Raw genomic sequence first — 69,954 nt, 5'->3', positions numbered from 1 at the left:
GGGTGAGTCGATGGTCCTAAAATAAATCGTGACATGACAGAACTTTCAATTTTTGAAATCGAGTTTAAATTCACGGTTAATCTGGCGCGATTTTAGCGTGACCTAACATACTGGGTAGCTTTTAGGAAATTTTAATACAATTGACCCACGGTCGATTATTTTTTAGCCACATTGTACATCTTCAACACATTAGCGACTCTCTGCTGTCGTGGAAAATCTCGAGATTTCAAATGCGGACATAAGATACCAAAATGACAGAAAAATCAGTCTAGTGCCAATCGACGAGAATTTTGCAATTAGGTGGAATCACCCACACTTAATCATATGGCTCAATCGAGTTGACCTATCTCCGGTCTCTAATCGATTTTTAACTATGCCGTAATGACCCTTGCAGACTAGCACGGTCGAGCAGTCGATTTCTGGTCGAATTCTCAAATCTATTGTGTTAAAATCCCTTAACGGCTTCACTAGATAGACTAGTTACCTCATGAGTGATCAGCTCAGAGAATAGAATTATAGGCGCATCGAAGAAAAGCTCGATTCATTCAATTGAAAACAGAATTAGAAATTCAAGATGTCACAAACAGTCTATAGGATCCACATCACCACCATAGTCAAAGTGCCTGATGAGAAGCAATTAGATATAACCAAGAAGTCTGATATAATCGGAGTCTAATATTAGTAGACGCCAGACATAAGTGGGAGCCTGATATAAGCTAAAGTCTAATATCACCAGGAACCTTGATATAACGAAGGACTATTAATACAAGTGAGGTTACTACCCTACCCATGACAACAATATGATGTTGGCTAATATTATCACCTAAAGAGGGTTAATAGGTGAATCTAAGAAACTTTAATATTAAAAAAAAAATGTGGAATTAAAAGCGTTAAGTTAAATATAAGTGTGATTGAGCAATGAAGAGAATTGATATAAAAGCAATTGGTTATATCAAGCAATATAGTTTAGTACATCATCAAGCAATAAATGAATATGAGCAAGGAGATAGATAATGATGCATATAGGGTTATAGTGGTTTCACTTAATGTGAGCTTACATCTACTCTCCCACATTAACTACTTATTGACTAGATTCCACTAGTAATCTTGGAGAAATTACAGAAGAATGTGCCACTTATACTCAAGCACTTTTTCTCAAAGCCAATACTACTTTTATTCAAGCTAATAGGACTCACTATCTCACACCTAAGTCCAAACTACAACACTATCAACACTTCTCGATAAATTAAAATGTAAATGCTCTTAGAAGGAAAATGTAAAGTGTAAAGCTTTCTCTAAATTTGGATATTTTGAATGCTTGATCAATCTCTCTTAGGCACATTGATCTTCTTTTATACTCCTCAACATCCAACCTTCCCCTTGAACAATTTTCAAGAGGACCAATCTCCAATCAAATTGTTCGATAGTTATTGAGAAGATCAATTAGCCATTTAAGTCGCTCAATTAGAATTACCATAGATTTGATTGCCCATACAATCAAATCTTAGTATTTAGAAGTAGAGTAGTTTGAATGTGGAAAGTATCATGCCTTTGGGATGATTATAAACCAATCGAGATATCTCACATAATTAAATAATCTTGGTCAATCTAAATCTTCTATAGTAGAAATCCATACCATATCACAAGCTGTCAGTGGATAAAATGACATATCTCGAAATAATAATCTTAAGCCATGTGTCAAAGTTGTTGTCGCAAGTAATGTAGATATTCTGCTTATATCAGCAATTTCGATTATATCAAACTTCCCAGTTATTTGATAATATCAAACTATGACTAGTCTTCTACTTATATTAGATTTTGATTATATCATACCACTTCTTATTATGCACTTCAAGTATAATAGTGATATAGATCTTATAGATTGTTCACATTGGTATCTCCAAGTCTTTATGAACTTTCCCTTCTTCTAAACTTGTTCACATAGGTCTTTCCAACAATTTCGAATCTTTTTCCTCATCATCTCAAAGTTCTTTTTTACACAAACATTACTTGAAACAAAACAACTTTGTGCATATATCAAAGTATCAATGTATTATAAATAGTTTTGTCAATCTTCAAAATATATTATGAGGTTTTCTCGATAGTTTCTCCCTTTTTGATAATGACAAAACCTTCCACACAAATAACAAAATCATTGATTTAAAAAAATATGAATAAGGGTTGCTTGCAACAATATAAGCTTAAAGTTAAGTATTAGTATTGGCAAGCAAGTTGATATAGTCAGACATCATCAATGAGTACATGGCCGTTTCTACAAGAGAACTTAGAGATAGTTTATTATAGACTTTGAATGCGTGAAAACTGATATTGTCAAAGTATATAATGAATAGTTTAATTACGTACACACTTACAGTTCATAAAAAACATCATGTACATCGCGACATACATTCTCTATTCAAGATATCATAAGCTTAGAATGACATAATATATATTTGCATTAGTCATTGGACGAGGCCGGCCTTCCTCGCCTCAAGCGAGGGTTGACCTTGCCACCTAATCATGCCCAACAACGGCAAAGTCAAGCTTCAGCAAGACTTACCCTTGCTAGGCTGGCCAAGTTGATCTCACCAAATCTGGCAAGGCCTCATCGGCTTCCCCAAAGGCTAGGAGGTTGATCTCACTAGCCTCAAGCGAGGGTCAAACCTTGCCAAGCTCAAGGCAAGGTCGACCTCAGCTAGTGAGTCAATGACAACAAGGCTCGCCCTTGTCGGATTTGGTGAGGGTTAAGGTGAGCATCACCAATGACAAGGCAAGGTCAACCTCATTAGCTTCACCAAATGTTGGCAAGGTTGAGCCTTGCCAAAGGTGGACAAGGCTATCCTTCACTGGCTAGAGGACAAAGAAAAAAAAAGGAAAGAAATGAAAATGCAAAAATTATTAAAAGTATAATAAAAAATCAGAAAAAAAAAAAAAATAGAAAAGTTGTCCACATCCATTTCGATCAATGCCACATAGAATGGTTAGCGCTGATTAGACAACCACATTAGCCAAAATTTTACCAAAATAATTAAATTGGCAAATTATTAAAAGGTTGAGAAATAAATTGACAAATCATCAAAGGGTTGAGAACTAAATTGATACAATTGAAAATTTTAAGATTAAATTTATTGTTGTATGATAGATTTATGACTTTTTGGATCATTTTCTCTGGTTGTTTTGAATACTACCGTGCTCACCCCTAATCTAATTTCCTCGGAAAAGCAATTTTTTTTTTGGGGGCGGCGTGGGGTCGAATAGAAAGCATTTGTTAGAAAAGTATAACCTACTTGTTATTGGTTAAAAGACATTGAGTCTCTCTCTCTCTCTCTCTCTCTCTCTCTCTCTCTCTCTCGTCTAATAATGAAATGTTCGAGGCTTTTTTTAAAAAGTCGACTAATCTAAATCAGGTGACAGCGATTTCCACTCGCTGTCCCGCCCACACCGGGCAATTGAGGTCCGTGCATCCTCCTATTTTACGTCCTAATAAATATAAAAATAAATTGTAAGCTAGAATTGGTGAAGAAGTACGTGCCTTCATATTGCTTCAGCTTTGAATTGTTATACACAAGATTTGGACTAGGCCTTGGAATCAAAATGAATGTGTTAAATTAAAAGTTAAAAGTTACAGAACCTTATGGCTTCATCAAGAAAATTCAATCGTGCTCCACCATTTAATCAAGAATACATCTTTATGGAAAAATCAAGAAAACAAAGATGAATGGTAAGTCAATAACAGGCTAGGAGCCCAAAAATTAGTTGAATGTCCATACACATATGGGAATGGCGAGGTGTGGAGTTCGAAACTCCCCTCCTCCAGATGGAAGGTTTTTGTGGTTTTTCTAGATGAGCTCTCTCCTTGTAGAGAAGCTCCAAAGTCATACATATGATATCATATAAGATTTTGTGATATCACTACCAATTATTCTAGATGCTAAGTGTAATTTAATATCTAATTACTCTAACAATATATCCTAAATTAATTCAGGGCAGTAGTCGACCACACGCCATTGTTGCTTCCCCAACATTTCTTTTTCTTCTCCCATTTTCTGCAGTCCAAGCAACGTGATTGGTACAATGTCAGATTCAATGATTCAAGAGCGGTTTGACGATGCAGAAACCCACCAGGAGAGTTAAAAAAAAAAAAAACAGTGTGAAGAAGAAGTTGGAAGGTCACCAGCCCCCTCAAGACTAAGTTATTCAAAAACCCACAATTTTTCAAAACTCTTAATTAGTTGGAATTTAGAATGTCAAAATGGACTCTCATCCGATGATCAAGTGGGAATTAGGATAGAACGTCGTGCCAGCTTGCTCATATATATTTATAAAAGAACTCACCAAATTAATTAAATCAACCAATTATTAATTGCTAATTTCCTTTGCACTTTCCTTAGATCTCTTCCTGTGCTTGAGCTGGCCTCTCAACATCACGGCACGCTGGGAATGGCAAGTGCCGAATGGCGTATGCTCGCAGAACGCTCGATCTTATTATAATCGAGTTGCTTCCCAACCACGCGCGAAACCCTAGCTTTTATAATGTGACCAATTGAATCAGTGGAAACTACTCAAGTGCTTATTGATCTAATCGAAAGGGAAGAATACCCATTGGGGATCGAACGTAAGCTGCTCGCTCACGCGTTTTGGTTAATATCGATTGATCACGTCTAACCAAGGATTGCAAAAATCAGTGGCTTTCCAAGAGTATAAATCGACGCGGGAGTTGGAGTCCTCCAATTCACCACTTCTGATCACCCCACCCTCGCAATTTCTCTCGTCTCTTTCTCTTTCTCTCTCTCCTCTCTTCATATCATTTGCATATTTGCACTCATTCTCAAAAGGGTTCTCTTCTTACGGTTATATAGGGTGAGTTATTTTTTTATTACAAGTTCATATATTGGACTCGCCAACTTAGGTCGATATCGATCTTGCTCTATTCTCCGAGTGCAACTATGGCCAGGGGTGTCATACGGGTGGGGCTGGGTCGGTTCAGTTCAATAACCTATATAAAGTATGACTAAAGTTTTGGTTTCTATAGTTGGGGTTTGAGTTTATCGCCAATCGGAGCATGGTAGCCTTGCCCTCTGTCTACTTTTAGCGATAATTTCCTCCAACAGCCCTCTGATTTGCATGTTACAAGTTGTGGGCACCACTCACATCTGAAATTGACTAAACGTAACGACGATGATGTCGCTGACTGTACAGCCCACCATCCAGAAGGATGGTTGAAGGAAAACATAAGCCTATCGAGGTTTCATCAGCAACTTAACTAGTTAATGACCGGATTGATTAATGTTCGATATATCTGGTAGAGATTGAGCCAAGATGTCATGCATGTCCATAGACGGATCGGGGCTGGGAAAAGATTGAAAATGGAGAACTGGCATGTATCATCACAATGTGTGCGGCTCTAATCTTCTTACTTTAATCCTTTTTTCAGTGTAGACGAAGATCGGTGAAGAATGGAGATCAAGGTACTGCTCACGTTGGTGTCTGTTGCGAGCTTCGTAAGTCAGGGTACGTCGGAGGACAAAGCCCCGCCACCGCCTGTCACAGAGGCGGCCCTTTATAAGATAGCGGCTTCACTGGACACGTTCGTCGACGAACTCCCCCAAATGCCGAGGCTCTACGGTTACTCCAGGCGTGAAGGTTTGCTCCTTCCTGGAAATCTCACCATTGGCATGTACGAGAAGAAATGGGTGAGCTTTATTTTCTTTTTATCAGCAACAAAACAAATTTTTAGATTAATAACATCCGAAGCCTCAGTTATATTATTATTGTCTTAATCGATTTTATATATAGATATTGAATAGATCATACAGTAACTTATGTATTTTTATGATTTTCATGTCTTCTCTACAGAAATTCCATCGAGATTTACCGGCCACTACTGTCTTCACCTATGGTACATCAGCTGCCGCTGCCACCGTGCCCGGTCCAACCATCGAAGCACGTCAAGGCGTCCCCACTTCGGTGACGTGGCTCAATTTCCTCCCCCGATCCCACATCCTCCCGTGGGACCCAACCGTCCCCACGGCCATCCCCAAGCACGGCGGCGTCCCGACGGTCGTCCACCTTCACGGTGGCGTCCACCCGCCGGACTCAGACGGCAACGCTTTCGCGTGGTTCACCTCGGGTTTTCACGAGACCGGTCCGAAGTGGACTCGCAAGACCTACGCATATCCCAACGTGCAACATGCCGGAAACCTTTGGTACCACGATCACACGCTCGGCCTGACACGGGTCAGCCTCCTAGCCGGTCTGATCGGCGCTTATGTGATACGTGATCCGGCGTTGGAGGCGGAGCTTGATCTCCCGTCGGGGCCTGATTTCGACCACCATCTGATGGTGTTTGACCGGAGTTTCACCAAGGACGGATCGTTGTACATGAACTCCACCGGCGACAACCCTAACATACACCCGCAGTGGCAGCCGGAGTACTTCGGCGACACCATCATAGTCAACGGCAAAGCTTGGCCCTACCTCAAGGTCCAACGTAGGAAATACAGATTCCGCATAATCAACTCCTCCAACGCGCGCTACTACAAATTCTCATTGACCACGGGCTTGTCATTCATCATGGTCGCCTCCGATGCATCCTATTTGCCCTCGCCAGTGATCACCAAATCGTTTCTCTTAGCTCCATCGGAAACTGCCGACGTCATCATCGACTTCTCCACGACAGAAGCGAAAGAAGTAATGCTCAAGAACGGCGCTCCATACCCTTATCCCGGTGGCAGCTCTGTTGACAAGCTGAATGGGGAGGTAATGAAGTTCGTGGTATTGTCTGGAAGCCCTAACCCGCCAGACAGATCCCGTGTGCCACCATCTTTGAAGGTCTACTCGACGACCCAAAAACCAACTGTTAAGAGGTATTCGCTTAAATTGTAATGAATGTCGATGCATGGATCGGATGCATTTAATTCTTAACACGCGGAAAGATCAATAGCAATTTGCTTAATCCTTGCATAGGTACATAGTGCTGTATGAATATGAGAGCGCGACCGGAGATCCCACCCATTTGTATATCAACGGGAAGAGACTGACAGATCCGGCGACCGAGACTCCGAAAACCGGTAGCACCGAGACGTGGGAGGTGATTAACTTGACGGAGGACAACCACCCGCTGCACATTCATCTCGCGACGTTTCATGCCATCAAAGGGCGACAACTGTTGGATCTGGAAAGTTTCAAGTCGTGCATGACCGAGAAGAACGACGCGGTCGCGTGCAACGTGACGGGCCATGCAAAGGGAAAGTCGCTCAAGATACCTTCGTACGAGAAGACATGGAAGAACGTAGTGAAGATGGAGCCTAGGTACCAAACGACGATCGTGGTCAAGTTCAACTTGATCGACAACGATGCGCCCTATCCGTTCGACGCCACCACGGAACCTAACTACGTGTATCATTGTCACGTAAGACTCGGACACAACTTTTTCCTCGCCACTTGCCTTATTTTGATAAAACATAATCGGAAGTGTATGTCGACGTAGAGAAAAACTAAATGCATTGTGTCGGAATGGTGATGCAGATTCTTGATCATGAAGATAACGCGATGATCCGTCCATTGAAGCTAGTCGCTTGAAGAAGCCAGTTGTTTGATGGACAAGACTCAATCGGAGATGACATGATTTGAGGATTGTTATTGCCAGAAGTAATTAGGAGATTCTTTTTGTTTTCCTGAGTTCTCTATATCTCTTTTAATTGTGCATGTATGTCGCTCGATTGTGCATATCTTATTGATCTTACATGATTGTAATTGACATTGTAATACGTTGCTAATAATTGTCATTTTTGGAAAACGTTACATCAGTTAAAAGATTCTCAATATTTCTCTTGCTTCCTTGATTCACAATCAAGGGAGATGCGGAGAATCTCTTAATTGTTGTTGTTGTTCCTACCTCAAAATGAATTTATATGTTACATGAACTTCTCGTTCATCCTTTTGTGGGTAGATATCAATTTGATAGTTTAAAAAGTGTGACTGAATAAATGTTTTTACTTTAGTTGCTACCCCGTAATTGGTAACTTCTTTGAGGGAAGAATACAGGAACAGTGAATCAAAATTGTTAAATTATAATTAGACTTGTCAAAATGGGTCATGGAACCATTTCTTAACTTATGTTTAATGGGTTAAGTCATTGTAATGTTTAATGGGCTAAGTCATTGTAATGTTTAATGGGCTAAGTCATTGTATAGGTTATTATGTTCGGTAAATGGATTATCAATGAGTTTCAAATGGCAAAGCTCAAAAATATATGATTGTTAAATGGATTCACAATTTATCCAAACCTAACCTTATTTTGTGACTCTCTATTCACCCACTAAAAGAAAATAATGGACTCATCGGAATGTTCCAAGTACAAAAAAAGTCTTGGTGGGCTCAAAAGATGGGCCCATGAAGACTTTTCTTTATTATAATATATAATTCCTTAGTTGCGTTTGGCATTCTTATTTTCATGTAAGATTATAATTTTAATTCTTGTCATTGCAATTCATGGTCTACATAAATCATCTTTTTCAATATCTTACGTATCATTTAATTAGATATTCAAAACCTCCCAATTATTTGTTACTGCAATTTTATAAATTCACTATCAAGTACTAACTTTCTTATTAATCAATGTAAAATTTGAAAATTCCATGCAATGTTAAAAGCCAATTCTTTAGTATTATATGGTCAAAATAGCGGTCCAAATAACATATACGTGAAGAACTTAAAGGGGGATAACTAGGTGGATATGGATTTTTATAAGTTGGATTAAATATTGAAGTATTTTGGTAGATGGTCGGGTCGGGTATAGTTCATTATAAATTGGTCAATTTAGATTGGACCATTTTCGACCTAACTCGACTCACCAATTTGATTTCTCTAGCTATGATATGTAATTAATGATAGTTCAAATCTCTTGTTTCTATCTATCCTTTGTTTCTTTTATTGGTCAACAAGTGGATGTGAGATATTATTCTTTATCACTTTATAGGAATATTCTTATTGACTATTTGTCCGCACATTCTTGGATTTTCAATCAAAAGCAGAAATTACAAAGTGCCAATTTTACCCTTATCACCTTGCCAAGAAGATAATAACTCGTTAACTCTCATATTTTTGTTTAATGAAATTCAATCCTAGTGGATGGAGATTGCTAGAAGGTCTAAGCCTATAAGTTAAGGAAGATTACATGTGTACAGAGAGCACATTAACCCCACAATCATGCGACGTTGGACAATTCATCACCCTCCCTCATGTGCAAATCCCTTTATGAGTGACACGTGAAATTTGACAAACTGGAAATCTGGAGGCTATAATATCCTATAAGAAAAATCTAATCAAAAAATTTAAATCAATAGGTGAAGAAAGACCGCATGTTTACAAAGAGCAAGATAATCAATTAGAATCAATCAGCCATATATAAAAAGTATAGATGGAAAACTTCCTACATATAAATGATATACGAAAATAAAGGAAATATCTTGATCGCAAATGCATGTGGATAACATGAAACCCATCTCCACATAGCTGCATATGCATTTCCCAAATCGGTCCCACTCCCTCACCTTGATCACAATTTTTAGTACATGTCTCCTCAAAATGTAACGTGCTGATTAAACCATATAAAGCATGACGAATCCTCACGTTAAAAGCCCAATAGTATCTACTAAACCGCCTCAGCAATTCTGGTCCCCTTTTTGTCATGCTTTTCGGCCACCCGAGAACATCATCGGACGGGTCTTTTTTTTCTCGTAAAAATTTAAGCTATTAGAAGAAGGGGAAGAGGGGAGAGGAGGAGGAGGGACGGTAGATTGCTCGGCACTCTCCATCGCATGTAAGCCCTTCCTTGCCGCGCGCAAGACATGATATAGACGAAATCAAATTAACGAAATAGATGGGGGGCAACAAGAAAACAGATAGAATACGGCGTGTCACAGCATTTGAACTCTTGTTTTCCGGATGCTTTATACGAACAGTTTTCTCTTAAAATTTAAATTATTGCGAAAGGAGCCAATAATACATCAACACCAAACGGTCCACACACATGTCGGCATGGATTGGATAGAGCTCGAAAATGGGCAATTCCATGGAATCTCGTGCTCTTCTTGTCAGGCCCATTCAAACTTTTCAGTTGAATTTCACGTGGGACAGGACATAGAGACAAAGGAGCTGAGAAAGACGTTTATGCTTCTGCAATCATGCTGGGGCGTGGAGGGGCTAAATTTCAGGCGCATGATCAACTTGGAAGACTTTGGGCTCATGAAAGAGCACTCCATCATTGACTGAAAGACTGACAAGAAACAGGTCTTTTGCCTTGAGGAGAGAACACGTCGTGCGATCATGGGAAGATAATGTGTTTGTCCCTGCCACTGAATATGGCCCGCTTCCTAATTATTCACTTATAATATAGTATTGAATTCATATAATAATCTTATAAATCAATGTCAGTTCGTTTAGCCTTTCTCTTTTGTCTTTTGCTTATGCAAATTCCCATATGCTAGGTCGGTCTTTTGTCAAGGAGAAAATGGAAAAAGATTGAAGATACCTTTTTTTCTTTTTTTGGTCGAAGAAGATACCTTATTGAACCCTCACGAAATACATTAGATGTGCGGAGAAGGTAGTTCAACAATCAAACATAACAGTCACTACCAGCTACTTGGAGACTTATGGAACAGCTCACACGTTCCATGAGTCAATTATTTTAGGCTCTTGACCTATGTAGCTAGTACTAACTTGAAGCAATGTGCACTTAGTTAATGAGATTGCAAACGGACAACATCCAATTCCTAAGTTGAAATTCCTCCGAAAACCCTAATCAATTCCTCAACTATGATCGTTACAACCAACATCATATCGTCCTTTTCTAAAATTTGTCTTTTCATAACAGCATTAGGTACGTAAATTTCCGGTCCATGAAATATGTTCGTAACAGTACAAATCAAGTCAAGCACGAGCAAAGCATTATGAGTCACGAATTAGGTGTTCTCACTTTGCTAATTCCTTTTCCATGCCCGTCGGTTCATGTGCAACTTAAACCTCAAAAACATAAACGTTCTCGTCTTTGATGGCTCCGCGTGTCGGCCGTTTGATGGTCCATAACGAACCTCATCACCGCAAGGTAAATAAAATGAGATAAGGTTGATTGTCTTCTCAGCCCTGTCCGGTTCCACTCAAAGCATCTTACGACTTTTGTACCATGACAGGGACCCGCCATTCTGGATTCCCGTTCACGAGGGGCCCGCATTTATTGTTCTGGATTACTCACCCAAAGGAGGAACGCACTTATTGTTCTGGATTACTCACCCATAAGCAGGAACGCATTTATTGTTTAAGATTTTCTTCTTGTATTGTGCGAAGACAGAGAATGATCAGATGATGTGGAGAGGCTAACTTTCAAGATTTTTTACACCATCCTTGCTCCATAAATAAACAGTCGCTCTCCTTCACAAGGCAAAGCTAAACTCTCCCTCTCTCTCTCCCTCTTGAGAGTGTTGAAGTGTTAGGATGAGGATTCGAGTGCCGTCGATGCTGTTGTTGTGGTCACTGTTGGGCCTCGTGGCGAGGTCGACAATGGCCGAAGAGACGGTGATCCCCGAGACAACGAGTTTCGACACCGGTGGGCTGAGCCGATCAGCCTTCCCGAAGGGCTTCGTCTGGGGGACGGCGACCTCGGCTTATCAAGTCGAAGGCATGGCCGACAAAGAAGGACGCGGGCCTAGCATCTGGGACGTCTTCGTCAAGATTCCAGGTACTTCTTCCGTCATTTGCATCCATCAATGCTTCTCAAATTCATATCTTCTTTTATCTTAGTTTCCCAAAGTGCGTAATAAAGGTCACGAGTTACGGGAACCGAGGCGAGCACGGTAACAGAGAACATGATGCACATCACAGTTTCCTGGGTTTCTCTTTTCGCTGTTGATGCTTGTATTTGTTAATGGTGTTAAAAGTGTCCTGGTCATGTGATGTGTACAGGAATTGTGGCCGGTAATGCAACTGGGGAGGTCTCGGTGGACCAGTATCATCGGTACAAAGTGGGTGTTTCTTTCCTTGTCGCCATCTGTTTGTAAAGTTCTTATCGGTCCGTTACTAAAAGATCTCTCGATGCATTCATAGATGGGACAAAAAGATCCCTTTTCAAAGATAGTGTGGTCTGTGAAAGAAAGACAGAAGGAATCTATTATTTACATTGGATCTCTTGAGGGCTAAAACAAAAGATTTTCGTTCAGACACACATATGGTGTCCTAATATTTCTAAGCTTTGTTTAATTTATATCATATTTGACAATTTATTATAGTTCTTATGTACGGTCCATTCATATATTCGCTTTATGGTCCTGCTTCTTGACAATTTTCTGAGAGAAACGGTTTCTCAAATGTGATATCTTAATAATCAAAGCTCTTTCCTAGTGTAGTTCAACCCGCTTGATATTGTGCATAAAGAAACATGAACCCGCCATAATTATGTCTTGATTCCACTTAGCGGTGTATCCAATATGTTTCCGCACACTAATCAATCGTGTCGTGCTGTTACAGGAAGATGTGGATCTAATGGCAAAGCTGAATTTCGATGCCTACCGCTTCTCCATTTCATGGTCGAGGATTTTCCCTGGTAATAACAAAATCTTTTGTTCCTATTGCTTTGGAGCTGACCCGGCCAAACAAGTAGTTAGTGTAACACTTGACTTTTGATATAATGCAGATGGAACTGGGAAGGTGAATTGGAAGGGAGTTGCTTACTACAACAGGTTGATCGACTACTTGCTTAGCAAAGGTAGATGGATAAATGAATCCGAAAAAGAGTTCCAAAACATGTCTCGATTTCACAACATCTTTTACTAAGACAATCGTGTTATGTTATGCAATATCTGTTTGCAGGCATCACACCCTACGCAAATCTGTATCACTATGATCTTCCAGAGGCATTAGAGAAGAAGTACCAGGGACTGTTGAGTCCCAATGTAGTGTAAGTATCATCAGGTGTGCCTTATTTAACTTGATCAACAAATGATGTTTGGCTACATTGGAATTTGATTGGGCAGACTACCGTTTGAGAACTTTTTCTTCTTGCCCTTTGAGGATAAAACCTTGTGGTTGTTCTATGTATATTTCTTCTTGAAGATATCCATTTAGGAAGACCGACTTCACATCTAGTTGATGGATCTTCCATTCTTTTTGTGCTACTAGGGCTATGAGTGTTCAAATAGTATCGAGGCGAGTGACGGGGGCAAAAGTTCCAGTATAGTCGATACCTGGTTGTTGCAAGTATCCTTTCGCCACAAGCCTTGCTTTGTGCTTCTGGATTGATCCATCCGCGTTGAGCTTCATCTTGTATGTAAACCCACTTGACACCAATGATCTCTTTGTCTTCGGGTCGATCGACAAGCTCCTAAGTTTCATTTTTCTTGATCATCTTGATCTCTTCCTCCATGGCTTTTATCCAAACTTCTTCTTTGGATGCTTGTTCGTAGTTTTCTAGTTCCAAAATAGCAAAGTTGCATGCACCTTAAATTCTTCTAAGGGCTTTTACCCTTAGTACTGGAGACTCTAGAGTAGATTCTTCTTGCATCACTCTTGGAGAGCTTGGTGGAGTTATGTCATGAGTGGTGGAATCCAGTACTTCTCCTTCTTCTTGTGATGTTGACTCCTCTTGAGCAGGTGGTATGTCTGGCAAGGTGATGTACTTGTTCTCGATCTTTTCGTTCTCCTAATTCCAAGCAGCATTCTCGTCGAACTCAGTGTCTCAACTAATCATAAGCTTTTTAGTTTTTAGGTTGTAAACCCGATAGCCTTTTGATCGGTCACTGTAGCCAAGGAATATTCTCTTTTCTGTCTTTTCATCTAGCTTGCTCCTTTTTTGAGTGGGGATGTGGACATAGCATATGCTTCCGAATACCTTGAGGTGCTTTGCTAAAGGCTTCCGTCCACTCCATGCTTCGACTGGAGTTTTATTTTGGACTACTTTAGTTGGACACTTGTTTAAGATGTATACAACCGTGTAGACTGCTTCTGTCCAGAACGAGTTAAGAAGTCCTTTTTCCTTTAGCATAGACCTTGCCATCTCCATAACGGTTCTATTCTTTCTTCCGGCTACTCCATTTTGCTTTGGGGCATAGCCAACAGTTAGTTGATGATGAACTCCTTCATCTTCACAAAATTTATTAAATTCATTTGAATTGTATTATGTGCCTCTGTCACTCCTTAGGACTTTGATTCTTTGGCCACTTTGATTCTCGACATGGCTTTTGAATTTTCTGAAGATAGAGAAAACCTTTGATCTTTCTCGAAGAAAGTATACCCACGTCATTCTTGTGTAATCGTCAATGAATAGGATGAAATATTTATTTTGATTGGGTGTAGGTGTCCTCATCAGACCACACACGTCCGTGTGGACAAGTTCCAATGACTTCTTAGCTCTCCATGCACCTCCAGATGGGAAGGACTGTCTCTGTTGTTTTCCAAGGAGGCAACCTTCACAAATATATGAAATTTCTGAAATAGTTGAAAAGTCTCTCATCATATTTTTCTGATGGAGAGTTTTTAGCCCAGCAAAATCGAAGTGGCCAAATCTTCGATGCCATAGCCATGAATCATCAAGTTGAGCTTTCATGGCTATATCTTTGACATATTTCCATCGAATAGGAAAATTCTTATTTTTCATCTTAACAGAGGCAATGACATTTTTATATTTATCATAAATAATGTAGGCATCTCTATTAAAATATAGAGAATACCCACTTTGTATCATTTGGCCCACACTTAAGAGATTTTGTGCAAGACGACGGACTAGATATACATTATATATATTGGGCTTTTATTCATTTCCATGGCGATGGTGCCTTTTCCTTTGACATCTATTAATTCAGCATTGCCCAACTTTACTTGGGATTTCACCGACTTATCAATATCAGTAAATATAGATTTGTCCCCCATTTGCTACACCCACTATCAATGTACCATGTTTCATTTTTATTATCATTTGCCGCTTGGCCCACGTAGAATGTATTCTCTTCACTTTCTTTTTTCCTACATAGTTTGCTCGATTATTTGTTTTCGAGCAACAATCTTTTTCTACATGGCCGTATCTTTTACAAAAGCGGCATTGTTTTTTATTTTTAAACCAACAATCGTTCTCCAAATGATTTGTTTTCTTGCAAATACCACAAGGTAGATAATTTTCCTTTTTTATAGTTTCTCCTCCTTCTTTATTTTTCCATGAGCTCCTTCCACCATTTTTAGATTGATGAGACCGTATATTTACTTTAGACTGAAAGGTACTTTCACCTGAATCTTCAGCTTGTGCCATTAGTCTTTTCTCATGTGCTTCTAGAAAGCCAATTAATTCACTCACTCATAGGGTCATCAAGTCCTTAGTTCCTTTTATAATTGTAACTATTGAGTTGTAATTTTTGGCAAGTGACACCAATATTTTCTCAGCAACCCTTTGATCACTCTCATTTGATTAACTAGTTCCTTTTTCCACAATATTCTTGTACGGTCTCATAATTTTTCATTTTAGAATTCTCAAAATCTCTTCTCAGAGTTTGAAGGCGAATAGTGCGTACCTTTTCTGATCCTTGAAATTCTTCTCATAGTATTTCCCAAGCCCCTTTTGCAGTCCTTGCTCCAATTATTCTTGGAAATACGGTTTCTGAGAGTGCTTGCTAGATAAAGTATAGTGCCCTTGCATCCTTTTGTAGTTGATCCTTGAAACACTTGCACCTTCTTGCGGAGCCTTGCAACCTTTTTCTACAATGTCCCATAAGTCTTGGGCCATCAAAAATGTAGTCATTTTTATGTTCCAAAAGTCATAGTTGTTCCCCATAAAAAAAAATGGGGATGGGAAATGAGGATGAGACAGAGTTGGCCATGGTTTAGTTATTGGGTATTTGGAAAGGGTAGTTTTAGAAATGGGTAGATAGGACAAACGCCCAATACCAACCAAAGACGTGGCTTTGATACCACAGTTGGTAGTTGCGGAAACCTGTGTTTGATATGTGTGCAAGTGTGTTTTGTGTGTAAACTATCAAGAGAGTAAAGGAAAGAACAATATGGGTAAGAAAATAATTTGCAGCAAGGGAACACAAGGGAACAAAAGAAAACTTTTTTTTATTTAGTTATTGTAGTACAAACGGAAGGGGAGGAGCTTACGTTTTTGCTCTATTGTCTACCGCTCCCCCCTCTCCCTATTTATAGTGGCACTCCACCAACTTGGGCCCATCATCTAGTAGTTTCTTTTACAATTTTTTCTTGAACAATAGACTTTTTAAGATTTTTTTCTTGAATTTTCCAGCTCAAATGAAGTTTCTAGAAATTGGATAATAATTTAATAGGCTACAATGACCATGCAGGAAAGATTTTGCCGATTATGCAGATTTTTGCTTCAAGACATTTGGCGATAGAGTTAAGAACTGGATGACTTTCAATGAGCCGAGAGTGGTGGCTGCTCTTGGATATGATAACGGGTTCTTTGCCCCTGGGAGGTGCTCGAAAGCCTATGGGAACTGCACAGCAGGAAACTCAGGAACCGAGCCTTACATTGTGGCCCATCATTTGATCCTGTCTCATGCTGCAGCGGTTCAGAGATACCGAGAAAAGTATCAAGTATGAATGCGATTTTTTATATGTTATTTCTGGCATGCAACTATTGTTGCCCCAAGGAGCAGTGTTCATCTGTTTCTATTTGAGCTCTACTTTGTCCATGAATGGTGAATGTGTGCACATTTTCAGGAGAAGCAAAAGGGAAGGATTGGTATTCTTTTGGATTTTGTTTGGTACGAGCCTCTTACTAGATCGAAGGCCGACAATTATGCAGCTCAAAGAGCAAGAGACTTTCACGTTGGATGGTGATAATGCTACTTACATCTTACAAGATCTAGCCAAACTACTGCCAATCAATGTTGCTTAAACTTGATTACCAATTTGGTCTCTGCACATTTCAATTTGGATTGAGAACTTGAGCTTTACATGATTTTGGAAGCATTCCCAATCAAAGCAACCTGTGTAAGTCATAGATTGAGAACTTAAAGTCACATTGTCCTAATGTAGGTTTATTCATCCAATTGTGTATGGAGAGTACCCGAGGACAATGCAAAATATTGTCGGGGACAGGCTGCCGAAATTCACCAAAGAAGAGGTTAAGATGGTGAAGGGCTCAATGGATTTTGTCGGCATTAACCAATACACAGCTTACTACATAAATGACCCAAATCAGCCGAAAGCTAAAGTCCCAGGGTATCAGCAGGACTGGAATGCCGGATTTGCCTGTAAGATACTTCATTCTTTCTTTATAGTCAGATAGAGTGTACACTATACTGTACTGTGCTTGATCATGTATTGAGAGAATATTCTTGAGATTTTTGCAGATGCAAAACTTGGAGTGCCTATTGGTCCAAGGGTAAGAAGTACATTCACTCAGTTTAGACTATGGTCCTGATCTTTGTTTTAATCATTAATCTATGTGAATTACATGCGACCGACTTCACGTCGAAATCGCTGCAGGCACATTCTTACTGGCTTTATAATGTACCCTGGGGATTGTACAAAGCTGTGATGTACATCAAGGAGCGTTATGGCAACCCCACCATGATTCTATCCGAAAATGGTACATATCTGTGCAATAAGTCCTGAATCGTCTTCTACCAAGTAATTGAGGCGTTTCTAACGATTCAGCCATTTATGTTATAACTTTAGGCATGGATGATCCGGGCAACGTCACGCTTTCTCAAGGACTGCATGACACCACGAGGATCAACTTCTACAAGGGCTACTTAACCCAACTGAAGAAGGCTGTTGATGATGGAGCCAATTTAGTGGGCTACTTCGCATGGTCTTTGCTCGACAACTTCGAGTGGAGGTCGGGATACACATCACGGTTCGGAATTGTCTATGTCAACTATACCAACCTCAAGAGATACCCAAAAATGTCGGCCTATTGGTTTAAGCAGCTGCTCACCAGGAAAAAGAACTGAGGTGACCCAAAGATGAAGCTGTTTTCCTTGGTTTAGAATTCAGAAAAGAATAATTGATGTCAATCATGAAGTGCCTGTCATCATGAATGGTGAGGTTCTGCTGTTTTCTTCGTTCTCAGGTTCTATGTTTTGCCTTCTTTTGGTAAAAAGAGGGTGCTGACGAATTTGACCTTAAGGCGGGTCAATGTAATAAAAGAAATGGTGTTGCATGACAATGCTATAATTTGCAAGGTTATGAGTCGAGAATCGCTTGTAGAGTCACTCTAGTTACTCTGCTGATAAACATAAATTTGGAAAAGTAGGAACACTACAAATGTCCTATAGAATTCCGAACCCAGGAAAGACCAAATACAAAATTCGGTTGAAGGATCCTGCTACTGCACTGCACAAGAACAGTCGATTTCCTTGAACATTATGCTATAGCTCAAGGAAATGCAGAGGCAAATCTTCTGGGTGGCTATCGTAAACAGCTCAAATTTGTTGTACGCATGCCAAATGCCATGTTCAGTTTTCATTCATGCTGTCTAGTAAAAGCTAATTGCGAGAGGCCTTGGAATCTTTAACATTGTGCTCACAGAAACATCTGCCTTCTCTAGATTCTCAAAATGGCAAAAAGTACCTGAAAATCATATCAGAAGAAAAGAGATGAACAGCCAACTCTTGATGTAAATGTGCACCAGTTCAAGAGTTGACTCTACTTTTCAACGCACAGGTTACCAAGTAATCAGGATGAGCAAATGACTTGCATTTACTTATCAGTCCATCACCAAGTTAACACTCACCGAGTGATGCCATTGGGCAGAGAATTTGTGGGATAGTTTCAAACTCATGAATGCTACTCGTGATTCTGATGATCCGCTTGGACATACTTACAGTCGAAAAGGAATCAAGAAGAGTATACTTTTAACAGGATCAAAATTATAAAGTTAACTGAAAATCAGCAGCAATTTCATTCCTTTATACAGACAATTCTGGCTTCTAGATTAATTTTGATCTATCGGTAATGGCTCTGATCTATTCTGCTAAAGGATTCATGAGTATGTAAGTGAAACAAAAAATTTACTTAAAAGCCTCATATCAAAATAGCTCAATTGGGGAAAAAAAGATTTTAACGTATCATACACGAGAAAAATAATTCAAAATAGTTGTCCTGTTTTCTGATCCCTTGCAGTTACTTCTTTTCACTTTCTTTGTCTGTCTAGCTTGCTTATTCTCACTAGTATTGAAGTTAGGAGTAGAAGTTACACTCTCCTGAGACGCTAATGCACTGCAGAAGATGCCTGAATTTCCCACCTCAGTCAATACAGAACGATGTCCAGTGTCACCGTCCTTGAGATCATTGCTAATTTGATCCCATTTTCTTTTCATGTAACGGTTTTTTTCAGACATGTCTAATGAAACCTCGTTGGAACTTGGACTTAGCAAATCCAATTCTTCGACGTCTATCAGAAGGGAAACTTCGTCGTTGCTTTTCTTCACTGGACTCAAGTGAATTTTACCAACTTTTCTTATCTTGAAAGGATTGTTGTTGGGGATTTTTACAGACGTGCTTTCAGAGACTGCAACACTCCCCACATCTCCCGAGGTTTCTGGCGGCAACATTAGTCTCGAAAGCACAGCTGCTTCATTGCTGAACTTCCTTTCCTGTAAATTGAGCTCCTCCTTCATTGCTGTACATGCCACAAACCAAGTATACGGTCATCAAAGGTGAAAGTTGCATCACAATTGTGAGCCAACAAGACAAGTTTGAGTGACAAACATGTGTTTTATGCGTAATTTAAAAGGCTAAAGATGCTCAATCCTATATGGTAAATAATTCATTGAATTAGGAAAGCAAATGAAAAACCATTTCAATAATATATAAACGGATGCACATTATGCAAGTACACCTGTAAAGTCTGCCTTCATATATTCATTTGAGATGTTGACGAAGAAGCAGTCTTTCTCTGCTGATAAAGCAGTAGCCTCATCTTGCCAAAGTTGACGTGAAGCTGGTATGATGTCGATAGGTACATGGCATCCAGAAGTTTGATGAGTATCAAATGCTTCCATGTTTGATGGGTCCACCCTTCCCTCTGCAATTGCAATAGCTATTGAGGGAGGGACATCCCTATTTTATGACTGACTGTTAAGGAGTAAACTGTTTTTCCTTTTGTTTGTAAGAAAATTACATTTATTGGCACACTTTAACAGGGTCCATAGGTCTCACTGAACTTCCACCAAGTTTTTAAGTAGGCTGTTCTTGTCTTTGTATGAAACTGGAATTATCCAACAGCATATGCAAAAAGAGGATACGGTCCAAGAAAATCCAGCTCTCCATCTAGAGCCTGCAGGAGCTTTTCCGAAAGAGGTCTCATGTGTCTGAGTTTCTTCGTGATGGTGTCATATCTGTATTGAGAGCAAACTAAGTTAACTTATGTACATTAAGAGGACTGCAATTAAATACAGATAAATGAAACTTAAGTTGGGAGCTTCGCCTACATTCGAGCATGCTGGAATACTGCTACTGCCTCATGGAAAATTTTGCTATAATATTCAGGCATCTGATTTCCCTTTTCAAGCTTCAGAACTGATAATGCCTGCAACAAAACCGCCCATATGGAGTTTAATCATAACCTTTTCTGGAAGTTTTAGCATTTTATCAGGGCTAGTAGTTACAAATACATGCTTCAAAATTGATAATGTTGCACTCTTATGCTATTAGAACTACTTTTCTACGTGTAATTTCAACTATATGGGCATTGGGAGTTATAAGTGAGCTATTTTGCCATTTGAGAAGCAAAGAGAGAACTTACACGGTCAATGTTTCGATACTTGGAAACCAGAGAGTAAGCTTTCTTTATCCCTATTCCAGGAACAGATGGAAGGAAATCGCAGCCAGCTAAGACACACATACCTGCAAAGGGACATGAAGCATTTCCTTTTTCAGATTGATCCTCTTTCTTGGGAATAAATCTCATCCACAGAGAAGCATTGAGAATTAAAACTCTTATTCTTTTACACTTTCTGGAAATTAAGGACTTCATTGGTTTTCAGAGAAAGTTATAACAGGCGCAAAAATGCCCAACAAAAATGGAAACACGATCATGTCATTATGGTGCTAAATTTTAACTTCAAACTTGTGTCTTACTTCTAACGATATCAACACAATCTAATATCCAAAACTTGCCTGTAAATGGTAGTAACTCACCAGTAAATAGTGCCATGTCAAAAATTTTAAAGGAAGGTGTACTAGTTGTGGAATCAAAAACCTTCTGCAGCAACATCTCCTCACCATTGCCATACCTATCCATTTTAAATAGAATCTGTTTGCAGGTGGTGCAGACAAAAGGAAAACAAGAACCATTGTCAAAAGATGAAGCCGTAACGAGAATGATGGATATTTTTTCAAATTGTATGACTTTTCTGTAGAGTTTCTTACAGCTTGACAGCCATATGCTACCAGATCGCTGTCTTCTGTGATAACAGCTGCAACTCCACCTTTCTCTGCCTCAAGACTTGAGAGATATGCTAATTGTGCATCAGCCTCGTAAGGAGCTACTATGAATTCAATGTTTTCCGACTTCAATATCTAGAAACCCAGCAATGAAGAGACTTGCAAGATTAGTACTAGAGGATTCAGATCACTCATCTCTATAAGGTCTCTCCCAAATTCTGAACTTCGACAGATGATTAAAATGCATCTATAGTGCAGCAATCATGTACCTGAATCAATTGATGTGCCATGGATGGGGTAATACTCACTCCTCTCTGCAAAAGATAGAGTGTTTTTTTTTATGAGATCAAGCACCATCCAATGAGCAAAAGGTTAAATCTTGACCGTGCAGGCAACAGACTGCTTTCCTGTCTTTTAGCTGGATAAAGCATAAAAAAATTTCAGAAGCCCCTTCAAATCTTTACAAAAGTTTAAGCTAGTAGATGAAGTTACAGTTTAATACACAATACTTTAACACAAAGAACTTGCACCTTCTTAGACAAAACAATTGCATTTCACAGCATCGCATTCCATACAATGTTTGGCATTGGCCTTTCTGTGCCACTCACTTGCCAAAATGTACAATCCCCAAGCTACGGCAGTTTCTTGTATAACAAAAGCTTCATTCAGATTGCCTACTTTAAATGCACACCAAGTGTTTTGGCCTTGAGAATTGTATATTGATGATTGACAGAAGCATGACGAAGCCAACTGTACTTCTGTTGGCCCATCAAATAGCTGAAACGCCCAAATGACCTGCTCATTTCGAGCTATAGCACACACGACTAATTTGAGTGGGAAAGAGAGGAGAGGGCCAACTCACGAAGAACTGCACTAATTGCACTTGAGGATTCATCATCACCAAATGCATTGTCGATAAAACTAATTGCATGGACAGCTAAGCAAAACATTGGGTCAATTCCTGATAAACCACCCTGATCAAACCTAGCACCAGATCATCAATGAATGGATGGTCGGTCGGTACCTGGAAGAGCTCCGAGGCAGCCTTGACATCTCCCTCTTTAAGCTTCTGCAGGGCCAGGTCGCGATTAGCTTTCCTCCTCCTGAAGCACAACAGCCAACCCATCAACACAATTCACAATCTAAATGTCACGCAAAAATCATATCAATCGTCGCCATCGAACCGGAAACTCATAACAAAATGTGGGTAATCAATGACCCGACCTCTGCCTCTCATCCTCAGTGGCACCTTTACACGGGATGCTCCCCCCATCAAACACAACCACGGGGGTCACTTCGTAGTGACGAAGCAGGTTGATCCGGTGCATGAAATATCTCAGGTACTGCAACTTCTTGGGCCCGTCCGTGTTGAGGCAGAGCTCCATGCTGCACGAGTAAGCTGGAACAAAGTTTCGATCTTTCAGTCGACCCGAGAATCCAAAAACAAGGAAAACCAAATGGGTATTGGCAAAATGAAAAAACAAAAAACAAAACTCTACCTCCCTTGTGAAGCCATGAATAGGCATCGATACCCACCTGCCAAAAGAGACATGAATCATCAAGAAGGTTAGAAAAATGCGAAATCGAGGATGGAACTGGAATCGGGTTTCGGATGGTTTACGCGTTTGCCGGCGAACTTCTTGATGTGGACCGGCTCGATGTAAGGCTTCATGAACCTGAGGAGATCCTTGATCCCCATCGTTCTTCCTCCAGATTTCGTTCGGATTTCTTGATTTCGGGAGCTTCTTTTTTTTTTACCCTCTTTTTCACGAGCTGGTTTTGATCCGTTGACTCTTGTTTTTTTTTTTTTTTTGGTTGGGGGGTGTTTTCCTAGGTTTCGTGTTTTAGCGGCGGAGAAAATGGCGGGAATGATAACAAATGGTAAAAGGAAAAAATGAAAAAAGGCTCGAGATTGAACGAACGCGGCTGTCACGATCCTCATTCGAACCGACGAATGGATAGGCGCCACGTGTTGCGGGGCGAGAATGGGGAAGGAAGGCGGGAGCTCTGATTGGTCCGTGACGTAACCGGGAGAAGAGTGAACGAACAGGAGGAAAAATGATTTTCGGATACGGAAACCTCCCGACGCCGTTTTACCGCGATTTGCGTTTAAATTTTTAGCGGTGGTTCGCGCCTCCTATTTCCGCCATTATTTCAGAGTTTTCTCTTTTTTGCCCATTATCGTGAAAATATAGGCTGTGTTTAATATGCCAAGTAGGCATATGTAAAAACCACCCACGAATCAACACGTGGCAATCGGGCCCACCTATAAAAAAATTGGATACCTTTCTTTCCACTTCATGAGAGAATATTAGGTGAATAGAATACTTTATGTAGGCCATTTGAAAAATCATTCAATAATGGACATATGTTATACTAATTTCATACGGAAAATATTCAAATTTATTGCTCTCTCTCTATCAAAAACCCTAGCCCACCAAGTTCAAAATTTATTTATTGTAGACGCAACAGACCCTCTCTCTCCTCTCTTGTCTCTCCCCATTAGAAATTGCTTCATTCCGTTACGGAGGAAAAAAAAATCACTCTCTCACGTTGGTAAAAAATCACATCTTTCACTCTTGTTTTTCCTTACTCTTCATGCCCTCCGCTCTACTCTCTCTCTCCCCACCCTCCGCGAAGCACCTCTGCTCGTGAATCATGACATCAACACCGCTGCCTCTGCTTCCGCCATCGATATTTCCCTCGCTCTTCGTGACCTTCGCTCTGCTCTCTCTCTCTCTCTCTTTCGAAGTTCTCTGCTTGTGAACCATAATGCCACCACCTCCGTCAGTTGCCTTCACCATCATGTTTTTCCCTCACTCTTGCAACCTTTGCTCTGCCCTCTCTCTTTCCTCCATGATGGTTGAATTTTTTTGGAGAAAGTGATTTGATGTCTTTGTTACGTTCAATGGACTTAAGCAATTTTTCTCGAGATGATTTGCTTGTTATCGTCATTGAAATCATGCATTGCACTTATGAGTCTCTACTTTGGCAGATTTTGGCATGGCAGAGAAGGAGATGGAATACCGAGTGGAACATTTTAACAAATAGGTCCTCTTATCTATAACTCCAATTGCTAAGTTCACCAAAGTAATAATCTTGTCTTCATCCATATGGAGCAATTTATGGCTCATTGATATGGAACCAATTATTGGTGTATCAAGTGTCCTTTCTTGTAGTTTATTTTATAAATGAGCACATGTTTTTCATCTCAAGCTTAAAAATGTCTTCAATTCTTGTACCAATGCATTGTCACTAGCACTTTCCTTTATGGGGAAGATGAGTTAAGGATGAATGTGCTTGTAGTTTATGGACTATCAATAATAGGTTGTTTCTAAATTGCAGTTCTGTGTCACTCTTGCCCATATTATATTGCTCGTGATTCTGGTGGTGAGGTCAAGAGTGGACCAAATTGACCTTTTAAAACAAAATGTGTAACTGTGGTAAACGTGTTGTTGTGAGAATTTCAAAATCCAAGAAAAATAAACACAGGCTCCACTATAATTGTGAGAACAAGACATGTGACTTCTTTTCTTGGTGTTCACCTGCAAGCGATGTGGCTTGTTCTTTCATGAAGGGTTCGCCTGCAATGCTTGAAGATGATATGAGAAACATTAAGGCCGCGTTTGTTTTCGTTTTTTTTTTGTTTTTAAACAACTTTTTTTTTTTGTTCTTTTGTTTCGTAAACAAATGTGGAACAAAAATAAGAAACAAAAAATTATGTTTCTTATTTCAAACACATTTGAAGAACAAAAGATGAACAAAAACATAAGCAGAGCTGTTTCTTTTCTATTTCTTACTCAGCCCTTCGAACACTGCGCGTCTCCTCCCCGCATCTTCTCCACCGTCGTCTTCTCCAGCGCCTCCCACTCTCCGGCACCGACAGCCGCCTTTGTCTCGAGACCATCCGACTTCTCCACCGTCGTCCTCTCTGGCGCCGACAGCTGCTGCTCCTTCACCAAGTGAACCCGCTCACTACTCCTCCTTCACCGCTCCTCCTTCACCAATATCTAATGGGGCCCTCGCAGATCCGGGCGATGCCGTCTGAGCTTGAGCATGAGGGCTCGCTCGAGCCAGCGCTTGCCCAGATCTGCGAGACGCTTGCTCGAGCGAGTCTCGCAGATCCGGGCAAGCGTTGCTTGCCCAGATCTAAGGCACCGTTGCTCGCGATCTCGCAGCAGCTGGGCTCGTCTGCTCGCTCGAGATCCGGACGAGCACGCCCGCCCAGATCCGGCGAGCAACGGTGCCCTAGATCGAGCGTTTGCTTGTAACGAGCCCTACTCCGCCGCTCGCCGCAGAGCAGCAACAGCGCTCCGCTCACTTGATTCTGCTCGAGCGAGCGGACGGTCGCCGCTCGCTCGCCGCAACTCGCTCGAGCGTGAGCAACACGAGCGTCCGCTCACTTGCTTCTCTGCTCGAGCGAGCAGACGGTCGCTGCTCTACTCGCTCGCAACTCGCTCGAGCGTGAGCAACAGCGAGCATCCGCTCACTTGCTTCTCTCGCTCAAGCAAGTAGAGCAGGCCGAGCCCACTCAAAGGCCGCGAGCGAGCGAGAGAAGCGAGCGTCCGCTCACTTGCTTCTCCGTCGCGCTCACGCTCGACCCAATAAACCGAAAAGTAGAACCATTAAGATTAACCAAACCAGCAAAGGCCAACCCTATTTCTAATTCTCTCCCGTCTCCTCTCGTCTTCAAGGTGCAACGACGACGGCGACTGTGTGGATCGCGACGGGCATGGACTGTGGACAGCAACGGTGGCAGGGACGGCGACGGCAACGGCGACAAGGATGGCGACCGATTGAGGGACCGGTTGTTCCGCCACGCCCTTTTCTCTTCTTCTCCTTCTTCGTCGGCAGCGGCGACTCATGGAGCCGTGTGTCAGGCCGGGTCGAGCAACGGCGATTCGGAGATCGACCCTTTTGTCCTCACGACGCCGCTCTACTACGTCATTGTTGCCGATGCCATCGCTCATTTTCAGGTTTGTCTTCAAACATAGTTCGTCTTTCATTGTCGACGTTCCTTTTTGTTTTTTCGTTGTTTTTTGGTTGTCTGTGAGTTATGGGCGTCGGTAAAGGCAAAACCCATGTTTCTTGATCCCCTTTTTGGTGTCATTATCATTAAGAGTATAGATCGGTGTCGCAATCGCTGTTTCTTTTATCATAGTAGATACGAATAAAGAGTACCGGTCTATTGTGGTTGAACTTTTGCCTAGATGCAAATTAACGATTATGCCTGTTGCTGGTGGGGATGGGTTTTGTTCCTCAGACAAAGCTATTGCTTCGTAATTTGTTCTTTAGCATTGGTTGTTTGTAGTAAACTAATGCACTTTATTCATCAAGATTTGATTTTTCTTTTGTTTAAGCTGGGGTTGGATTGGAAAATTGGCTCTAGGAATCACTTCTACATAAACAATAACTTGGTTCTAACTTCTGTTACTTCATATTAAAAGGCTTACAATTATAATTCTTTTTTTTTCGTGGGCTATAATCCATTTCAAGCGTGATTTTATTTTCCTCTGGTGCTCCACAAGAATCCTTCCTGTTTATGCGCTTGAACAACTTCATGGGTTCTAGTTTCGGTTACTAGATCCGGAATCACTTCTGATGTTTTGTTTCTTTGACTAGAGTTGACCCACAAACCTGAGCTGTCCAACACGAAGGTAGGCTTTCCTGATGCTGATAAAGTTTGTCTGAATTACTCTGATCTCTAAGCTAAGAATGGAGAGAGCTGCACTTGTGATTTTTGAGCCATTCTGTTTTGGTGATCTTGTTCATTAGGTAGGTGAGAACCATAGTTTAATTGCTTGGGGATTTTTGCAGAGCACTGAGGAATTGTGCTCAACTAGGATGGTGACCTCGTTTTAACAAGGCGAGACCGTGAGTGTCTTTTCTTATCCCCTTCTACATCCATTTCTAAACTGTACATGCATTTCAATTTGCTTTGAATTCGCTAGCAATCCTAACTAGTCTGTCGTGAGAATTCATTCGATTAAGAGTTACGAAATCGATTCTGGTTCCGGGTTGCCCATTTTTAACCACACAATGCTCACATGGTTTGCTTTTGCATCCTCTTTTTCCTACAAAATGGCAATGATGATTGGACATTTTCTCGACGTGCAGTAACCATCTTCGCATTGTTTTAGTGTGATCATACAGCATAACATCACTTCTTCTATCCCGAATGTCGAAAGGTATTAGTTACATTCATGATCTTCTCATTCTAGATGCTGTGAAACAGCTTGACATTAGATGACTTTTTTGTTTTTGTCCCCCCCCATTTGTTCAGGTTTGGAAAGCCGAACTAGCATTATCCGATTTCGTGTCCACTTTTTCGAGTTTGACAAAGTCGTTCCGTTGGAGCTTGGTGCCGGAACGGTATGTTGGTTTTCGCTTGCTTGATTATGTCAGGTGATACTGTTCCAAAAAACTAAAGTGGCTTTAGAATCAATTGGTTCCAAATGAATGTTGGGGATTATACATTATGCGAGACCCTTGGTATCTTATGGCTATAATGCTTCAATTTTTTCTCTTTAAGTTATGGATTTGCAGAGAATGGAGGGTGCTGTTTAGTTGTTGCCTTATTGCTTCTTGTCTTGAATTTTTCTTTACTGAAGGTACATCCTCACTCTATCTCAATTAGTTGTCTCCTTCCCAGGTGAACAATACTGGTGTTGGTGGATCCATTATCGATGCTGATGCTTTGAGAACTTCGATGGATCCATCCAAAGTTCCGCCTTGCTCTGTCCGGAATTTGCCAGTCCCTGCCACATAAATCACAATTTGCTGACTTTGGAAAGTCATCCGCACGCTAAGGTTGGCCTTTCGGCTTCTTTTTTCATTGCCTTAATCTTAGAGATCTTATAATTTAGTTGGACTGTGCACAAAATAGGATAGGGTATACGGATCCATATAGGTTACAATGTTGATTTTGTGTATGGCGTGTAGTTCTTACGGTTTTATGTTATTGATTTAATTCATAACTCATGTGATGCTCAATCGGTCGAAGATTCAATGGCATCTGAGAGACACTCATTCAATGCAAAGTGGACGGACTCTGTAACCAATATACTTATCGGTTTATTGGTGGATGAGGTCAAAACGGGAAACCGCACCTCTTCCACTTTCAACAAAGCGGGGTGGAGGAATGTACAATTTGAACTCAGTAGACAGACAGGATTCCAATTTACCATGGTACAGCTGAGGAACAAGGTCAACAAACTGAAAAAACAGTATGGCGTTTTCACAAACTCATTTCTCCCGGATTTGATTGGGATAATGTGAACAAAAGAGTTGTTGTCGGCACCCAAGTATATGGGAATCTCATATCAAGGTATTTCTTAACTTTGTGGTCATTTTGATATCATTATAGATGTCAATTTTAAAATATATGATTATATTGCTGAAATGTCATTATTGTGAAAATTGTAGGATAATGTCGAGTGAGCAAGATTCAGGAAGAATGGATTTCCTCAGTATCTTGAGCTCTGTATTGTTTTTGGTGGTACATATGCTACTAGGGATCACGCCATAGGAAGTGCTTAAGATGTGAATGTGTCGGATGATGATGACAATGGTGATGACAATGTAAGTGGTGACAACAGTGGTGGCGATGCTTATGGTGTCAATGCAGGTGATGACTATGATGGTAGCAATGCAAATGATTTCATTGGACACCACAGTGATGACAGACTTTTTACAACAGACGATGCTAGAACTTCAGTTCGTGGAAAGCACAAATTGAATAGAACTCCAAATAGTAAGCGGAGAAGAAAGAGTAACCAATCTGGTATTGCTGAAACTTGTACATACAAGATTTTCTGAAAGTTAGGTCATCAAGTCAACGGCGGTGGCTATGCGAGCTCAGGGACTACACAACCACCTGTAGACCCTTTCTCCATATCTACCGTAGTCCATTCTACCGAGTATACCCGAGATAGAGCAAGATGTTTACAATAAAAACAAAGGGAACGAGCATGCGCCGCCAGAATGGAGGGAGGCTTTCATTACATCCACACTCCGCAAGGAGGATTGAACTTCTTCAATTCCTTTAGTAGATGTTTGGAAATATACTTTCGTGAATTGCATGGAGTTTCATTAGACTATATAACTTATATTATCTATTAATCTTTAGTTTATTCAAATATGATTAGTGTTGAGACTCTTGTACTTATATGTAATGGCATATCTTATTGAGATTTTATGACTTATGTTATTGATTGTTATTAGGATATGTTTTCAAAATCTATATTGATGTTTTGGTCATTTTTGTGATTGTATAGGTACTATGGAAGGGGGATCAAATAGTGTCACGCCCCGAACCTCGAGCGCGCCAACATCCCACCATGGTCATGCAAATGCGACATTCCTAGGTAGTGTCGCCGACCCCATTCATTTATGATTGCGCAAGCGGAACGTATTATAAAACCCCTGATAATGAAATACGGGATAGAAAAGTAGGAAACAATTTCACAACCAATCACTTAAACAAACCAACGGAGTTACAGACGAAGGCCTACAACCAAAAGTCTACAAAAGACCGGCCGTAAAAAATGAACTGTCCTACGACCTACAAGTCGGACACGCTCTCCAATCCTTATGACTTCACCTCTGCAACTCCTCAAGACCAACCAAAACTATCTGGCCGCTCTATCCACTAGGGACCTGAAATTTTAATCCCACAACCGGGATGAGACAATGTCTCAGCAAGTTCAACCCCCTAAACCCCTATTAGAAAGAAAATACGCCCAAGGGTGGCCTAGCCACATCACACAGAGAACTTACCTCGCCTCAATTCCTTCCTGCAGGTTAGCACAATTCAAATTGCTCAATCACAGATAGTAAATAGGAACTTAAACAACCGAAACGCATTCACTTTCATATAACCAACAACCACGGGAGTCCTGATTATAAGACTAAATCGTTATGACACGTCCCATTCCATGCCGCACAATTCCGTCCCATAATCCGACCCATCGACAACACTCAACATGCATTCCAATTGTCATTCACTGCCAAACAAGGGCATAGCCTACTCGCAGGTCGGTTATCTGCTAACATTACGGCATTTCTAGAAGAATAAAGGTCCAGTCAGTCCCGCCACTACTGCGACCAAGCCACGTCATTCTATCGACGGCATTTCTAGAAGAATAAAGGTCCGGTCGGTCCCGCCACTACTGCGACCAAGCCACGTCATTTTATCGACAGCATTTCTAGAAGAATAAAGGTCCAGTCGGTCCCGCCATTACTGCGACCAATCCACGTTATTCTAGCGACGCCATTTCTAGAAGAATAAAGGTCCAGTTGGTCCCGCCACTACAGCGACCAAGCCACGTCATTTTATCGACGGCATTTCTAGAAGAATAAAGGTCCAGTCGGTCCCGCCACTACTGCGACCAAGCCACGTCATTTTATCGACGACATTTCTAGAAGAATAAAGGTCCAATCGGTCCCGCCACTACTGCGACCAAGCCACGTCATTCTAGCGACGCCATTTCTAGAAGAATAAAGATCCAGTCGGTCTCGCCACTACTGTGACCAAGCCACGTCATTCTATCGACGGCATTTCTAGAAGAATAAAGGTCCAGTCGGTCCCGCCACTACTGTGACCAAGCCACGTCATTCTATCGACGGCATTTCTCGAGGAATAAAGGTCTAGTCGGTCCCGCCACTACTGCGACCCAAGCCACGTCACTCTCTTGACGGCATTTCTAGCAGAATAAGGATCCAGTCGGCTTAGCCACTACTACGACCCGAGCCTTTCAACTAGCACACAACAATTCGATACTGATCCTTGGATACTTTACATTTCACTCACATAATCCAATTACGATATTAACCATTAACAATCCAATTTCAATGTCAAACTCGACACTTGGAATTTTCTAAATAAAATCCATACTTTTCACAATCCACACTCAATTTATAATATCCAATCATCAATTTCAAAATCTGATTATACAGAAAGCGACCGGCACGAAATTATGAGAATTTAGGGTCCTAACAAAATTTTCAGAATTTAATAATTAATTAAATTTATTCCGAAAATAATTAAATAATAATATTTTAATATTTCGAATAATATAATATTATTAAATTATTAAAAAATTCGAAATATTTAAATAAATCAAAAGTAAATTCCTTTATGTCACATCATAGTTTATATTAATATAACCACTCACTTAACCTTAAATTAAACACAATTTAAGTTAATCAAACACCTTAATATAATCTACATTTAAATGAATTAAACTAACCACCTAATAACACTTAACATAAACTAAGCACCCATAAAGCATTATTAACCCTCTAATCAAGGTTTAGTGAGTTAAACTCACCGGATTAGCGAGCCGAGCGGACCAAAACGACGGGGACGCCGAGGAGAACAACTTTCCTCAAAGCAGGCCGAGCATCCGGGCTCGGGAAGGCGGCCAAAACGGGCCAAACATGGGCTTCCATACCCATTTTTCCAACCACTGATTTAGGGCCGAGAACGGCAGATCCGGCACCGGTTGGGCAGGAGGAACGGCGGAGGAGCTGCGGCGGTGCCATGCGGCCAACAGCGGGGTCTCACGGTGGCTGGAGGCAGCGGAGGGAGCTCCGGCGATTCCTACACGAGCTGGACAGCAGCTCGGGATGTCGGCCAAGCGCGGGGGAGCGCGGGCGGCGGCGGAGCGCGAGACGGCGAGCGGCGATGGGCGACACAAGGCAAGGACGGCGACTCCGGCGACGGCGAGCAAAGCGTGGGTGGCGAGTAGCTTCTCCGACGGTGCCGCAACCTTTCGGTCTCGCCCGTTGGGCGAGCGGGCGAGGCACGCGAACAAAGACGACAAACGGCGATGGGCGGGCTGGCTCGGCGGCGACGAACGAACGAGCGATCGCGACAGCGATGAACGGCGGAGGCGGACGGCCAAGCGAGCGTGCGAAGGGGCGGCATCGAGCGGCTAGCTTCCGGTCAAAGCTCTCCCTTTCTCTCTCCTCCCAAGTCCCAAGCTTGAAGATGATGTTGATGGGTGCCTTTCCAAGAGCCAATATCCACCCCCCACTTGTCCAAATCTCATTCTCCTTGGCCCAACCAACATGACATCATCCCATGTCATCTTCCACTAACTCATTTCCTCTACAACCTACTTCAATGGGTCCAATTTCATTTTCCGCCGGGGCATAAAACTTTGTGCAACAATTTCTTCAATTTCACTTAATTCTCTTCCAATTGAATCTTAATCCCACTTGAATTAAATCAAATTGACCCACATTAATCCATTCAACACCTCATCAATCAAATTGGTATTTTTCCTTACCATAGTGGCGTACTTGCATCCCAATTTCATAATCTCTGGCTTCCACTGAACGAAAACGGCCCTATTTATTCAGTCGAAATTAAAACCCGAAATCTGGATGTCACAAATAGTGTGTCTAATGAGCAGGTACAACCAGTTGAACAATTCTTGGATGATGATATTAACATATTGATAGCGTGGTTCTGCTTAGCTGCGATGGACACGTCCCTGCATACGAGAGAACTTATTAGGGACAGTCAATTATTAGGAGCAGAACGGATAAGGGAGATTGTTTATGGACATTCAGATAGGATATATGAAGCATTTAGGATTGAGAGACATGTTTTTCTGAATTTATGTGACTTAATGAGGGTAAGGGGTTGGTTGAAAGATAGTTGATATGTTCAAATAGATGAACAAGTTGGGATATTCTTATGTGGTTACTCACAATAACTCAAATAGAGATTTATGTGAGAGATTCCAACATTCAGGAGAAACAATCAGCAAGTATTTCAACAAAGTGTTGAAAGCAATGATCAAACTTTCAAATGAGATAATAAAACCACTGTCCTTTGACATCATTTCAACAAGGTATGATTTTTATATTGATTTTATACCGTCAAATACATGTAGTTGATAATCTTATATGATATTAGATTGTTAATATATTGACAGGGCTGCGTAGGTGCTATGGATGGCACCCATATAGATGCTACCGTCCATGTATCTCAGCAGATTCCATATAGAGGTAGGAGTGGGAGAACAACCCAGAATGTACTGTGTATTTGCTCTTTTGATATGAAATTTACTTTCGTGTATGCTGGATGAGAAGAATCTACCAACGATTGTCGAGTGCTTTTAGCAGCACTCGAAAATCCTCAACTGCAATTTTCCCGACCACCACCTGGTATTTACTTTGTTTATGAAGACAATTTTATGATTATATATTATGGTTGAATATCACAACAAATTTATATATATCATGTTATAGGGAAATATTACGTGGTAGATTCAGGTTATGCAATACTTCCAGGATTTTTAACTCCATTTAAAGGCGATCGGTATCATTTAAGCAAGTATAGAGGGAATGGGGGATGACCAAGGACAGCAAGGGAATTGTTCAACAAGAAGCACTCTTCACTAAGAAATGTAATTGAGAGGTCATTTGGGACATTAAAGAATCGTTTCACCATTTTGAGACAGATGCCTCCATTTACAATTCAGAAGCAAGCACTTGTTGTAATTGCTTGTTGTGCTCTCCATAATTACATTCGTGATCAAGATGCGATGGATAGAAACTTTTCCCTATATGGAGATCCGGAGTATCCATGCGGACCTACAGACGTGGAGGTTGCAAATGATACATTGCATGATGCACCTGGAATAAACATGCTTAGGACAAGGATTGCAAATAAAATGGCGAGGGATCATAATATGCCTGAGACTTCATGACTTTGTGTTTCCGACTTTTGTAATTTTGGTTTTAAGTACTCACTTATCAAATTCAATGTGATGAAGTTGAACAATAAACTATATTACTTCATTATTGTGATGTTATGTATGAAAGGGTCTATGTAGAGATCTATAAAATATTCTTCTTTTAGCTAGCTCTTATTGTACAAATTTTACTTACGAAATTTTGTTCCAAGTATGCACATAACCATGTTCAGAATGTTTGTCTTCACCCACCATGAACAAAATTAAGTTGATGAGCATTTCATTAAAGTGATAACGCAATACCAAGTTTACACTTTATTTTAAAAAAAGGCACGTGACAAAAATTTGGTACAAAGTTTATTTATAAATTTTTCTTCAAAATATGCACTTATAACCATGTTCAGAATGTTTGACTTTACTCACCATGAACAAAATTAAATTGATGAGCATTTTATCATAATGAGAATTCAAAACCAAGTTTACACTTTATTAAAAAAAAAAAAAAAACAATTGGGAAAATTTTGGTACAAACTTAAAAAAATTTCTTCTAAGTAAGCAAATATGATCATGTTTAGAATGTTTGTTTTCACTTACTATGAACATAATTAAAGTGATGAGCATTTCATGATAATGATAATTCATACATTTTATTAAAAAAAACACTTGAAAAAAATTGGAACAGACATTTTGTGCAGTTACCAAACGTGTTTCTATTCTTTTTCTATTCCAGAAACAGAAATTTTGTACAGTTACCAAACGTGTTTCTGTTCTTTTTCTATTCCAGAAACAGAAATTTTATACAGTTACCAAACGCATTTTTTTGTTCAAAAATTATTCCCCGGAACAGAAACACTTTTTTCTATTTCTGTTTCCTGGAATAATTTTTAAACATAAATGTTATCAAACGCGCCCTAAGTATTTGCTTAAGCATTTGAAGGATGAACTCAAGAAGATTGATGAGAAAGTGCAAATGACTGACGAGAAGATGTAGGAATTAAGTGTCTTACAAATTAGGTGTTTTTTTTTTTTTTTGTCTATCCTTTGTTATATTATGACTACTTTTCTGAAAAAAATAGATGGTTCAAACTTGTACTTCTGCTAACTTGAATCAAACATTATGTTGTGTTGGCTCTAATGGACACGATCACATTATTTAGGTTCGTATTTACCTTTTTCCATCTCAACCCTGTTCTAATTGGATGGATGGTGGAACAAAGGCCATATATCTCACATGACATAATTATCTTGATTTAGTGTATTTGCTATATTGGTTGTTTGGGCTCATGTGCACAGGGGAAAATTTCATTGTGAAATCTGAAGCTCAACGCACCACTTCGAAGAAAGGCATTGCCCTGATTGTGCCTAATACGTCTCCAAGTCGGTGGCTAGTGTCCCTATTTACTTGCCAACCGACATGTTTTTAGTTTAGCCTGGTTTTTCATTTTGCCTTTGGTTCGTCCATTTGTGTTGGACTTTCAATTGTTCTAGATTTTGGACTTGTTGGATGAACTTTAAGCTTGTGGGCATATCAGCATGTGTGTTTGAGCTCGTGAACGTATTATGCGGCTTCATAGTATATAGAAATAAAGGAGTAAGATTAGAAACTAAGACACTGGACCTAGTGGAAATCAATCGCTCGTACTTGATGATCCAGATGCATTGAGTCCATGTGCATTGAATTCACATAAGAATTGTTTTGAACCCCATGGCAAGTTCATAGCGGTAAGACACGAGATGTCCCACCTAATCTATATGAGCAAGTAAAGATACTTGCAAATCTACCTACTGAAAACAAAAGGAGAATTTTGAAATTCCTCACTAGTGGCTATAGTATTGTGCCTCTGCAATTCATGAAGTTGTACTCTATATTTCAAGCTTAAGCATATTAAGATCCAAGCATATTAAGATCCACATTCAAGGGAGACTACAATTTCCTATAAGTAGATCAATGAATTGAATTGCAATACCAAAGTTTTCACGCCTAAATCAACATCAAAGATATCGAACCACAACGGCAAAATAACCAGCATTTGCTCATTGCTCAATGTAAGTTGGCAAGAAGAAGTTAATGTCCATGCCCCCATCCATAGCCTCACCCATGTCCCACAGCCCTCCTTGACATAGCAAGTAGCACAATTGTTCATGACATAGCAGAACTGAAAAGGAAACGAGGATCAAGATAGGTAAAGTTAAAAATGATTTCAACAAAGTAAAAATGAAGTTCACATTCTTGTAGTTGGCTTCTTGGGCTTGACCCTTAGTGTCTCTTCTACCAACAGGTCTCTAGATTCAAACTGTCGAGAAGGATGTAGTCGCGAATGTTGTTACCCTTCACACTCAAGTGATCAATAGTCATAGTATTTTACACTTCAGAGTTAGCTTCACGGTCTTCAGATGCATGTGTCACGGGCCGATAGATTGGGATCGTAACCGTGTGGCGACTTAGGCTCTTTTGGATCAACTCGGATCGTCAAGATGCCTAAGCCAAGCCTTGCTCAAATCGATCGCTCACTCGCTCGCTCACCCGGATTGTAGAGAAAGAAAGTTTCTAGAGAGAGAAGCTTTGGAAGAGAGAAAGGAGCATTTTGTTTTAGTGAATGGTTGGATGAATACAAATGAGGGGGGGAGGGGACGCCCCTTCTTATACTAGAGGCCTCTATTTACAAGCATTGATCGAGAATTCATTTAGCGGACGAGATCGTACCGCCCAACCTACCAACTACCGATACTAATGACAGGAGATTTCTAGACTTTGGCTCAATTACCGTATCACCCACCCTTAGAACGTTCCGGAAGCTCTCTTGTTGGGAATCCTAGCAATCGCAAGTCCTCCTCGAGAAGACACAATCCTTTAGCCATAGAAACCTCTTGATTGTGACACATGCTTATGCTAATTACAACACCTATAATGATCCAACACCATATTTTGATCAGATCAATCATGCATCCCATAACTTTATAAGCTAGTGCTATAAGCTGGTGCTTTTTATGAGTTATATCAACAAATAGGACGTTATTAGAGACAAATCTTTTTACTTCTACATAACCATAAGTACACGAAGTTGCATACTTCTTGTGATAGATAGTGTTAACTACAATAAATTAAGACAAATAGTCTTAGCTACAAGAAATTGAATCAAAATATCATTTAATAATGGGTGAAAGGTTAAGACATAACAGAGCACCATTATTACAAAACTTCATCAACTTCTTCTATCTAAAGAAGCAGAAATAGCAGTACATCAAACAAACGCTAGAAATTCAGTATACTTAAGTGATCTAAACCAATACCACTTAGCATAACTCCTCCTTATAAAAGAAAAATATGAAACAAAGACTTGACTTGTAAAGGTATTTGGGCATGTGCAACCAAAATGGCAATCCATTTTATTTGGACATGTGCATCCTTACTTGTAGGATTCCCACAAAAGTATGGACATGTTTGTGTACTCCCAACTATATCCATGTTTATCGTGCTTCTAAAAGCTCCATGAAGACATACTGCCATTCTAAAATAAAATACACGTATTATATGAGGGTTCCTCTCGACTATTGATGCTGCGATCGTGCATTGTATATGCTTTTAGAGGGGGCTCCGGATGCATTCATCTTAGGATGCTGAAAAGAATTTGATGAACCTTGTACAAAGAAATAACAGATATATTTATATTTTACTAAATAATATGCTTAGATATGAAAGGACTAGTGAGAATACCTAGAGGGGGTGAATAGGCGTTAAAAGAAATTTTTGCGGAAACATTTATAAATACTTTTTCTTTTGATCTGGAATCTACAAAGTAATGGACTAGAGCAAGTTTAGAAATTAAATAAATTTACAAATGAATAAAAGAGTTCAGGGAAGAGAATAGAAACACAAAATTTATAGTGGTTTGGCTTAAATCAAGCCTACGTCCACTCACCCGCACTGACAGCCCATTAGCTGGATTTCACTATGAATCAAAAAAGACTTTACAATCTCACGTCATTGACTTTACAGTGTAGAAACTTTACTACACACTTCCAAAGTCTCACAAGTGTTTGCTCTCTCTTTTGAGTACAAATTAAGCTCGACAAATGAAATAGCAAAGAACTAGGAAGCTTTAGATTTTGAAATTTTTCTTTCATGCATGCTCTCGAACAACTTGAGGGTTTGTCTTAAATACTCCTTCATGCTTTCACAACCGTTTGCATTTTCCAAACAAATATTTCCAATCTACTCGTTGGACAAAATCAATTAAGGAGATCTCGAGTCATTTGAAGATCGAGATAAAAGCCCATCAATCATGCTCGCCCATACAATTAGGATCTTGATTTCTATAAGTAGAACCTTCCAAGTATTTTCACCTTTCAAAAGATTTGATTATCCGAATTGATTCCAATAAAGATAATTAATCATAAGGTGCTATATCCAGCCATAAGAACTTCCAAAATCATACGAATCGAATCCTTGAAGATAATCCTACATTTGAATAAGTCTTTATTCTTCGGTTTGAAAACCGTCAGTGAGGACAAACTTTGAGATTAAAGTCTAGCGGTTTTCAGATTTTGACAGTAGAGTCTGGAGTTCTTCAGACTATAGTACTTGAGTCTACAGGTCTTAAGACTAGACTTTTGGAAATGTTTTGTCAGCTTCAAAACAATAAATGAGTTTTCTCTAACAATCTCCCCATTTTTTATGGTGACAAAACTTTCCTGCAAATTTGAAATTTTTTAACCTGCAAAATAACACTTAAGCAAAATGTGGTATCTTATAAAATATGTTGATTAGAACATGGATAGCATCGATTCTGCAACCACAGAAAATATGTTAATCCTACAAGATAAATAACTATCCAACCACAATCAATATCACGAACTTAGTTACTGCAAGTGTCAAAAGATTCAAAATCATACAGTAGTCAAAAATCCAAAGTAGTCTAAAATGCCAAGCAAAAAGTCATCAAAATCAAACCAAAAAAATAAAGATTAAGTTGGGTTAAATTAAGTCAGGTCAAATTTGCAAACTCTCCCCCTTTTTATCATCAACAAAAAGTGGAGAAAAACTTTAAAAAGAGTTGGATAAAATCTGGAAATCCCCCATGAACTTGATAGTCTCCTCCAGCTCCTTCAGAGTCACCTTCAGCTATTAAATATCCTCACCCTTTGCATTATCTTGAACTTGAAGCTTCAAGGCTTGTACTTGATGGTGTAAAGAGACTGAAGTGGTTTGATGTGCAGATTTAATGTTTTGAAATTCACACTCTAACCCATATAGCTGAGCCTGTATCTCCACCATAAGCTCGAGCAATCTTCCAAAGTCTGCTATAGGTTCTGTTTGAGTACTAGCATTAGCATGGTCAGATTGAGGAGTGTTAATCGATGATGGAACCTCAGCTGGAACATCCAGACTTGGAGATGATGCCTCAACATCAACTTTAAGGAATTGAGAGGCATAGACATCCTTTGGATCTGCTGGAGATCTACTAACATCGCTAGTGAAAATAGGCGAAAAAATACCTCTTTTGTCAGTAGCTCCCCCCATCAAACACAACCACAAGGGTCACTTCGTAGTGATGAAGCAAGTTGATCCGGTGCATGAAATATCTCAGGTACTGCAACTTCTTGGCCATGTTCGTGTTGAGGCAGAGCTCCATGCTACACAAGTAAGCTGGAACAAATTTTTGATCTTTCAGTCAACCCAAGAATCCAAAAAGAAGAATAACCAAATGGGTATTGGCAAAATGAAAAAAGAAAATACAAAATTTGGAATTTACCTTTTCAAGACCGGTTTTAACTTTTTGAAGTTGGGAGTTGACCCTATTGGCCATGGAATTGGTTTAGAACTAAACTAGTCGACTGATTCTAGAGTCAACTTAGAAATTGGCCAAAGCTTTCGTTTTTTCTTTTATTGTTTATTTTTATCATATATACAATATGCATGTGCATAACATGGAACAGTTATCAAACTTATCCAATTTCAATGAATATTTTGTATCTTAAGAAAAGAGTAAAAGAGCTTTACTTAAGATTAGGATTAAACTAATTTGAAACTAGTTTGATTCAAAATTATACCTTGAAACCAACCTTATAAGTTCTAAAGCCTGTTCAAGGTGTCAGCCGGGGAACTGAACCTATCAAAGCCAGTCCCCAGTTTCAAGAATTAGGAACTGTATCAATCCCATTGAGAACCAGCACTAGTTGCTCACCCCTAATATTTTTGGCCCGCCAGGCCTATTCTATTTATCCCAGCTTAAATAAAATACTGAAATAGGATTTCATTTTAGGCGGAAAAAGAAACCCCACCCATCTACCGGCCTCTTCCCGTGATTGGGCCCAAACCATACGCAACAACAAAGTTGGGCCTAATGCGAGTGGGCCCATACCACGAACAAGAGTCAGGCCCATCTCTCGGCCTGCTTTTTTGAGTCGGTTCCGAAACCCTCCTCCTCTTCTTCTTCTTCGTCGTCAGCGACCACCACCGTCGTACCGATCTCCGTTCGTCACGTTCAAAATCGAAAAGCCTCTGTAAACCCCCTGAATTCCAAACCCTCGCCCGCTCCCAACTCCTCTCCCCGCATCGATCGGCGCCTCCGCGCGACCGCGACGGCGGCGGCGGCGGCGCTCCGCGTTCCTCCCGTAAGCTCCGCCCGCTTCCGCCTAGGAATGTCTCACGGCCTCGGCCGCCGCGGCGGCGGCAGCGACGACGACGACGACGACGACGAGGTGTCGAGCGGCAGCGAGGACGGCGGCGCTTCGTTCGACGAGGACATGGAGGCTCTGAGGCGCGCCTGCATGCTCACCGGCGCCGACGTCGTCCGGGCGGACGGCCTCGACTTTGCGGCGCCGGATCCCGGCAGCGCCGCCGCCGCCGACGACGACGACGACGACGACGACGACGAAGACGATCTCCAGCTGGTGAGGAGGTTGCAGGAGCGGTTCTCCGCGGACTTGGCGAATCCCCTGACGCTGAAGCCCCTGGCGTCGCTCCATCCGCCGCCGACGGCTGCTGCCGCGGCGGCGACGTCCGACGAGGACGAGGACGACTTCGAGACGCTCCGCGCGATTCAGAACCGGTTCTGCTCTTATGATCACAGTAAGTGCTCCCGTCGTCGTGCGATGAATATTTGTGCATGCTTTGATATTTGAATGAATGACGTCATTTCAAGATGACGAATTGGTACGAACTGTCGAGATTATCTTCCGTAAAACCTATGCGCTTGGCGAGTCCCGGAACTTATCAGCGCAAAGAAAGCTCTCAAAAGAAGCAATGTCGTACGTTGTTTTACACATGACGAATATCAGCAATTTTAAATCAAATTCGTAAATTAACGTAGTTGCAATTTTCGACATTATCATATGATTTGGCAATTGGAATGTGTTTCTTTGCTCTCCCTACTGAAAGGGTCAACTAGAATTGCATATTCTGCAAAACCTTAGGGTTTTGTTGCTTTTGCATTCTGTAGTTATTTTATTTTTCCCTGCGTTTCTTGGGTTAAGAGTAGCTTAAATCCTGTTTCGCTGTTTTTGATGGTTTGAAGTCCATTCTGATGAATGATTTGAGTCAGTAGATTACTCTTTTTTGCATTGAGCTAGTAGCATCTGGAGAGCATTCTTTCACTACCCAGATATCACCTTCTAGCTCACCGACAGTGAATGTTCTGATCGATTTGTATTGTTGGGAAGAAAGCACTGAGCTGTATGGGAAATACGAGAGCGGAACTCTTTGCCTTGTTTTGTTGGGAATTGAGAACATGACTAGCAATTTTAGTGTTTGTAAAGTGAAGAGAATTCAAACTAATCTGCTGTTCTCTGCTGTTACGCTGACTTTTCCAGTTATGTTAAGATGCAAGTAAGTACATGGAATGGACTGTCCTCATTAGATTGCAGAACATCCTGAATATCTGAACAACGAGGTTTCTCTGGCTGTTGCAGACAGGGTACTGACCTGATTCCTCTAGCCGAGCTTCAAATCTCTAATAAAGTCGAAAGGTCTACAATTTAGTTTAGATAGTGTGGACCTAAGATCTTTCTCATCTCCATAATCATGCTTTAGGAAGATATTTGTATGCTTGTGCTCCTTTCCTCACAGTCAAAACTATGAAACTGAACTTGAAGTACAATGATTCTCCTAATCTAATACTTTTAGAAGGTCTATTAAGTTGCTTGCTGTAGTTAGATAATGAGCTCAATGAATTCTTTGTTGAGTAGGCCACTTTGATTAGAAATAGGTATTGGCCGCACAACTTACAACTGTTGGCCAAGGGAAGTAAAAGTACAATGGGCATGCTTATTTGCCTTTTGCTTTATGATCATATTGTGGAGATAATAAGCTGTCTTTTTTACACAAAGACTCCTGATCACCCTTTACTAGGAGAATGTGGGCTTGAATTCCTTAGAAAGTGGAAGAGTTGCTAGGAAGTGGAGATATCTAGATTGTTGGTATATGTGTTTGTGCACATGCACATTTGCTTATACATTGTTGGTTTTATTCATCATCAAACCCTCTTAGAATTTCTGATCAGATCAGAAACTTCTGTTTTGCATGTTTTTCTGTGTTTTTGTTGCTTATATCCATTTGATATGCAGGTAACACGGAGAACAGCAAGAATGGCTTATCTAGCACTGGTAGCATGTCCAATGCTATGAATGTAAATATATTTGGCGGTTGTAAAGTCTTTCCAGATGATGAGGATGCTCATGACAGCAATCAGACATTGAATAAAGATGAGTGCCAGCCTTCTGCTATTATTGAGTGGCACCAGCCAGCTCAGAAGCAGCAAGGGCTGGCCAAATATTCTTCCTTTCCAAAATCTGGCCAGATATTTATTGACACCCTTAAGAAGAACAGGTCTTGTCAGAAGCTTATTAGAAGTAAGTTAATTCAGATTGAAGCAAGAATCGAGGAGATCAAAAAGCTGAAGGAACGTGTCAAAATCCTTAAAGATTTTCAGATTTCTTGCAGACAAAGAACTGGGAAGGCATTATCCCAGAAGAAGGACCCCCGTGTTCAACTTATATCAGCACGGAAGACTATCAAAGATTCAAAGGTATTGAGTGTCATAATCTTGCTTTCTGACTGATGAAGTGTTGTGAACTTGTGCGTAAATAGGATGTTCCTAATTATTGATCTCCAGCATTTGTCAACCTTAAGTAATGCAGATGTAGTACTTTCAGTTTAGGTAGCTGGTGATACTGGTGGCATCAATTTCCTTAATTGTTTTGATATTTGTAGCTTTCTGCTCATTTCACTACACACTGATTCTGCAGGTCAATGATAGAAAGGTTTCTGCCGTGCATTATGGGCCAGCTGAGAATTCCCATGTCTCTAGTTATAGAATGGCGCTGACAAGATTTCCCCTTTCACTTCAGCGAAGCAAATGGTCAGAGGTAGAGAAGGAAAATCTTGGAAAAGGAACAAAACAACAATTTCAAGAAACATTGCTTCAAATTAGCCTGGAACGATTCAGGTAAAATTGTCATAAATTGCTGAGATGCTTACGTTTATGCCTTAAGTTATATGGCTGCACTTGTTTTTTAATTTTTTCACAGCCATTTGTTTTCATTTGATGTTATAGATGAGTTCATTTTTTCATCAGCGGAACTATTTTGTTTATGGAAAGACCCTACACTTGGTTCCATTTTTGGATAGGTCTTTATCTACATCTTTACCTAATGCATGGAATATTTGTTGTTAAGAGTTCATTTATATTGTGTCCAACAGTTATGCAATCAATGGAAACGTTCTAATGTCCCCAAAAGAAAAATTATATAATTTTTTTGGCAGTATCTTTCTTTTGAACTATGGGAATACTGTTAGATTTACATAGGCTGAATCTTGATGGCCGACGATACTACTAAGTTCTTATGTTTTGGCGTTGACTTGTAGAGTTCTCTAACTGTAGACAGCATTGAGTACTATCTGGAAGTCCCATGAAGGACTTCTTTGGGTTTTTCTTCTCTCGGGTACATCTACCAATAACACTGCTTGTGTGATAGAATATCATTCAGAAAAAGGATGTTGGCAATATGGTAGGTGAAAGGCAACCAATGGTTCAAACTGAGCTATTTCACCCAAATTTGTATCAGGGAAGGAAATGCCCAAAAGGAAAATCATGCCTCAGGTGGTGATGACAATGCCACAAGATGACATGAGGAAAAAAATCTTTTTGATGGTGGATGAAATTATAAATGGCTTCCATATTTAGATATTAGTAATAAAGCTACCCTCGAACTGAAGAGATCTATGTTAGGTGCATGTGGAAATACATTCTCCAACCTGTCAAAAACAGTATGGTCTTTTTTGCATCATAGATATAAGTACTTCTTCTTCACTGTTATAACTTCTCTTATTTTTTCAGTCTTTTTTAAGTTAATAGTTTCTTTTTTTTTTTCTTTTTTTTTTTCTGATTCCATTTGCTGACAGTGCTCCAGATGGAGACCAATATGGCTTCGAAGATATACTTTCATCAATCAGAGATCTTGATATCACGCCTGAAAGTATCAGAGAATTTTTGCCAAAGGTTAATTGGGATCAGTTGGCCTCCCTATACATTCCGGGTAGATCTGGCGCCGAATGTGAGGCCAGGTAAGCAATTCATGCAATTAAAAATTTTTGTCATGTCATGCAGTTTTATTTCAATTTCTAGCGTTGTTATTTTTATTTGTCTATTTGTTAGTCAGTAATACTCTGAATTCAGTAAAAAGTAGTTGGCAGGTTTTGTTGAATTCAGCCTTTGAAAAAAAATTGGATCTGAGCCTGATTGAGATTTGGATTTGAAAGGAGTGTCTGTATGCATGGTAATGAAGTCAGGAAGACATTACACTAGAGCATCAAGTTAAAAACCTTTTAAACATCACACCTGAATTTCTTTTTGCTTTTATTTGGCCAACTCACACCTGGATTTTATAGGCATTACTTTTAGGAACACAATTGCTTCAGAAAAGTTTTTTTCAATTAATTATTTTATCATTAAGGAAGAATTACCACTATATAGACCACTCTGAAATTCTACACGAGTAGAAATAGGACATGTAGATAACTCCTCTATCTAGAAAAGGAACTTATGAAAAAAAATTAATTGGCAAGTGATGCTCATTGATGGGGACACAAAATAATCTTTGCGAGAGCACAATTTTTAGCTTTACAAAAATTTAAACAGATGTTAGGCCAATGCTGTTAGGGTTTGACTCAAGAATTATTGCAAGAATCCATCTTTACCAAACTTGGCCAATGTAACTGAAACTTGTTTTGTCTTGATGACTGTTCGATCTCTATTGGTGATACAGCTGATGATAGGGTACATGTGGAAAACCTAGGAAACCAATCTGAATAACTCCTGCCATATGGGAGCAAAAAAAAAAAAAAAAAAAAAAAACGATGCCCTGCTATAGAATAAAGTATACTGAGCTGGTCCTTTTCTGCGCTAGGTCCTTGAAATGATGTGGACTTTGATTTATCTAATTCCATTTGAATTCCTTTGTTAATTGTCTGCTGAGAACCTGTGCTGCGCCATATGGCCAGCCATGTAGATCCACAATGATTAAATCAGTATATAACACCTGTTAGAGCTATATAACTTCAGAAACTGTTTGCCATTTAGCACTTGTATTTTGGTCTTGGATTATTGATCTGTTTTGATATATTTTTGGGGGAATATGAATAGAGAAGAGAGGATAGGCTCATTTCTATAAATAAATAAATAAAAACCAGCATATCGTAATCTTTTAGAGACGTAAAGCAATTTGAGAATCATTGAGGGGGTCTACTATGCAGTGTGCATTACTGGTGATTAGTGACTTTTATGTGGGACACTATAATGTTCTTTCCCTTGAGCCATGATGGCTGTTAACAATTGGATTGTTTCTTATGCTCATTTGCTCATATGAACTGCAGATGGTTGAATTGGGAAGACCCCTTGATCAATCACGGCAGGTGGACAGTTGAAGAAGATAAACGTCTTTTGTTTTCCATCCAAGAAAAAGGGATAAATAATTGGTTTGAGGTAGCGGTATCTTTAGGGACAAAAAGAACGCCATTTCAATGCTTGGCCCGCTATCAAAGGAGCTTAAATCCTTGCATACTGAAAAGTGAGTGGACTCCTGATGAGGATGCTCAGCTTCGTGCTGCAGTGGAGATTTTGGGTGAGGGTGATTGGCAAGCTGTAGCTTCGGCTTTGGAAGGACGAACTGGAACTCAATGCTCCAATCGGTCAGTATCTCATCTGCCTGATTTCTGAATTAATTTCTGGTAAAGAATTTTCTGTAGCATAAAAGAATGGGTTGCATATCGAGGATATAAATAACTCTCTAAATAATTGTCAAATTTTCCTTACTGTCTTAGCCACTTGGGTTGACCCTTGTCACTTTTATTTAATATTGGGTTCTTAAATGAAGAGAGGAAAATATGACTAAGCCACAGAGAAACTTAGGTGATAAAGAAAGATTGTTTCAAAACTAAAACCTGACATTCAGCTGAAATGATGGAAAAAAGGTGTTCTTACTCATGGTTATGAACATGAGGGGGGTGTTAATCCAAAAAAGACTCCCATTCAGAAACTGTCTTATGATTGAGAGTTTTAGGTTTGTTTACCAGTTGTTTACAGCATCACCACATTGCATGAATTTTCTCTACTTAAAGCCTTGAAGCATATCACATGCCTTCCTTTCATTTGAGAGCAATAGAGGCTGTTGGGTGGTTAGACCTGGCAATAGTCCTAGATCATTACGTATGAGACCACAAACTCATGTGGAATTGCTGTTGCTGGTATATTGTTGCTTGCAGTTTATAGATATTGCTTTTGTGACTTTCTGTGGGCCAATACATTGGTGCATCTTCTCAACACCTTTGGACTATAGAATATCTCTCATTTACATGTGCTGCTTTTATAGTCTGAAACATTGCACTCTATTCCAACAACTAACCCAAAGAACCAATTTCTCTGTTTTATCTTCACTTAGTACGTTTCATTAGCGTTAAATGTCAGTGCCAGCAGTTATGTCACTCTATGTCCATCATGATTTACAGGCTAGGAAATTGACTGGAAAAGTATCAACTATGTCAAGGAGATGATGCAAATTTTAATTATCAAGCTCATTGAACTTGCTTGAATAGATTTAACTTGCTTTCAGCATTTGTAAGTGTATTATATTGGTTGTTTATATATGAATATGAAACTTGCAGATGGAAGAAAACTCTTCATCCTGCTAGGCAAAGGGTTGGTAGGTGGACTGCAGATGAAGATAAACGTTTGAGAGTAGCTGTGAAGCTCTTTGGCCCTAAAAATTGGATGAAGATAGCTGATTTTGTACCAGGTCGAACTCAAGTACAGTGCAGAGAGAGGTTTGTACAGATTTGACCTAATGTCACTTTGGATAACTTCAATATGACAGCATTTTAAAGACTCTTTTTCTGACTGCAGATGGGTCAACTCTTTAGATCCATCACTGAATTGGAATCCATGGACACCAGAAGAGGATACCATGTTGGAGGCAGCAATAGCAGAACATGGATATTTCTGGTCTAAAATTGCTGCATGTTTGGCTCCTCGAACTGATAATCAGTGCAGAAGGTATTCATACTTATAGTTCTATGGATAATTATGCGGTTTTCTGCAATTTGTGCATATATCAGCTAAAGTTGACTTCCCTCTTGCCTTTGATGCTCTTTTCCATGAGTAGGAGATGGAAAGTCGTGTTTCCAAATGAAGTGCCTTTACTACGGGAAGCTAGGAAAGTACAAAAAGCAGCTCTGGTAAGAAACTTTGTCGATCGAGAGTCGGAGCGCCCTGCGCTTGGTCCTGGTGATTTCCTCCCATTACCAATGACAAGTTGTGTATCTGACCCAGATTCTCTAAATCCCTCAATGAAACAGAAGACAGGTTTGAGGTAATTAGATGAAGATTTTCTAAGTTGGCCCTCATTGCATCCCAGAAACACTGCAAGAAAAAATCTTTTTAATTTTTGAATTGTTTTTGTAGGTCTCATTCTCTTGAAAATAGAAACCAAATCCCTTTTCAAAGTCAGTATTCTTAATTTTAGTTTGTTATTTTCTCCCCCCTGCAGTGATTTAGAGAAGGTGGGCTCCAGGAGGAAAAGAAAAGCAAATCGATCAAATGCCGTGCAAGTGTCAAGAAGTAGTTACAATGAGGTTGATTATGATGAATTGGCTGAGCATGGCTCCTCAAAGAATACACGAGTGACGAAACCATTCTCAGGAAAGAGTAGGCATCGAAAGCAAGCTAAATATCATATATCGCAGCCCATTTCAACAACATCAGTGCCGAATGGTGAAATCAGCGAAGTGAATGGTCTTTCTTGCATAGGAGAACAGGGGAAAATCTCTTCTCGGTAAATTTTTGATTTTTTTCTCATTTCCTCAAAACAGATATTACACTTAACCACCTTATATCTATGTTAGTAATACATGTTAGCACCTCAGTGCACATTTGTCCACCTAACATCACAGACGTACTTCTTTATTTAACTTTTGGTCCATGTATCCTCTCCCTGCAGTGTTCAGAAGAAGGTGGATCCCAAGAAACCCCAAATTAACTCTGGTCTTGTTGTGAAAAAGGCCAGTTGCAAAAATGATGAGACACTGGCAAAACATGGTTCACTTTTAAGGAACAAGAAGGTCACAAAACTGCAGTCAAATGAGGGTAAATTAAACGGACTTGCAGTAGATCATTCATCATGTCAGCTGGATCCGACGTCACTAATCATGGCTAACGATGAAAATTGTCAAGTGCAAGGGATGTCCGATTCTAGCCGAAAAACGAAAACTGTTACTTGGTAATTATGGATCTTTGTTCATTTACAGCACAGTTTATGGAGAAAAAAGAATATACAAAATAGAGATGGCAAAAATTTCTGGAGTACCTTTTTTTCTTTAGTGGTATCTGTAGTTTTTCTCTCTTAGCTGTTGATTGACTCATCCTTCCTTCTTGCAGTGACCAGGAAGTAGGGAACAAGAGACCAAGAGTTGACAGTCAACTTGATTTGGAGCAAGCCGTGGAAATAATTAGTTGCAATGAGGAAGAAAGACTGACTAGAGATAATACTGTTTCAAAGAGAGAAAGTTATCAAATGCACGTGTAAGAAAGGACAACCATAATGAACGCTCAAAAGATCAGCAATCATCTCAACCAGATCCATCATCCTCATTGACGATAAAGGGCAAAAACATGGAAGTGCATGACACAGCTAATATGACAGAAAAGAAGAATATCCCTTCTCGGTAAATCTTCTCAATTTAGTTTCGTTTAAGTAGGGACTAGTTCTCTGTACATTATTTCATTGGTAACTTCATTATGCATCTTAGTCTAATTTGTGGATATGGTAAATATTGGTTCCTATAGTGCTCAGAAGAAGTTGGGACCCGAGAAGACAAGAAACGATGGCCATTTTCACAGGAGCAAAGATGATGTAGTGGAAGATGTCTCTGCGGAATTGATTGCTTCAAAGGAACATGGAAATTATAAGACGTATAAAAGAAGAAAGAGAAATGTCGCTCCTCCTGACACATGCTACTCTAATTCTGAATGCATTCCTGCTTTGCCAGAGAAACTCAACAGGTCACAACCAGTATCAATCTATTGTGAGAAAGATGGGCCTGAACAGCTGATGACTGGGAATGAGCCTGTTTCCCAGCAAGTTCCAGATGCAGATAACTGCGACGTCACACTTGCTAGCTTGCTTATCAAGAAACAGATGAAGAAAGCTGTTCTTACATCGAGCGAAGGAAATGGCATGCCATCTGATGTAGACCAAATGCCCCCTAATGCTGTATGTAGGGGCAAGGAACCTAATCTGCTAGGTACCGCCAACGGGAATGCTCCATCCGGGGGACCCACCAGAGAAGAGACGAGGAATGATCTGGCCTTCGACCGTGAGGATGGTGACATCACTTTGGCGTGCTTTTTGCACAATAAGTCTATGAAGAAGAGACCCTGAGTTTACAAGCTGGTGTAGGAGCTCGCACTTGTCGTCTGAGGCGATTGAGCATTCTTGGTTTGCTTCAGAATGAGCAGATGGATCTGAAGTCTCTGGTACGCTGTATTGGATATCTCGGAGCCAACAAAACACTTTCTATCTTTTGATTTGCGCGTTCCAGATGGCACTAGGCGCAAGTATGTGCCTACGAGATTCTCAATGGATCTTAAATTTCTCTTGGTCTCTATTTTCTGTAAGAGTGCGACGGTGCAGTGATTGAGTGAGAGGACGAGGTTATGGTGTAAACCATTCTTGGCATTGGGGATCTTAATGAATCTCCACATGCAAGAATCAGCAATTTTGTGCGATAGCCTCTCGGTTTTTGGTTGGGGCAACCCCTGCGAAATGTACATATATGTAACACATGTTTCTAGAGAAATATATACAGGCGGCACTTTTTGTTTCGTGAACAGCATGGTTAATTAGTCGACTTGCATCCAATTTGGTCTCAAATTTAAGTTTATGACAAAGCCGCGCTAGCAGCGTTTCTTTTTTATTTGCTTCAAGTTTGGTTTCATTCTTATTTCTGAGCGGTCGATGGACAATGCGATCGAACAATTGCCGAATTGAAACGTCTAATGCACTTGATGATGAGAACCTGTGAAGCGTGAGGGAACTTTCCTCTGACATGCCCTGGTAGTGATTTTTATTAGGGGCGTGCATCATTTGCTTCATCTTTAAAGCAGGAAGTCATACTTTTAGGCTAAGCTCTAGGCACGCAATGGGTTTCTCCTCTTCCCCTCGATAATTTTATTTCATTTTTTATATTTCTTAAAAAAATGATTGAAGACCCGACCCTCTCTCAGACACAATAATTTTTTATTTTATTTTTTGTACTTAAAAAGCAATTGCTCATGAGTTTGGTGACAAAGTCAATCCAAAACCAATCAATAATTTTTTATTTTTGTACTACTTAAAAGGACAACCAAGGATTATACTAACCCAATGGGTTCGATGATGAACGAGGTCAACTAAGAAAGGTAAGCGGTGACGGTTAAGTGGGGTGAGCATCGAACAGAATGAGCATCGAATGTCAAGTGGAAGCAACAAGCCAAGCGAACAGCGAGCGGCATGAGTGATCCAAAATGAGGGAGGCAAGTGTAAAGTGGTGAGCAGAGAATTATTTATTTCGATTTTAGCAAATTAAAGACTAAGAGGACAAATGAGACATAAGAGAACGAATACTAAAGGATGATACCATAATAAGTTGTTTTTGCCTTTTTAAACGCCGTGAGAACTCCTCATAAAAATATTTTTCTCCTTCGTAAATTATAACTATTAACGCCGTAAAAGACATTAAAAATAGAAGTTATTAAAGAATAATGTAAAATTACTTGAACTCATCACTAAAGAGCTGTTTAATATTGTTGACACCGTTTATTTTAAGGTTTTTGTCTATATAAAAAAATTATAAATAATATATATATATATAGTTAGGGTTGGTTCGGATTGGGCCATGGGATTGAGGATCAACTCGTGATGTTAGTCAAGAGTTTAGGAATGAGGACTAAGTAAACCGGGCCAAGACAAGGCGGGGTTGGGTCGATCCAGTCGGTCCCAAAGTCAACCCTAGACCGATGCTCACCCTTAATTTTTATGGGCGGAATGAATTGTGATTCGAAAAGGAATTTGACTGCTCATTTGATTCATCCTTAAAGTAGCAAGTCATACTTTTAGCCTAAGCTCTAGGCATCTCCTCTTCCTCTCTCTCTCTCTCTTCGCTGTGACGAAAGTGTTAAATAGCATGAGACGCTTATGTCTCATAAAAATGAATGTTTTCAAAATTATTTTTTAATTTTATGAATAATGAAAAAATATTTCATTCATTTTTAAAGTCATACAAATTAATAAATTTATAATCTATATATTCTAAATATGAATCAGCTACCCTTGGCTCGATGCCTTCAGGAGATGGCTTCTTGGTAAGACAAAACGCTTATGGCCACATCCCTTATATCAGCCAAAAAGCCATTACAATCCATACTCCTAAAATCACGAGGGAAAATTACCTTCTTTTTTTTTTTTTTGAGCAAGAATCAAGGGAAAAATACCTTACGAAGCACTAAAATTTTAGAGTTTTTATTCTACGTGTCCCTGTCATTGTTGTGATACGTGTCACCGTCATATAATTTAACAATTACACCAAATATCATGTCTACCATGAGATTGGTGGTAGAGAGGGGAAGAGCTCAGCCTTCAACGCCGGGCAGCCCTAAGTAAACCATTTAGAAGACAACATGAACTGGATTTGCCGTAAAAACAGGTATTATATCTCTGTTCTCAAAAAAATATGACTGCCCAAAGGCCAAATCTTCTAAACATAAGAGTAGAGGCAGGCATATATTGCTCCAAGCATCTTAAACAAGATCCTAAAAGGTTCTTTAAACCACTAAAAAGACATACGAAAAAGGGAATCTTTGAAAAACAGTTCAGCAGTAGCGATCGTCAAAAATTTCCTAATAACGCCCGATTCCCCAGACTCTGATCACGCCATCATTGTAACCACTGAACAAGGTGCTTCCATCAGCGCTCCAGTTCAAGCTCGTGCAGTAGATGACCTGCAGTTTTTTCCATGCAGAACGTTATCAGACAGTTAGCATTCCCATTGATACCAAAAGTTCATGCCTCCTATGAAGAAATAATAGCAGGCAAGCACAATTATACAGTTCGATAATGGTGAGGTGCTAATTGTAGTCATCCAATAAGCTCATCATATGCTTTTTCCCAGTGGATAATCAACTTGGGCAGGTATCAAAGTAAACCAGAGAAAGTAACATCAAAGAAATCCCTTATGCAGAAATGCCAATTATGCAGCAAAGTATTCTTAATCAAGGTGTATGACCATAAGACGTCTTGAGCTGCAGAAAAATAACAGATCTACAGGAATGCATCAAACCCATGCCAGCGTACAAATTGAGTGACCAATGAATTAATTTCTAATTTGGTGGTGTAGGAAAGATGTGTACGATCGAGTATTACTGAGATGCAGTTGGTCAGCCTGTGCACACAGTCTAGAAACCTTGCAAAAATGTGATCAAGCAGGATAGAGCATATGCCACATCAATGTTACAAGAACAACTACCTCTGTATTCACATCTTTTGAATGTGCTTCCACCACATATTTCCAACACAAAGTATCAGAAGAGTAAAGAAACAGAAGAACCAGTCGCAATATAAGGTGAATAGGAAACATGGATGCACACTGTATCAAGCAATAAAATTGCTGGAGGATCGAAAAGAAACTTCATAGCATAAAAGAAAAATCTACCTTCTTATTTGAGCTCATGGCCCCCGTAGTTCCATCACTCATATCAGCTTCATTCTTCAAATCAACCCTCAAGTCCTCGACAATGCTCTTGCTCTCCAGATCCCAGATCTTAATGCTGTTCTCTGTGGCTGCGCAGAGCCAGTACCTATTTGGACTGAAGCAAAGTGAGTGAATAATGGCACCAGCCTCCAGTGAGTACAGCTTCTTCCCTTCTGCCAAGTCCCAAAGCAATATCACTCCATCCTTGCCACCGCTCGCACAAAGTGACCCATCAGGAGACACAGCCACGGTGTTCACATAGCCAGAATGCCCCTGCAGGGTGTTCCTCAGCTTGCAGTTGGTCAAATTCCACACTTTCACAGTGCGGTCCCAAGATGCGGACACGATGGTTGGCTGAAGGGTGTTGGGACTGAACCTGACACAGCTCACCCAATCATTGTGAGCCTCACCTTCCTGAATGGTGTACTTGCACTCTCCCAGAGTGTTCCACAGCTTGATCGTGCGGTCGCGAGACGCCGACACAATCTGCCGGTTGTCGATGGAGAAGGCCACCGAGAGCACATCCTTGGTGTGGCCCACGAACCTACGACAGAATCAAATGGAACCAAGTCATGCTCTCAGTCATCCTATCAGGACAGCACTCGCCACTAAGGGATCATCAGAGTACCAACTAAATTTCACAGAGCTCGTAACGGACTAATATGAAATTAATGTCCAAAAATGTCCAACACTAGTGTGAAACAGAACCAAGCTATGCTCTTAGTCATTCAATCAGGACAGCACCTGCAACTCAGGAATCAAATAAGCCCACTCAATTTCACAGAGCACATAAAGGAATGCGCATCAATCAAATGGATCTCCAAGAATTACCAAAATTAGTGGGGAACAAGGCTACTTAGCCAAAGAAAAACTCAGTCGTGTGAAGCTGAATCTACGAACTGCTATCAAAATCTAGAAAGAACAGACCCATCAAACTGAATAAAAAAAACCAACTTTAGATCTGGAAGAGCATCACTGGGCACTAGAATGACATAAAAACAATTCCTTTACTGATCAATCGAGGCAATAAGACAACAACTCAACCCAAAACAGATCCACAGGAAAGGATGTAGATAGAGGGGAGACCTGCGGGCGGAGACGCCGGTGGCGAGGTCCCAGAGGCGGAGCTCGCCGTCCCAGGAGCCGGAGAGGGCGAACTGGCCGTCGGAGGAGAGGACGACGTCCTGGACGAAGTGGGAGTGGCCGGTGAGGCGGCGGCGGGGGACGCCGTAGACCTTGTCCTCCTTGGTGAGGTGCCAGAGGATGATGGACTTGTCGCGGGAGGAGGTCACGATCATGTCGGCGTTGTCGATGGGGACGGCGATCGCCGTCACCATGTCCGTGTGGGCCTTCATCGTCCCCTTCAGGTGCAGCCCCTCCGCCATGTCTGCTCTTCGATTAGGGTTTCTCTGCTGCTGCGGGAGGAGGAGGAGGAGGAGAGAGAGAGCGGCGACGGAGAGGAAGAGAAGAGACTGAGAGGAGGCGCGAGGATGGGGGGCGTAGATGAGGTTTTTATATGGCTTGCCCCGGTTAGGGTTTTGAAGGTTTCCTTTGTTATTTCGAATAGGATAAACTCGGGACAAGAACTCTCACTTGACTTACCATAAATCCCTTTTCACTCGCTTAAATATGTTATCGAAGTAAAATAGATCATTTAAGTGTTATTTTTGATAGATTGTTCTACATGAATTTTTTTCATTATTTTCCGATTTCGACTTGAATATTTTTTATTTTTTTTATTTTTATTATTTGTTCACGTCTGCGCTAATAAATGCCCGTTTGGTTTGGTTTTGGGGAAATGCCATTAGAAAAATGCATTAAGGTAAAGGGTTCTTCGAAATGTTACACCATTTGGTAAATTATAATCTCAAATAGCATTTAAAGATAACTTTAGTATAAATACTTGTTTGGCAAAACTTACATTACAAATGGGCTTTTGCTTTTATTTTTATTTTTTTTTTAATTTGAAAATCAAATCTAGCAACGGTGGTGGCAGCCGCCTAAGGTCGCGACCTAAGGTGACGCCGTCACCACCTGGAGGTGTAGAGGCCAGATTTGGCCATCTAGCGGCCTGAGGTCATGCGAACCCAAATTCGCGCCTCCATTGCCAAATTGTTCTCAACCTCGACGAACATCCTCCCTTGGAGTGCGGGGACGAGCGAGAAGAAGGTGTCAGATCTTCGTGGGCGGAGGTGCTGGTGTAGCGAGTAGCACGGGGATGGAGCGGGAAGAAGAAGATGAAGAAGAAGAGAAGATGAACAGTGATATGGTGAAATTTCGCATTTCTCAAATGCCCAATGCCTAAAGCAGCTCCTCCCCAGCATTCAGCTTTCAGCATTGGAAATGCTCACATTTGGCAAATGAGCTTTCAAAAATATTTACTAGACACAAAATTTTCACCAAGGGGCTTTAGCGGTCCAAAGCCCCTTAGGAAAGTAGAACCAAACGGGGGCTAATAATGCCCATGTAAAACAAGTAGCATCCATGTTGAATTTTCCGAAGAGGCAAATCATCAATAGTATTTAAGTAATCGATTTTTTAAATTTGTGGTACTCAAGTAAGAGTTGCGAGAAAATTATGGTACTTCTAATATACTTATTCAAAAAATGGTCATACATGTGTTTGTTGAAGGAGCGATTATTTAAATATTTGAAAAAATTATCAATTTAGTCTTATACCTATAGCATCGATGTCAATTCAATTTTAACTTTTCAATTTTGTTAATATAGTTCAACTGATTTGTGCAATATTTAAATGTAATATTTCTTGCCAATTGTTGCTGTAAATTGTGACGTGAAAGTCAACAAATTGCCCCCATTAGCATGTCGGCAATAATTAGACATCATATCAATGATTTTCGGTGACAATTAGCAGGAAACACTACATTAGAAATTTAGCTCAAAAGCTTAGGATTACGCTGACCAAGCTAAAAAGTAGGCATGATTAAGTGGAATAATTTGCCATTGACAAGGAAGATATGATAATTGTAATTGCATTTTAAGACAATCCAATCAAACCTTTGGCAAATACATATTTTTTGTCAATTCTAAATGCATTGGAATTTTCAAAAAAAGAGAAGAAAAAAAGGTAATAAATAATTTTAACATGGGACATGTAAGGGAGGTAAAAGGAGGCATTGGAAGTCAAAAATTTGATGGAAAAAGTGCGGGTCTTTATGCATTTATTATTTTCACATAATTACTCATTTCAATGTTAAATCTAATCTAGTTATTTATATTTGAGTTGATGTGAGTAAAATAAGAAGAAAGTATGATGAATTTCAAGTATCAAGGGTTGTACGATGGTTGGGAAAAAGGAGAGGCGAAGGAGGTAATTTATAATTAATACTACTTATGTATTAATAAATAAAAATTGTTTTGATAATATTTTATTTTTGATCTTTATTGAAAATTAAATTTAAAATGTGTTGGATTTTATATTCAATGGGCCTTATTAATGAGAAGTATATATATTTGTGTGTGTGTGTGTGTTGTGTGTGTGTGTCTATGTGAGACCCTCATGGTAAAGTTTATAGGGATACCTGCATTGGCCATCCCTAATCTTTTTATTTATAAATAAAATTGACGGGATAATGACAACAGGAGTGTCATAACTCTTTTATAGAGCTTACTTAAGTACCATGAATTTTTTTCGTTCACTTAAATGTCATCAAAGTAAAATTGATCATTTTAGTGTTATTTTCGACAAATCGTCCTACATAGATTTTTTTTATTAATTTTCCATTTCAAGGTGGATTTTTTAATATTTCATTAATTATCCATGTAAAAATCAACAATGCTACATGGGACAACCGGTGTCCACATTGGATTTTCCAATGAGGCAATTCACTGATAGCATTTAAGTAATCGATTTTTTAAATTTGCAGTATTTAAGTGAATGAAAAAATGTTATAACATTAAAGTGAGCCTATACAAAAATTATGACACTTTTAGATTATGTTTGCTTAGCTTTCCCATTGGGCTTTCAACTTCCAAAACCCCTTGAAGAAATGCTAAGGTGTTTGGCAAGCTTGTTTAAGGTTGCGTTTGGAAACTGCTTTGCAAATGGACTTTGAACACCTAAAGTCCTTTTAGCTAAATATAAGGTGTTTGGGACAAATTTTACAAGTTCCATTAGCCAAAAGCTAGCATTCTCAAGGCTGAAAGCCCAAGGTGAAAGCCCAAGGCTGGTCTTGGGGTGCCTTGGGCTTTTAGCCTTCTGCACATGTAAAAATTATTGTTCATCATCTTCTACATGTTCATTGTTCATCTTCTCCATTGAGAGTAGTTGACGGGGTTGCGCAGGGTTGCGAGGGGCTAGCGACCGGCTAGAGGAGGTTGTCGATGGTCACGGCGACCTAGGCGACCGTCGCTAAGGTGTCATGGCGACCTCCACACCATCTGGGTCACGGGGGCCTCGTGATTTGCGTCTTAGCGACCTCGCCGAGGCTGCACAACCTCAAGCAAGGGTGGTATGGCCTCGGCGACGGCTGCTTGGGGTCGCACGGCGTCACCAAGGTCACGCAACCAAGGCATGGCCCTCAACAAGGCCCCCCAATCTCAAGCGAGGGTTGCGTAGCCTCGGTGACGACCACTCAGGGTCATGCAACCCAGGCGCGGCCCTCACCGAGGTCCGACCTCAGGCAAGGGTTGCGTAGCCTCGACGACGGCCAAGTGGGGTCACGTGACCGCCGGCAACCTCAAGCAAGGGTCTCGTCGGGGTCACACGACCCCCGCCGGTAGTGCCCAACCTCGGGTGGCCCTCACCAGTGGTTTCCAAGGGCCGCCGAGGTCCAGCGACCTAGACGATGGCCACTATCGACGATCCCATATCACTAGCAACCGCCGCCCTTTATCGGCCAAATATTTTTTTCTTTTTTTTAATAATAAAGGTGCTTTGTAAATATAAGTTCTCCAAAAACTATTTTCTCAAAGATACTTCACAATGGACTTTTAGATTATAACTTACCAACCGCAATTTGCATTTTGAAAAACCTCTTTCATTTAGGTTATGTTCGTTTTGCGGAAAATAATTTATGCGAAAACATTTTCTGTATTTTTCGACATTCGTTTCACGAAAAATGAATTCTTTGAGGAAAATGTTTTCCATGAAATGAAAAAAAAAATCTTCTAGATTTGGGGAAAATGTTTTCCACCTTTGAAAAGTGGAAAATATTTTCCTTACTTAATCTTTCTTATCTCACACATCTACAAATCATCACTTCCTCCTCTCATTTCTTCTTCTTTTTTTCTTTTTTTTTCAAATTATTTTTTTAATTTTCTTTTTCTTTTTAAATTTGAATTATTTTTAATTTCCTTTTTTTTCTTTTTTTCCTTTGGTTCCCATCTTCTACTTTCTTGGCTAGTCATCGGCCGTTGCTAAGCGAATCTGAGCTCGTCATTCTCAATCTTGTGCTTTGCACTCTTGTTTATCATTTTATTGATTTACTCTATCCTGCGGTTGTATATTACTCAAGCAAAAGCTTTACATATTTTACTTCTTTTCTCTTTTGCTTCTTTTTAAAATCCATACAAATATTTTTTTTTAGAGTAAATGAGCGTTTGATTATAATGAGAGAACCAAGATATGAAGCAAGTTTGCTTAGATTTAAAGGCAAGTTCATATTTGATGGATCTATAGGTCAAGTAAATCGTGCTTGCTTAAGTTGTGAAGTCTTATAAAATATTTTCCTTACCGAATATTGGAAAATATTTTCCAAAACATTTTCAAGTTTTAGCTGAACACTAGAAAATATTGTCATTTTCTTGGAAAATAACTTATGAGAATTTTTTTTTTTTTTTCGAAAATGGCCAATTTTCCGTGAAACAAACGGACCCTTAAAGTCCTTTGCATTTTCCTAAAGACTTTCTCCAAAAGTCTAACCAAACGCACACTAAGGAGCTTTCAATCAAATGTTAATTTTGAGAAAGCTAAAAACCTAATGCTGGTAGGAATCAATTTTGGGCCTTTAGCATTTAACCAAATGCTAAAATTACTTTTTTTCTTTTTAAACTACTATCATAATACTTTAAATTTTTCGATTTTACTTTTCATTGTTCCAAAACTACCCTTATATTAACTAGAGTCGGCAAAGAGTTTAATTTTTTAACAAAAAAAAGAAAAATGAAACTAAAAGCCATTTATAAAAAATAAAAAAAATGCCAAACACTCTTTACGAAATAATAGTTTTGCAAATAATTTTTTACCAAACGCAATTTGTATTTCCCCAAAACTCTTTAGTCAAAGATATTTACATTTCTCCGGGGCCCATTTTGAAAACTAAATGAAACGTAGCCTTAGTGTACTTACCCCAAGAAACCCTTACCTAAATTCGAGATCCACGGACCCCGTATCATCGCGCCCCATTTCATCGTTCGAAATTTATGGATGGGGCTCACACGACCGACGATTTCATGATTTGATGCTTAGGTCAAGCCATGTCACTAGGAGGTGTTGACTTGTTGACTTGTGCTCTTGGCCATTGGCTGGGCAGAAGCTATTCGCAATGCGTTCGCCCACCTTGAACTAGAGATGATTAATGGGTGTGTCCAAAATCGGATCGTGCCTTTGAATTAGGTATTACACGAGCTCTCTTAGGGTGCATTTGATTCAGCTTTGCAAAGGAGCTTTGAATATAAAACAAATAGTAAAAACCAAAGCTAATTGAGGAAATGAAAATTGTGTTTGATAAAAAAATTTTGCAAATAGACTTTAAGTTCAAATTATGTTTAGTAAAAAAAACTTTTGCAATAATCTTTGGGTATATATATATTTCTTATATACTTTTATTAAAAAAACCCAAAGCTTTCACCAATTCAGTGAAGAGTTACGAATGCCGGTGAGCTAGATCTGGCGTCGATGGCCATCGATTGAGGTCACTCGAGGTCGAGCAACCTCTAGTGAGGGTCGTATGAGGTCACACGACCTTGAGCGAACCCCAACACCTGGTTCTCGCGACCTTGCACGAGGGTCGCCGAAGGTCATGAACCCCGATGGTAGTCACCTACGTCGCGCAATCCTCAAGAGACTCAAGCGAGGGCTCACACGAGCCTAAGCAACTATTGCTTGAGGTCATGAGACCCAAGCGGTAGTCACCTCGATTGCGTGCTACTTGGGTTAAGCGACCCTCATTGAAGGTTGCCCAATGTCAAGCAACCTCAATCAATGGCCGCCAATGCTAGATCTGCTTATTGGCAACCGTAGCCCTTTGCTAGACCGACGAAGGGTTTGGGTAATTTTTTTAATTTAAAAAAATATAACTAGAGACAATTGAAAATTTGAAGGATTGGTGATGGTAGTTTTGGAAAAAAAAAACTAATTTAAGTATTAGGTCGAACGCTAAAAGCCCAATGATAATCCCTATGACTAGTATTGGGTTTTCAGTTTTTTCAATGCTAGTATTCAACCGAAAACCCCTTCAGAAAACTTACCAAATACCTTGGTATTTTCTCAAGAGTTTTGGAGGTCGACAACCCCTTTGAAAAACTATACCAAATGCACTTGTATTAGCACATAGTACGCGCCACTTTTTGCATTGCAAAAGCTTGGCTTGAGTTGGATCGTGCTTTTTATAGCTAATGCCCTTATATGGATTCGCTCAAATTTGTCTTAGCATGGATGGGCCTAGTCAAGGCCAAGTGTTACTAGACCTATAATTAGTTCAGGCTTAAATCTTAGATTGTATTTCACTGTATGGATTTCTAATAAGGACAAAATTAAAGAGGATATACGATGAAATTTTGGAATTTTGTTATATCTCACATACTGTTTGGTGAATTGTATTAACAAAATAGGATATTCTCCTATGTTATTTAATAATTATTTAGTATAACAACGTATCAATGTAAATAAACCTAAAATTGCACAAACAGAAATAATAAGAATTTATTTTGGTTCACTGCTAAAAAAACAATGCACAACCTCCATCAATAGATGCATGATTATTGTAAGATCTACATCTTAAAAAAAATAATAATAAGATCGTTGTAGCATTCTAGAATCATGGGTTCAATTATGATAAGAAATATAAATGGACTACGGCAACATCGATCCGACTACAACAACATTGACAAGGTAAATCAACCAGCAATTACCAATTCTAATAAAAGAGTGAACATGTGATTATTTAACTTTGCAATTCCGAAAATATACATTGACTTGCTTTTCTCAACGCTTTTGTGAAAATTTCAACATAAACCACAAGTTTATGGAAAAGGAGATTCGACTTTTTGGTTGCTTTTCATGGACCTTTGTTGTGAACTAGAGACTCACAAAAGAAAAATAGCCACGACTGTCTCGTTTAAGTGGAGCTTTGACATAAATAAAGAGCTACAAAAGAGTCGACGGTTCGACATGAATTAGAAATGCAAAAGAGGAGATGGATAGAATTAAGAGATCCGTTTCAAGTTTTAAATTATTCATTTAAAATTGGGGTTATTCTACTTCATTTTTATTCTTATTTTATTTATCTTTCTCTCTATTTTATTTTTTTATTCCCTTCCACAATAAAATTTATATTAACTAATAAATATAGAAAATAAATATATAGTATATTATATAATAGAAAGAATTTTTCAAATATATCAAAAAATATTGAAAATTGTCCATCACTTTTTGTTACTTTGAATTTTCTTTTATATTAGAATCCAAGTACTATTTTATATTTAATTATTATATTATATTTTTTTTTTAAGTTTGGAAATTTAATATTCAAGAAAAATAATAAATTCTATCTACCTTTATCTCACTTCATTCATGGGATTTTTTATTTACTATATATTTTTTAAATCCGACTTTATTCTATCTTGAGTAGACATTAAACATAAAATATGATAAATTTTATTCTATTTCAACTTTTATCATGATTAGTCTTGACTATCTAATATAACCTTAGATTTCGGCTAATGTAACTCAAACCAATTTTTTTTTTAATTATTGGCTTTTATTATGTCCATATCCCTGAATTATATGCATGGTGGGCATTAGACTCTTACAACGACATCCGCGAGACAGTCGCACAAATCACCTCTCTCCATTTCTTCTGTAAAAGAGCAGTCCAAATAGGTATAGAGAGAAAAGGCAGGAAAATATTCAGCTATTAAGTATTTTTACCTCTTTATACTGCAAAACAGTTCAAGACCATCCTCAAATCTCAATAATTTATGTAAGCTTTCAATAGAATTCCCGTGAGATAAAAGTCAAATTGATAATCGTGAATTTTAAGTAAACCAACAAAATCAAAGTACAAAAGGGTCAACATAAATGTTATCTCATTGCATAAAATTTTTCGCTCATTTTCAATTTAAATTGTTATCTTTCTTTGAAAATTTGGATTTATCCTTAGAAGTAACCCAAACAGCATCTTTTTCTTCTTTTTCATTTTCTCTTTCGTTAGTCAACTAGATTGCCCAATAGAAGGTAAAAATCGTCCGAGGCAGCAAAAAAGAGACATAATAGGAATATGGACGGGCATATGTCACGTAATTTTGGCCAAAAGAGTAAACATTCAACAATAACGCACATGACACGGAGTCGAATTATCTATAAATTTCATACGGTGTGTAAATGGAGACTGTCAACCTTTTTGGAGACAAATTCTGCTGTGAATTGATATCTATATATGTTAGATTAATATCACGAAAAATTAAAATTAATATACTCGCGATATTTTTATTTCATCAAAAATTTCAAATTAGTACATTCACGATACATTTACTATCCATCAATTTAATACTTACGATAAATGGAGGGTAAAATCCAAATTGATACACCCATTATGTGTCATCCAATTTAATCAATTTGCGGTAAAATTTGACAGAAACTAACTAAGGATATATTTGTTACTAGAGTAACGACTTGAAGTTTTTTGTGATAAATATATCTCAACTCTACCAATATAGGGTTAATGTGCAAATTCACATTTATTTTTCTATTTTTCTTGAAATTTGAATAATTTTTAAGTTTTGATGAGAAATAAAAAAAATACATATTATCTATTTTTAAGTGTAAACAAATGGGCCATAAAATATTTTAAAGAAAATATCATAAAAATTATAAAATTATGCCAACCGATGTAACACATTTATTTAAATTTTTTTCCGTGACATCAAAAACCCAAACTTATACATATTTACCCTTGCCCAATAATTACTGTTAAAAATCTACCGATATGGATTTGGAAAGCAAAATTTGTTAACATGACTTTAGTGACTTAAATAAAGCAAAAATAACATTATTTTGATTGAAAAATCATTTGACATAATATTAATAGAGAGCAAACGTATAACTTAAATAAAAGTTTGAGATTTCAACACAAGGGCATTGTTCGGGTTCTCGATGTCACAAAAAAAGCATATGATAAATGTATTGCAGTAAATATAAGTTGAGATTTTTTTCAATATATAACTTGTGCGATAATCTAATGAATACCCAAAAGTTATGAGAATATATAATAAAACCTAGTCCTATCTAATCTTTTGGTCACCGGTGACGTTAGATATCTTTCCGGTAACAAAGTCAAAACCAAATCCCCTTGGTAAATTTTTTATCCTCATTTCAATTAAAAATGTACTCTTCTTAGACACTTGTTAAATTATTAAATAATGTTAGTTTGAATCCACTAACTTTGGGACATGCATAGTTATCATCTTGGAAAAAAAAAAAATGTTTTTTTTTTCGGTTAAATCTAATCAATGCCCTACTCACAGGAACCTTCCCGAATCGTCACTGGATTCCACAGAATCTCTTTTCTCCTCCGTAAAGAACATAGGAGGAGGGGGACAGGAGAAAATTACAGACAAAAACCGAGATATAATTCTTGATTTTGGGTACTTTTTTTTTTTTTTCTCGTCCAGAGATCGTTCTCGTCTTCGAATCGACATTGGTAGGCACGAATTTTAATGTTTCGTGGATGGAACCCCATCTCTAGGTTTGCCCCGATTCTCTGTCGGCAGACATCTCCATCTTCATCTCCATCTCCATCATCTCCTCGTTCTCCTCATCTTGCTCCGTGAATCTGTACTCTCTCCGGAGGAGGGGAGTCTTGGGCAACAGAGGGAAGGAGAACTTCAAGAGGGGAAGAACCCCCTTTGAAAATCCGCACCCCCACGAATTAAAGATTCTGCGGTTGCCCAAAAGACCCTTTTCTTGAATCAGTATCGTCTCTTTCGCTCACTCCTTGGCGGCTTCGGATCTCCAGCGATGGCTTTGCATTGATTTCTGGGCTCCGTAGCACCAAGAAAGATGATTAGGTCAGTCGGTTTGCTCGCTGTCTTTGCGAGGCTACGGTGTCGTTGTGCCGCTTTCTTGCCTAAAAAATTGGTCTTTGCCATATGGGCACTTGCATTTTTTCACGTATGGTTGATATCTAGCCGAACTATGGCCTTTGTTTGATGTATATTCTTGACTGTGTTTCTGGGTTCTATCCACATCCTAGTGAGGTTGTGTTGTGTGTCCTGTTTCTGTTGCTAAGAACAAGAAAAGCACGAAGGCTGGGTTGATTTATCTTCAAGCTTGTGTGAATACAGGGATTTTTGGAGGCGGCATCGGAGAAAGATTTTGTTTGGTGCTGGCATTTTGGGTAGTGGATACCTTCTGTATAAGCTTTATGATGCCCGTAAGAAGCAGCTTTTGGATCTTGAAAAGGTGTTGGCGGGTGAGCGCGAAAATGAGGAACTCGTCAAGGCTCAGTTAAGAGAATTTAGCTTTCCATCTGTTGTTTTTCTTAATGTAACGGCTGTGGGCTGTTACCACAGCTAAGGACATGCTCTCATGCTATGGTTTGTGAATTTTGATGGCAGTATGCAAACCCATTTCGAGAGTATCCAAGGAATAGCCAATACAGCAACCATGCCTCATGCCATGCACTATGTAAGTAGCCGGATAGCGGAAGAGTTGGACTTGACACACTTGACAGAGAGGTTAATGAGAGGAAAAGGCCAACCCAACACGTTGACGTCTGCAGAGAAACTTGAATTGTGGGATCAACTGAAAATTCTGAGTATGATTTTGCGCTATTTATCTTGCTTTCCTATATGCCATTGGGCTGTGACATCTTATGAGTATGCTTCTTAGTCATACTGTAATCCTATGACAAACCAGTCTACTTCATAACCGCATTTCACTTCTTCTTGTTAATTTTTTCCTTCAGGTTTTACAAGAATGTTAGTCTCACTTTGGGCAATGACATTACTCAGCTTATACATCAGAGTTCAAGTCAATATCCTGGGGAGACATCTGTATATTGACACTGCTCGGGGCCTTGGAAGCCCTCAATTACTTGTAAAAGCCTCTTCCATATTAATTTCTTTTAAAGCATATCTTCTGACACATCTTTCTGTTCAGTAATTGGGTCTGCTGGAAATACAAGTGCTTTTCTTGTCATAGTCATCTAAGGCTTGCTTTAAGGCGTTCTCATGGAGTTTCCAGTGTGTTTACTATAGTCAAGATCACAGTGGATTGTTGTTTACTATTTTTCAGATAACAACTTATCTTCTGTTGCATTTCTTTGCCCTCATGAAAATGCAGTTGATGCTTTTCTTGACCTTATGAGTACCAAGTGAAGGCACATTTTCAAATGCACTGGCTATCAGTACCTAAGTTAATAATTCTGTTGATCTGTTTTGTTTCAGTTTTGGCTGTCTCCACTTGTATAACTTTAAGCAATTATGGATCCTGTCACTTGGAACATGATTTTGGAAAGTTATTGTGCTACAGACCATATTTATAGACAGACGTTAGACTAGCTGAACTAGTATATAGTTTGAAGATTCAGGAATTGCAAACCAAGCAGAAGCTAGTTAGGGACTAAAGAGACGATTTGGATATAATTTGGCATATGTTGTCATATCAGGATCATTTAAGCAGTTATTACTTAAGGATAGAAGAAGCAACTTTCACCCATACTGTTGCATTTCATGCATTACAATGTTTGACAATCTTGTTACTTTAACAATAAATCATCAAAATTGCTCCTTCAGAATCTTCTTATCATAAACTGTTGGATATGAGCTTTTGCATTTGGTGTGTAGGCCTTTCTCCCTGCGTAGATGTAGGCTTCATCATCTCCTTCCTTGAACCTCTCCTCATAGCAAGAATGCTTTGGCTTTTTAGCCAATTTAAAATTTTCAATTTTGTCATTATTGTTTACACTTTATGATTGTAACTAGGAGATCAGTCAATATCCTGATACAGGTCCAATTACCTTTGGATCGTGCATGCTTTTGATTTTTTCCTGCTCCTTGTCCTCCTACTTCAAGGAGATATTCAAGTTATACATAAGCATGGTGAGATGTTAGACGAAACTATGGCATGTGCAGAGGTCCATGCAATGTTCTTAATTGCTAGACGCCATTATTAGAGGGTCCATTAGTAACTTTTTATTTGACTTTTAGTTCCATATTACTAATGTCTGTATATTTATTATATGGGGTTCAAATGCTCTTCCATATCTCTATCTTGATATGAAGTGTGAGGTGTGTTGACAATTTCTGGACTCCCTCTTAAAGAGCTGGCTTAGTATGTATCTGAAAGCAGAATCTGAACAGTTAAATGTAGATAGAGCATAAATCTCTGATATTAGTGATGTAGTATTTTGAGTTTAGTGACAATTCTACGAAAAACAAAGCGCTATAAGATGAGAGGTTCCATTCAGCTGACCACACCTGGTGGGATGTGGCTTGTTGTTGTTGTTGGAGTTGTTTGTAGCAGATACTTCTTAAGTCATTGTGTTCAATCTGAAGTTGCTGCTTTTCGTATAGTGTACTTCTATCTCTTGCCTGACTATTCACAGGTATAATGCACCACTCGTAAGTTCATGTCAGTACTCTTTGTTAATATTGTTCATGACAGGACGATGCTGATCTCATTGACATGGAGGACCAGCAGAAGTTCCTTGCAAGTGCTGATTTTCTCTCCAATCATGGCTTGGCAGCCTTGATATATAATATGCAGGCAGCTGCCGCTGAAGTTCTCAAGGGGTAAGGCTCTTTGTCACCTGCATCGACATGTCCATCTCTATGAGAGAGTGTGTGAGCCTCCTTTTAATTCCGTCTTTGGTCCTTGGGTCTCGCCTCAGAGCGCTTAAGGCATTCTTTGGTGCCTGGCCAATATGGGTTCTGTGTGGATGACTGGAGGCTGTGGTGGTAATTGTGGTGTTTTGTGAGATACAGCCACTGGGCCCTCTGCTAAGCTATCTTGACATGATTTCTCTCCGAGGCTAACTTTGTACTTATAGGGTATGCTTAGAAATTTCACAAAAAAATGCACCTCCAGCATGTTTCATCAGAGATTTGCTTGATCTTGCTTTCTTAATGCAGTATTTGAAAGTCACTTGCAGGAAGCAATTGAGAGATTTCTTTGACAATGCGGCACTGCATGAGACGATTTTACAAATACTCGACACCTTCATGATCATGGGAAGCCCCCTTCAGTGGGTGGGCTATTTGATGCCTGAGGATGCTAGATTGCATAAGATCAGTGACACTTCTGGCAACGAGGATACAATTGTCCCCAATTTTACCAAGTTTGATCAGCTAATGGTGGAGGCTCGAACTGTGATATCAAGGTTTGTCTGTTAATACTAAGAATATGAGCAATGGGCATTCACAATTACATCAACTTTGTGAGAAGTAATTTTGCTTAGAAAATGCTATCTTTGAGACTGTTCTCTGTCAATAATTTGATGGGAAATGCCCTTGCTTTTAGAGTAGTTTGAGCTTGGCAAGGAATCATGGTTCATTGTAGATATATCTTTAGGGGTAGGTCATACTTTTATATTCAGTTCTTGATGAAAGGATGCATTACATCTGCAATGTACCTCAGTGGTCAAGTAGTTGGTCGACTGTTTTTGGACTTGGAGTCTTCTATCGAGCAAAGTATATTGTGACCTCCTTTTTGGATTGATTTCCTGAATTTTCCTGCAGTGCTGAATTTGGGGGTGTAGTTGATGTGTCATTGAAAATGGTTGTGCACGCACTGGTTGAGGAATTTGAACTTCAAGCTGGAGGAAGCAGTGCTGCTTCAGGGATACCACTAGCTAAACTCGTACCTCGAGTGGCGCAGATGGGGCCTCTACTTCTCGAAGAAGCGAGCAAGAACCGTTTCATCCAGATAATTAGAGACTCTCCAGATGTCGAACTCTTCTTCACTCTTCTATACACAAATATGCCGAATTCATAGGAAGCAAGTAGGCATAGTCTGTAGTTTAAATTCATCCACGAAACAGACGCTTCTATGTAAAAAGAAAAGGAGGAAAAACTTGAAAGGAGCTAGGTTTGGTAATTTTTTGGGTTAGGTTTCGGCACTTCCGAGAGGAATAATGAGGGAAGATGGGTGTTGGTTGGGTGCATTATTCATGTGATTCTTTTTTCTCAAGCACTTATGTTGTCCAGTGTTTTGAACTGGTAGATTGTGCAAGCAGATGTATTGATGTTGTAGTGCTGACTCCTCCTAAGATGAAGCTTCATGATGGAGGAAAGTACTCTCCAAAGTTGCCAATTCTGTTCATTTTGATGCATACCCAGTTGTCCAGAAATGGTTCCAGACAACCTTGAGGCTTCCTGACTCTTTATTTTTCTTATGGAAATAAATATGTTCTAAGGGATTAACGTTTCTTGTGCTTTTACTTTTGTAAATTATATTAAGCACCAGTATCGTTTATATTCGGTAACATTTCATAAATTCTGGAGGCTCTTTTTGTGGAGTGAATTCCTTTGCAACTGGGGTGCTAAATTGTGATTTGTGTGACATAATTCACTCTTTTTCTTGTGTGACCCCGTGTCATCATAGAGAACGAGTCATCTTGGTTTTGGAAAAATGCCAAAATAAATACATTTGTTTGGGTTTTATTTCCTTTGAACCATACCTATTTCAAGATATCTTCAAAATCTATATAATAGTTGATCACCAAAAACTCCAAAACAATGGGATGACGTGTAGTGTTTATCGGATGGGTGATTCTTCAAATTTAACTAATATCTTCGGATAATACATTTTCGAAATTTTTTATGTGTTTATATACATCGATTTGATCATGAGAGAGACAAGGACAGAAAAGGCACCCTTCAAAAATTAGCTAAATTAATTTCTTTCAAGTGGACAAATCTAAATAAGGGGATGAAGTGCTTTCATTTTTTTAAATAAAAACTTGGAGTAGATATTATTTTAAATAAAGGTCAAATAAAGGTTATATATATATTTATTTAAAATAAGAGCCAAAATACCCATATCGACTTAAAGAGGGCTTGAATTTATTGGTTGTGAAGGGTAATTTTTCCTTTATTTTTTTCTTTTTCTTTTAATAAAAAAACTTAAAAAGAAAAGGAAAACATAGGGGAAAGGAGTGGCTAGTGCCTCGTTAAGGGGTGGTGACCCTTGTCGACCAGAGGCGAAATTAGTAAGCCTTTACCAAAAGTGGGGACGAGTTACGACCCTCTTCTAGATTTGAGTAAGGGTTGCTTGCCCTCACCCTACCCTAGGTGAGGGTTGTCGACAATCACATAGGCTTGGCTATCCTTGCATAGGCTCGAGGCGAGGGCGGGCAACCCTGGCCTAGATTATGATGCTTTAGGCCTTTGC

General features: G+C 39.5%; 6 protein-coding genes across 9 annotated transcripts; 4 read left to right on the top strand and 2 right to left on the bottom strand.

Moving 5' to 3' along the window:
• The first annotated feature begins 4,748 nt into the window (after window positions 1–4,748).
• Window positions 4,749–7,761, top strand: LOC120290841 (multicopper oxidase LPR1 homolog 1-like). The gene is made up of 5 exons (XM_039307303.1): window positions 4,749–4,860; window positions 5,435–5,693; window positions 5,857–6,866; window positions 6,967–7,411; window positions 7,528–7,761. Exons 2-5 carry the CDS (start codon window positions 5,457–5,459, stop codon window positions 7,579–7,581), a joined length of 1,746 nt encoding a protein of 581 aa, XP_039163237.1. The 5' UTR covers window positions 4,749–4,860; window positions 5,435–5,456; the 3' UTR covers window positions 7,582–7,761.
• A 3,563-nt stretch (window positions 7,762–11,324) lies between these two features.
• Window positions 11,325–18,218, top strand: LOC104422088 (beta-glucosidase 44). The gene is made up of 11 exons (XM_010034319.3): window positions 11,325–11,737; window positions 11,962–12,020; window positions 12,523–12,598; window positions 12,689–12,760; window positions 12,865–12,952; window positions 16,338–16,590; window positions 16,717–16,832; window positions 17,035–17,252; window positions 17,352–17,383; window positions 17,488–17,590; window positions 17,680–18,218. The coding sequence occupies exons 1-11, from the start codon at window positions 11,494–11,496 to the stop codon at window positions 17,955–17,957; spliced, it is 1,539 nt and encodes a 512-aa protein (XP_010032621.2). The 5' UTR covers window positions 11,325–11,493; the 3' UTR covers window positions 17,958–18,218.
• Window positions 18,219–18,842: 624 nt separating this feature from the next.
• LOC104422068 (exonuclease 1) lies at window positions 18,843–23,150 on the bottom strand. Of its 2 annotated transcripts, XM_010034294.3 has the most exons (12): window positions 23,015–23,150; window positions 22,893–22,929; window positions 22,618–22,792; window positions 22,418–22,496; window positions 21,663–21,707; window positions 21,379–21,528; window positions 21,148–21,262; window positions 20,753–20,853; window positions 20,439–20,536; window positions 20,253–20,345; window positions 19,847–20,067; window positions 18,843–19,627 (listed from the first exon to the last, which is right to left on the bottom strand). In XM_010034294.3, the coding sequence occupies exons 1-12, from the start codon at window positions 23,090–23,092 to the stop codon at window positions 19,074–19,076; spliced, it is 1,746 nt and encodes a 581-aa protein (XP_010032596.2). In that variant the 5' UTR covers window positions 23,093–23,150; the 3' UTR covers window positions 18,843–19,073. The 2 variants fall into 2 exon arrangements, with proteins under 2 accessions (XP_010032596.2, XP_039163236.1); XM_039307302.1 differs by lacking the exon at window positions 18,843–19,627 and having other exon boundaries at window positions 19,902–20,078.
• A 17,406-nt stretch (window positions 23,151–40,556) lies between these two features.
• Window positions 40,557–50,484, top strand: LOC104422048 (myb-like protein L). 3 transcript variants are annotated; one of them, XM_010034268.3, is made up of 12 exons: window positions 40,557–41,175; window positions 42,669–43,129; window positions 43,350–43,549; window positions 44,506–44,667; window positions 45,976–46,290; window positions 47,263–47,421; window positions 47,501–47,650; window positions 47,760–47,966; window positions 48,144–48,428; window positions 48,594–48,872; window positions 49,031–49,317; window positions 49,439–50,484. In XM_010034268.3, exons 1-11 carry the CDS (start codon window positions 40,746–40,748, stop codon window positions 49,176–49,178), a joined length of 2,796 nt encoding a protein of 931 aa, XP_010032570.2. In that variant the 5' UTR covers window positions 40,557–40,745; the 3' UTR covers window positions 49,179–49,317; window positions 49,439–50,484. The 3 variants fall into 3 exon arrangements, with proteins under 3 accessions (XP_010032570.2, XP_039163369.1, XP_010032578.2); XM_010034276.3 differs by lacking the exon at window positions 40,557–41,175 and adding an exon at window positions 41,918–42,019; XM_039307435.1 differs by lacking the exons at window positions 48,594–48,872; window positions 49,031–49,317; window positions 49,439–50,484 and having other exon boundaries at window positions 47,760–47,832; window positions 47,927–47,966; window positions 48,144–48,244.
• Window positions 50,485–52,296: 1,812 nt separating this feature from the next.
• Window positions 52,297–54,879, bottom strand: LOC104422039 (guanine nucleotide-binding protein subunit beta-like protein). Its single transcript, XM_010034257.3, has 3 exons — window positions 54,466–54,879; window positions 53,341–53,923; window positions 52,297–52,630 (listed from the first exon to the last, which is right to left on the bottom strand). The coding sequence occupies exons 1-3, from the start codon at window positions 54,762–54,764 to the stop codon at window positions 52,529–52,531; spliced, it is 984 nt and encodes a 327-aa protein (XP_010032559.1). The 5' UTR covers window positions 54,765–54,879; the 3' UTR covers window positions 52,297–52,528.
• A 9,225-nt stretch (window positions 54,880–64,104) lies between these two features.
• Window positions 64,105–68,989, top strand: LOC104422029 (peroxisome biogenesis protein 3-2). The gene is made up of 7 exons (XM_010034246.3): window positions 64,105–64,628; window positions 64,905–65,066; window positions 65,178–65,377; window positions 65,528–65,658; window positions 67,228–67,355; window positions 67,715–67,942; window positions 68,301–68,989. The coding sequence occupies exons 1-7, from the start codon at window positions 64,621–64,623 to the stop codon at window positions 68,554–68,556; spliced, it is 1,113 nt and encodes a 370-aa protein (XP_010032548.2). The 5' UTR covers window positions 64,105–64,620; the 3' UTR covers window positions 68,557–68,989.
• The last annotated feature ends 965 nt before the right edge of the window (window positions 68,990–69,954 follow it).

This window comes from Eucalyptus grandis, chromosome 2 (assembly GCF_016545825.1).
Source record: "Eucalyptus grandis isolate ANBG69807.140 chromosome 2, ASM1654582v1, whole genome shotgun sequence".
Classification (NCBI taxonomy): Eukaryota; Viridiplantae; Streptophyta; class Magnoliopsida; order Myrtales; family Myrtaceae; genus Eucalyptus; species Eucalyptus grandis.
Note: the sequence above shows the minus strand (reverse complement) of the source record. Positions and strands in the feature narration are given on the sequence as shown.

Excerpts from the sequence above, each read along its gene's own strand:
- LOC120290841 (XM_039307303.1), top strand. The coding sequence starts at position 5,457 with ATGGAGATCAAGGTACTGCTCACGTTGGTGTCTGTTGCGAGCTTCGTA. Across the intron at positions 6,867-6,966 it reads CAAAAACCAACTGTTAAGAG|GTACATAGTGCTGTATGAAT; the intron begins GTATTCGCTTAA and ends ATCCTTGCATAG. Across the intron at positions 7,412-7,527 it reads ACTACGTGTATCATTGTCAC|ATTCTTGATCATGAAGATAA; the intron begins GTAAGACTCGGA and ends ATGGTGATGCAG.
- LOC104422088 (XM_010034319.3), top strand. The coding sequence starts at position 11,494 with ATGAGGATTCGAGTGCCGTCGATGCTGTTGTTGTGGTCACTGTTGGGC. Across the intron at positions 11,738-11,961 it reads CGTCTTCGTCAAGATTCCAG|GAATTGTGGCCGGTAATGCA; the intron begins GTACTTCTTCCG and ends TGATGTGTACAG. Across the intron at positions 16,833-17,034 it reads AGAGACTTTCACGTTGGATG|GTTTATTCATCCAATTGTGT; the intron begins GTGATAATGCTA and ends GTCCTAATGTAG.
- LOC104422068 (XM_010034294.3), bottom strand. The coding sequence starts at position 23,092 with ATGGGGATCAAGGATCTCCTCAGGTTCATGAAGCCTTACATCGAGCCG. Across the intron at positions 22,793-22,892 it reads TTCATGGCTTCACAAGGGAG|CTTACTCGTGCAGCATGGAG; the intron begins GTAGAGTTTTGT and ends ACTTTGTTCCAG. Across the intron at positions 21,263-21,378 it reads TAGCATATGGCTGTCAAGCT|ATTCTATTTAAAATGGATAG; the intron begins GTAAGAAACTCT and ends ACCTGCAAACAG.
- LOC104422048 (XM_010034268.3), top strand. The coding sequence starts at position 40,746 with ATGTCTCACGGCCTCGGCCGCCGCGGCGGCGGCAGCGACGACGACGAC. Across the intron at positions 47,967-48,143 it reads AAACAGAAGACAGGTTTGAG|TGATTTAGAGAAGGTGGGCT; the intron begins GTAATTAGATGA and ends TCCCCCCTGCAG. Across the intron at positions 48,429-48,593 it reads CAGGGGAAAATCTCTTCTCG|TGTTCAGAAGAAGGTGGATC; the intron begins GTAAATTTTTGA and ends CTCTCCCTGCAG.
- LOC104422039 (XM_010034257.3), bottom strand. The coding sequence starts at position 54,764 with ATGGCGGAGGGGCTGCACCTGAAGGGGACGATGAAGGCCCACACGGAC. Across the intron at positions 53,924-54,465 it reads ACCGGCGTCTCCGCCCGCAG|GTTCGTGGGCCACACCAAGG; the intron begins GTCTCCCCTCTA and ends ATTCTGTCGTAG. Across the intron at positions 52,631-53,340 it reads CCATGAGCTCAAATAAGAAG|GTCATCTACTGCACGAGCTT; the intron begins GTAGATTTTTCT and ends AAAAAACTGCAG.
- LOC104422029 (XM_010034246.3), top strand. Across the intron at positions 65,067-65,177 it reads GAGGAACTCGTCAAGGCTCA|TATGCAAACCCATTTCGAGA; the intron begins GTTAAGAGAATT and ends TTTTGATGGCAG. Across the intron at positions 67,943-68,300 it reads GCTCGAACTGTGATATCAAG|TGCTGAATTTGGGGGTGTAG; the intron begins GTTTGTCTGTTA and ends ATTTTCCTGCAG.